This window comes from Acromyrmex echinatior, chromosome 6 (genome assembly GCF_024713525.1).
Source record: "Acromyrmex echinatior isolate Ae372 chromosome 6, ASM2471352v2, whole genome shotgun sequence".
NCBI classification, from domain to species: Eukaryota; Metazoa; Arthropoda; class Insecta; order Hymenoptera; family Formicidae; genus Acromyrmex; species Acromyrmex echinatior.
In genome coordinates this window covers 9584895-9656983 of record NC_141857.1, presented here as the reverse complement: position 1 = coordinate 9656983, position 72089 = coordinate 9584895, and the positions used below count along the sequence as shown (strand labels likewise).

At 35.6% G+C, this 72089-nt stretch overlaps 2 protein-coding genes across 4 annotated transcripts; both read right to left on the bottom strand.

Annotated features, from left to right (window-relative positions):
• Positions 1–10612: 10612 nt before the first annotated feature.
• Positions 10613–18874, bottom strand: LOC147909374 (uncharacterized). Its single transcript, XM_087406998.1, has 2 exons — positions 18212–18874; positions 10613–18143 (listed from the first exon to the last, which is right to left on the bottom strand). The coding sequence occupies exon 2, from the start codon at positions 17659–17661 to the stop codon at positions 17260–17262; it is 402 nt and encodes a 133-aa protein (XP_087263124.1). The 5' UTR covers positions 17662–18143; positions 18212–18874; the 3' UTR covers positions 10613–17259.
• Positions 18875–28525: 9651 nt separating this feature from the next.
• On the bottom strand, positions 28526–49421 carry LOC105150394 (uncharacterized). 3 transcript variants are annotated; one of them, XM_087406896.1, is made up of 10 exons: positions 48402–49421; positions 44265–48017; positions 43775–44205; positions 40741–40764; positions 39174–39314; positions 38985–39106; positions 37896–38020; positions 37502–37785; positions 37249–37431; positions 28526–37106 (listed from the first exon to the last, which is right to left on the bottom strand). In XM_087406896.1, exons 2-10 carry the CDS (start codon positions 47785–47787, stop codon positions 36837–36839), a joined length of 5103 nt encoding a protein of 1700 aa, XP_087263022.1. In that variant the 5' UTR covers positions 47788–48017; positions 48402–49421; the 3' UTR covers positions 28526–36836. The 3 variants fall into 3 exon arrangements, with proteins under 3 accessions (XP_087263022.1, XP_087263023.1, XP_087263025.1); XM_087406897.1 differs by having other exon boundaries at positions 43775–44187; positions 48402–49420; XM_087406899.1 differs by lacking the exon at positions 40741–40764.
• Between the last annotated feature and the right edge of the window lie 22668 nt (positions 49422–72089).

Below are 72089 nucleotides of genomic sequence, written 5' to 3'. Positions count from 1 at the left end.
ATATATTTTATGATTTTCCACGTGAACAACTTTCATCCCATCTCCCCCCTGCTTCAAGAGCGCGAAAACTCGTATGCCTCTATAGTGTAGAAAAGGGACACTATTTTTTAAACTCTTTTTGTTAATAATTTTTTAACGGACAGCGACCGCCGCATAAAATCGAGGTCATTCAAAGTTATGACTTTGACAACATATGTCAAGATCAAGGTCATCGGCGTGCTGTCTTTTAATGTAATTAATTATTACACAAATTAGACCTTTAAGTCTAAATATTTCAAAAACTATAAGAGACCGCGCCACCTAGTTATTAAGGCAAAGTAACTCAGAATCGTGACCTTGACAACATATGTCAAGGTTAAAGTCATCGGCGCAGTGCCTTAAGGGGATGCTAGAGTGTCCTGTTTTACCATTAATTATTAAAGACTCTTTTCTCTTAATTGTGTTTATGAATTGAAAACTCCTTCTCCACAATTAAAGTATCAACAACAACGCAATTCGCCAGCTACATTGAATACGAAAAACGAAAAAAAATTGAAGACTTACAGTTTTGTTATCGATTTCTGTAGTCAACAATATGTGCTGCATATAAGAGTTTCAGATCTTGCACATTTATAAAAAGTAGCTGGCAAATGGCAGAAAACCTGCGAATTGCAGAAAAAAACAATCCTGCTTTCAGAAAGGTAGTTTTAATATAAAAGAAAAGAGTCTCCGAAAATTTTGTTTGTATATTACGAATGAAATTTTACGTAAAGCCACGAAACCAAACAGTATTTAAGTTCCGCAATATTCCGACAACGGCGCTGTCATGAAAAGTGCGTCGCTGAATCATAGAAATGATCTGAATTATCGACCTACTCAGGCCCATATTATCATAATAAACGTTCTTACATACCTTGGTCAAAGTTTTTTTTTTAGAGGAAAAATAATAATAAAATAAATACGATATTAATTATTTCAATTTTGTTGAAATAATTTCTTCATAAACAAGAAATATACCATATTATTTACATATGAATACAAATAAAGATAATTATTTTAAATGCACTGTTCTGTCTTTTACATACATTTTATTTAGTAAATTATTGATGCATATATATATACAGGGTGCGGCAGTTAAATCTGGACAAATTTCAATTTGAATTTCCCACCATATCGTAGTACCATCAGAGGTCGCGATTGAGGTTGTTGAACGCCATGGGCGTCTAGTAAACAGTCATAATCTTAAAATAGCCGAGATGATACGTACAAGTGCGGAGTACAATCGAAGAGCCGCGATTATTGAAAGCCTTCGCGCTGGGCGTTCGGCGACCGAGATCATTCGATTCTTCGGGTACTCGAGATCGACTGTTTATGATGTTGTGGCGAAATACAATGCTTCGGAGAAGTCCGAGGAAGGTTCCGCTAACCCATTCCAAAACTGGCTATCAGACAATGCGGACATGTTGTGGTCCAAAGAGTTTTGGCCCGCGAATAGCCCGGATTTGAACCCCCTCGACTACTATGTTTGGAGCGTTGTTGAACGAGTTACCAACAAGTCGCGGCATCCTAATGTCGCGTCTCTACGCGCCGCTATCGAAGCAGCATTCGCCAATATGGACAGCGCTGCGTTACAGAGAGCGTGCGGGCGCTTCAGGATGGAGGCGATAATTGAGGCCAACGGCGGTTATATTGAGTAATTGTACTCCTGACAGGTCACACGAATATTGACTAAAAACATTTTCTTTTACATTTGTACTTTGTGTCAATAAATTATATTTTAAAACAAAGTTTAATTTGTCCGGATTTAACTGCCCTGTATATATATATATATATATATATATATATATATATATATATATATATTAGGTGTTGGAATTAATTCGTAGCGTTTTTTAATGAAAGAATGTTATTTATTTCACATGAGCATTAAAAAATACATTAATGAAAGTACTTCCCATCACTTGTAAAACGCTACGAATTAATTCCAACACCTAATATATATATATAATAACATATGTATATGTATATACAAGGTGTCTCTTAAGATGGGTCGGGGCCACATTGGAGGCGGAGAATGGATCAAAGGGAATAAAAAAATTCTTATACTATTTAGAGATACTGGCTGTAGTTTTCGAATTAGAAAAGGAAACAGCCAATATGCAATCAAGCCGCGATGCGCGAATTCATAGGACGGCCCACACTCGAGCGACGGCGACGGCGGCGCATAGGGAGGGGGAAGTAGCGCTTCGTCTTGACACAGTCTGGCATGGCAGTCCTATGTGTTTCGCTGCATCGCTTCTACACTATCTAAAATGTTATTTTAGCTGAAGTTTTCCTTACACATTTCTTATCATTATAAATCACGTTATTTAGCACGATTAAATACGTTTTAACACAATTATAGATATGTTAAGCTAATTAATATAATTATTAGAGCACTACGCAAAACATATGCTGATCGTCGCGATATCTTTCCGCTTGCTTTATTATACGATGTTTAATTACGCTTCGAGACATATTTTGTCGGAATTATCGCGTCGTTTTATGCTATATTTAGTCGGAATTTTATTTTTTGATATGTTAATGCGTGTACACTTGAAATTATTAGTACAAGCTCAAGTACATAGCCGCTACATTGTAAAGCCAGATGTATTATTTTTCCATGTATAATGACGCATTTGACTGAGGTTCTTTTTCACATGTTTCTTGCCATTTAACAAGTTTCATTGTACATCGTTAGAAATGTTCTTAAATTTTATTAATCTTTTATATTCACTGATGAATAAAATTTAAATTTTCTGTCACTGAAAAAATTATTTATGTATACGTTAATGAGATGTTTAAATTTGTAGTAACTGAAACCTTAAATATATTGAAAAACACTAATTGAAAATTGAATATTTTAATTTATTTCGATTAAACTATCCATCAAATTTAATGCCCATGTTCATTACATTAAAAAAATCTGTAACTTACAAGGAAAGGGATCCAACTGTCCCTCTCCGATTTTAATGAGCATTTACTATATTATTCTCCAGACAAAAATAAGCGACATGTATTTTTTTATACGTACCCATACGCACTTTTAGGGGGGTAGAACATCCTTTAGAAAAAAAGTGTTTCGGTGTTCCTCTTTCGAAGCGAATGTCGCTGGAATTGTAAGAGATAGAAAAAAATTTCAGAATGAAAACAGAATGGCTTTAAAAGTACTTTAGAACTGTAGTAAAAAAATGTTTTTCTTTAGAAAAAAATAATTTTTATTATAAAAGATTATTAAAAAAGTTTTTTTTAAATAATTTTTTATAATAAAAGTTATTTTTAACGTTCATTACATTTGAGACTAGTGTAATCTAATTTTCAGTTATATTATTCAATTCTTTTCAATTATTGCATGACCATAAGCTTCCGTTATAAGTTACACGTTACTTAAAATTCATTAAAACATTTCTAACAATGATACAAAATAACGTAATTAATATATTCAATTGCATTTAATGATTTAAAAAACAAAAAAGGTAAGAGTTTCAGTTGAAAGAATATTGGATTTGCACAGACTTATGATTGGATTGTACAGACTTACGATTAATTATTAATTACGAGATCATTTTGTAAGATAAGAAAAATTAAGTGTAATTAAAACTATTAAATATTTATGTTATACACTCAGAGAAAGGCTTCTTCGATTCAAAGAAATGTTCCTTTGCTACACGGTTAAAGAAAAAATTTCTTTAATTTGAAAAAATTATATTTAAATAAAAAAAATGTTTTCTTTAATCGTATAGCAAAGAAACATTTCTTTGAAGAAATTTTTCTCTGGATGTAATAAAAAAATTAAACTACAGAATGCGATGAGACGCTACTCATGTGCAATGCAGACGCTACTCATATTCTTTTGAAAATATAAACGTTTTAATCACCAAGGAAACGCTATCGTTTCTACACCACCTAGATAGCTTGGCGCGTTTTTTTTAAGTGGTTTCCCCAGTAGGTCTAATCCACTCTCATTTTTTAATGCAACAATTGTTCGAAATGCCTTCCTCGTGCTTGTGAACAGAGTTCGGCTCTTCGAACTATTTACCGCGTTGCATGGTGCATCATGTCCGGCGTAATGGTATTAAAGGCCGCTATGATCTCATCGCGTACCTTATGTTCAAGGCCATCACGCCTGTGCTCGATTAAATCTTTTATATGGTCCCAAACGAACTAATCAAGCACATTTAAATCTGGCGACCTTGTCGGTCAAGTAATCGGATCACCACGACTCATCCACCTCTCCGGAGAACGCGCGTCTAACATTTCTCTTGTTTGGCGGGAGAAATGTGCGGGAGCTCCATCATACTGATAAATCAGCGTTTGGCGAATATTGAGAGGAACGTCCTCGAGAAGCACCGGTAAATTCTAAAAATTCTGTGTAGGCCCGTGCACTGAGACGTGGCGGCAAAAAATGAGGACCGATCTAAAAATTGTCAATTGTAACACAAACATTGGACAGTCTATGTTTCCGATTGTTAAATGTTTTTTTCTCGTTCGTCACCAATTGTACACGTGTGTTGGTCTGTGTTCGGTGACAACGTGCGCTTATGAAAATGTCATATGATACGGAAGAGTATACAAATATGATTATCTGTTACGGGATGGCTGATGAAAATGCTGAACTCGCGGCGTGTATTTACGCGGAACGATTTGCTAATCGCAAGCGGCATCCTTCGTCAAAGGCCATTAGGAAATGTATCCTACGGGAAGGAAACAGGAAATCTCTTGCGGGATACGCGAAACTATGGTCCACCGATACGTCGCAACATTGGTCTCGTCGAAGAAGGAGTCCTTCGGATGTTCGAGGAAAATTCTGGAACTAGTGTGCGTCGTGCAGCTCGCGCGATGTATGGTGCATCGCATTTTAAATAATTTACGGCCGTTTCATTACCAACGCGTGCAGCAATTGCTGGAGTGAGATGAAGCACCGCGCGTTCATTTTTGTGAAGGTATTTACTTATTCTTTTTACTCGACAATCATAACGCTTTTTTGCAGAGATTAAACATCAATAAAATATGCGCATAGCTTCTTGCACAATGTCGACGAAATGCCTCATTTCCCGATTATATTTTATGGACGGATGAGGCCTTTACGCCAAATGGTGTGTTATGTCCAAACCCTTGAAAATTTAGTCAAAGAGACAATGAAGGAGAATGGAGAGGATGTGGAAGGACGGTTAGACTCAATCTCACAGGTATACACGCGGAGGCGAACACCTGTGAATCGAACGCACCTTTTCAGTCCCGGAATATGGGTCAACGTCCGAAGGGATGTTATGACACCTATTCCGCTGGACAGTGCGAACGTCGGTCCTACTTTTTCAGTCAAGGAACTTAATCCTTTTGACCCGGGACTGGACCTCGTGCGATCTCAGATATTCGAGGGAAGTGATGCGAGGGGTGATGTCAATAAAAGATAGAGAAATATCTTAAATTACATTTATTAATAAAATGAAATATAATGAAATAAAGGAATTTTATACATTATAAGACTTCTCTTTACAAAAAAATATACATACCAGGTATAGAAGTATGAAACCGGAATTTCCCTATATATGGCACTAGCTATCAGTTTAAGGATCACAAGACCGCATCTGCAGCGCCATCATCTCTCTCTAACAGCTGACGAAAATTTCCAACATACAACAACCCAAGTTCCATACACCGGTATATTTTTTTCTAACCTTAAACATGTCGAGTTTTGTGCCTACGAACTACGATTTGCGGACAGCATTGGTTTTCTGTTATCATTTGAAGAAAACTGCTGCAGAATCGCATCGAATGCTTGTCGGAGCTTACGGTGAACATGCTCTTGATAAAACACAGTGTTTCGAGTGGTTCAAAAAATTCAAAAGTGGTGATTTTGACGTGAGAAGCGAAGAGCGTGGGAAACCACCGAAAAAGTTCACAGACAACGAATTGCAAGCCTTATTGGATGAAGATGATACTCAAACTCAACAAGAACTCGCGGATCAATTGAATATAACGCAGAAAGCCATCTCCATTCGTTTGAAAGCTATGGGCAAGATTCAGAAAGTGGGAAAATGGGTTCCGCATGAACTGAATAAAAGACAGCAAGAAAATCGAAAAACCACTTGTGAAATGCTGCTCGACAGATACAAAAGAAAGTCACTTCTCCATCGAATCGTCACAGGTGATGAAAAATGGATATATTTTGAGAATCCTAAGCGTCGTAAATCATGGGTGAATCCAGGCGAACCATCGACATCCACTGCAAGACCAAATCGCTTTGGAAAGAAGACAATGCTCTGTGTTTGGTGGGATCAGAAGGGTGTAATCTATTATGAGCTGCTAAAACCTGGTGAAACCGTTAACACTAATCGCTACCGACAGCAAATGATCGATTTAAATAGAGCATTACGTGAAAAACGACCGGAATATGAAAAAAGGCAACGCAAAGTCATTTTGCTTCATGATAATGCTCCATCACACACAGCAAAACGGGTCAGGGAAACGATCGAGGCGTTCAGTTGGGAGATATTAGCGCATGCGGCTTATTCTCTAGACTTGGCTCCGTCCGATTATCATCTATTCGCATCACTGGGACATGCTCTCGCTGAACAACACTTCAATTCGTATGAAAATGTACGAAAATGGCTCGATAACTGGTTCGCTTCAAAAGAAGAACTGTTTTTTTGGTATGGCATTCATACATTGCCGGAGAGGTGAGAAAAATGTATAAATAGCAATGGAGATTATTTTGAATAAAAAATTTTTTATCATTTTCAAACAATAGACGTGTAATTTTTACAAAAAAATTCCGGTTTCATACTTCTACACCTGGTATATATATATATATATATATATATATATATATATATATATATATATATATTAGGTGTTGGAATTAATTCGTAGCGTTTTACAAGTGATGGGAAGTACTTTCATTAATGTATTTTTTAATGCTCATGTGAAATAAATAACATTCTTTCATTAAAAACGCTACGAATTAATTCCAACACCTAATATATAATATATTGGGAGTACAAATTAGTTCGGTTAATTTTCTAAAAGTTGGCTCCGGCTGTTCAAGTGAGAATGGTTCATAGTGACAACTAATTTTGGCGTTTTCAGAAAGATTAGACATCTACTAATAATATTCAGTTTATATCGCTTTGAGTTTCATATAAAAACCTTGATTTTTACTGTGTTTGAAATGTCAAATTTTGTGTTAACCAAGCAGCATTTGCGAGAGGTTCTAATTTTTTGTTTTAATTGGAAGAAAAGTGTAGCTGAAGCCCATCGAATGCTTGTCGAAGTTTATGGTGATACTGCTCCAACTGATAAATCATGTAGGGAATGGTTTCGACGTTTCAAGGATGGAGATTTCAGCGTTGAAGACAAGCCTCGCTCTGGACAGCCAAAAAAATTCGAAGACAAAGAATTAGACAAAGAAATAGAGGCATTACTCGAAGAAGATCAGAGTCAAACACAAGTGGAGCTTGCAGAATCATTGGGAGTAACTCAACAAGCCGTTTCTGCACGATTGAGAGCCATGGGAATAATTGAAAAACAAGGAAATTGGTTGCCTTATGAAACCGAGAGACGTTGAAAGGCGATTTTTCACTTGCGAACAGCTGATTCAAAGACAACAAAGAAAAGGTTTTTTGCATCGGATTGTGACTGGAGATGAGAAGTGGATATTCTACGACAACCCCAAGAAGAAAAAATACTATGCTAAGCCCGGTCAATCGTTGCCATTGACCTCAACATCAATACCAAAGCCGAACATTCATGTTCGAAGATCATGCTCTGTATCTGCTGGGACCAAAAGGGTGTTGTTTACTATGAGCTGCTGAAACCTGGCGATTCCATTACGGGCGATCGGTATCGGCTACAATTGATTCGTTTGAGCCGTGCATTGCGAGAAAAACGGCCGGAATACGAGCAAAGACATGATAAAGTTATTTTTCTTCATGACAACGCTCGGCCTCATGTCGCTAAAGTCGTAAAAAAATATTTGGAAACGCTCAAATGGGATGTTTTACCGCACCCGCCATATTCTCCGGACATTGCTCCTTCTGATTACTGGTTGTTCCGAAGGATGCAGCACGATTTGACAAGTCATCGGTTCACTTCTTTTCTAGAAATCGAAAATTGACTCCAAAATTGAATCGCCTCCAAAGACGAGTCATTTTTCGAGATAGAATTCGAAAATTGCCTGAGAGATGGGGAAAAGTAATAGCCAGCGATGGACAATACTTTAATTAATCTGTTCATTCATTTTGTTTTGGAATAAATACATTTTTGAACACAAAAAAATGAACCGAACTAATTTGTACTCCTAATATATATATTTATATATATATATATATATGTGTATATATAATAGACATAAATACACACGCGCGTGCGTGCGTGCGTGCGTGCGTGCGTGTGTGTGTGTGTGTGTGTGTGTGTGTGTGTGTGTGTGTGTGTGTGTGTGTGTGTGTGTGTGTAGATCACTACTATATAGTGTTTTGTTCACAAAATAAAAAAAATATAGTAGCAGAAAATTGTCTGTCTTTGATAAAAGAAGATTATAAGTGCTTTCTAACAAGCGACTCACTCAGTACAACACAGTGATTATCTCATTCTTGTATTGGTGGACAAGATTATAATGATGCACCGTGTCATATTGTGTCACACTGTCTCTTGTTGGAAGACATTCTATAAAGCCAAAATTTATTAAAAAGGTTATTGTAATGTGTGTTTCTTATTAAAAGGTACCAAAATGGGAAAGGTTAATATCTTTATGTCATTCGTGAAAATATCACTTTTATTTATCATACAAATGATATGGTTAAATGTTATAACAATAAATTGTGCAATAATTATGATGCAATGTCTAATTATGATGTTTGCCTAATTATGATCCAATGTCAAAGGCGTTCATCGTGAGCTGACTATTTTTAATTTACTGCCAGAGACGTTAATTGTGAGCTGGCTAGCTATAATAAAATGCCACAACCGTAAATCGTGCTTTGGCTAGTTATAGACAAATGTCAGAGGCGTTCATGGGTGGCTATTTTTAATTTACTGCCAGAGGCATTTCGATTATCAAATTTTAAGTACAATTACGGAATCAATTTGTAGAATTTTGCGTCTGCAATTAAAGAAATATGAATAGATTGTCATAATGGAATTAAAAGCTGATTGCTTGACATGATCGAAACAAAAAAACTAATGAAGAAAAAATAACTGAATATCAGTAAATAGCTTCTTTAAAATCTTACAACTTGTCTGAAGCGTTTTTTCCAAAAACGTAAGGCCCTCATAGCACAAGAATAACCCTAAAAGTCATAGGTCAACGCATTATATTTTGGCGTACTATGTATGCCGATACAAGTACAATTCATGTTCCTTCAGTTATTAATTATAGTCACCTTTATGTTCAGCTCATAAATCCGGGGTCTTTTTGGACACCCTATATAATGTAATAATATGTATTTATATTATACATACATATGTGCTATACATATATATAACATACATTACACAGTCAATAGCCATATGCATAATTTTCATACGATGCTGTACGTTTATGAAAAGTATATCATATTCAAAATTGAATCATTTGCGAGTGCGTCTAGCAATAAGGACGCGTTCTCAACGAAATGTAGTAAGGGCCAGATCCACGTGGTGGGAAAAATAACGCCAGTTTTAATTTTCTGCACAATATATATTTAAATAGCAGTATTATTTGAATTACACTTAGTGAAAGATTGCTGGGCTTCGCGGCGATTGTAACAAGTCTTTTGAATTAGTGCTTGCGTTTCGACAATGTGATTCCGCGCGAAAGTGCTTTGGGTCGGCTCTCAGGGCGAACTGAACTGCTGAGAGTTATCAGCGCGACTAGAAGCCAGAATAACGCTTCGGCGGGCCATAACAATTCGCACGGTATTGACGAATGTATTTCGCGTGAGCGAACGAGTGAACCTTGACCGTCGATCCAGTCCTAAGCATGATCCTTTGAGAAAGAGTAAACAAAATTCCAATCGTCGGCAACAACAGTCACACGCTACCGATACATGTACTTCACGTGAGCGAACAAAAGTGCTTTAGTAAATGTATACACTTATAGATCAATGTATACGACTAACAGCAAGTTACAATAAATACAATAGAATAAATTTTTACATCAAACCACAGACTGTAAATAATAGCTTTATAATTAATTTCATGCATTTCATTCATATTTTCATATTTATGCATTTATTTCAGTCTTATAATTTGAAATATCATGTCTTAGCACGCACATTTTAATTATTATTTTATGGAATAACACTGATATATTTTATATAAAAAATAATAACGTATTTAACATAAAAATTCTATCATACATATATTACTCCCTTATACTTATAAAGAAAAAATAGCGTATAAAACATAACAAAACGTAAATATTACATAGGAAGCTAAACTAATTTTCAAAGTATAAGTAAACTCTTCAATATGGGAAGAATTTCTTTTCATGTCCAAGGTCTTGAAATCCTATACTCACATCTCAATAATATTATAATAAAGATTTGCTTTTAATGACATTTCATCAGTACAAATTACATATAATCTGTCCAGTAATGTAAAATTGTAATAAAAATTCTTTGCTTTATCATATCAAAAATGATATCATTAAGTACGGGTGATATTTGTAATGTTTCAATTGATCGCTGAAGAGTTTTTGGATTTGGTAATATTAGTTCATTACGCAATACTTTGTAACGCTTAGGACTAATAAAATATATATTGAGACAAAATTGTTCGAATTGCATAGAATATTTCTTGCTTTTTGTTAATTGTTGGCTTAGTTTCGCTTGTTCCTTCACAAAAGTTGCTGCAGAAGGAGAGAAAAATTTATCTGTTAGCTGACAGTAATATTTTAAATCTTCTGTTTGATTTTGTAAGAACATTTTTCAATTGTTGTTTCAGTTTTCTATTTTCCCGTTGCAATGAAATAATTCTTGATTTTAATCGTTGCAATGAGATGGAATGCACATAGGAAATTGTAAAATATTTTTCTTTAATTTGTAAATTATGTGTAGTATTTTTATTCAATATATGAAATTTTAATCTTTTTTCTATTGTAGAAAAAATAGAAGAAAGAGGATGACCATTTTCAAGAAAAATATGAATTTCATCGATCAAATTTTTTGATTGAAAAGGTGTGGCAGATAAAATATTTTGTTTAAAAAACTAATAATTATGCCTCTTTATGACAAAGAGAATGATTTATTTCGTTCTGAGTGATATATTTCGTTCTAGACACCAACATATAATATAATTCATACATCGACATTTTTTTTCTGTACAATTTTACTAATAAGACGAAGATTCTTTAATTATTGATACTGTTACGTCCTGCAGACGCCACGATTTTTTTCCTTCGCCGCGACTATGATTGGCGTCTGTGAGACCCGAGCGGCGCCTTCTGATAACGAACTGACAGAATTAAAAAAGGGACCGGACAGGCGCCGCGAAAATTCATAAATGTCAATCAACCTGGAAAGAATAGTAACCTTAATGTAGGTCCGAAAAGAGACAAGATTGCAAAGACATTATAAATGTACCGAAGTCACGCAATAGTAAAAATCTAGGTTTTATCATCCTGACTAACAATTTTATCTTAGAAACCAGGCGCCGTGTCGCACTTAAAAAAACGTAAACGCATAGAATAATTTCCAGCAGGAGCGTTATCTGAAACCAGACTCGCAACTGACAATGGTAGCATGATAACCATCTGCTTATCTAGCCATATTTTCCGCGAGAATAACAAAATTCGTCATCCGTCTCGGAGCAATCTTGGCTCTTTAAGGAAAACCATAAATCACTTTCTCTTCTTCTCGAAACTACTCTATGTACTTTAGATCAACAACGATAGAACGTTATAAAAATCGTAAATCCCGAGTGACATTGCAACTTAGCATCCTAGACAAAGGGCTCAACACTCTTTTTTCGGGGTATAAATAGAGGTCTCGGAAGCGCAGAGCGTCAGTACAGAATTTTAAACCATTCGGTCCACGTCAATGGAATTCGCGCTCAGTTACTCATTGTCTCGGGCAGTCCGAAAATTATTATAACCCGCACTAATCACGCCAGTTCACGATCCCGTCCGAGTGCGAACTTGTAACCAAATCGCAATTGAAATTACCAGCCTTACGCCACGGCGACTCCTCTTCGGACGCTCTTCGCTGACGACGGATCTTCTTGGCCACCCGTCTAGAATATACCCGATATCTTGGGCAGCTAATAGTAAGTCGCAACCATTTTCAGTCCATCCCCCGCGTTTCCCCGCATGGAAAAACACATTCATTGTGCATAAATATATTTACACGCGTTTCCCACACAGGCACGCACGCACGCACGCACGCACGCACGCATTCATCCACAAGATGGTATATATTTTTTCTATAGATAGTATATATTTTTTATGTAAAGAGAAGTAATGTACAAAACCCTTTGTTTATTATTTTATTATTAGGTGTACAAATAAGTTTCCGCCGTTTTTTATCAAAAATTAAGCATTTATTGTGAAAGAACGATACATAATGTTTTATTGATGTAAGTCAAAGTGTAAGTGCAAGTTCTTTTTGCGTTTGGCACGAATCTTCATTCAATAATGCTTCCAATTCTGCGTCTTCGTACACTTTCGGCCTTCCTCTACGTTCTTTGTCTTCGACGTCAAATTCACCGTTCTTAAATTTTTGAAACCATTCACGACAACTTCTCTCACTTAAGGCAGCCTCACCATATGCTTCTACAAGCAATCGATGAGCCTCAGCTGCAGATTTCTTCAAATTAAAGAAGTAATCAAAAGTTCCCGCAAATGACGCTTATTCGGCTGAAAACTCGGCATTTTCGCACAAAAAAAAATATATGATGCTGATACAAAATCGCTAATATTTCAAGGTTATGTTGTTAACAGATTTCCAACCTTACGATATAATGTTTTACATCAGACAATTTTAACCATAGCTTGCTAGTGGCGCCGTCTTTTGTCAAAGGACGGAAACTTATTTGTACACCTAATAATAAATGTAACTTAAGGTATTTCCCTGTCTTTTATTGATATCACCCCTCGCATTCACTTCCCTCGAATATCTGAGATCGCACGAGGTCCAGTCCCGGGTCAAAAGGATTAAGTTCCTTGACTGAAAAAGTAGGACCGACGTTCGCACTGTTCCAGCGGAACAGGTGTCAGCGTCCCTTCGGACGTTGACCCACATTCCGGGACTTAAAAGGTGCGTACGACTCACAGATGTTCGCCTCCGCGCGTATACCTGTGAGATTGAGTCTGATCGTTTCTTCCATACCCTCTCCATTCTCCCTCATTGTCTCCTTGACCAAATTTTCAAGGGTTTGGACGTAACAATACCAACAAGTAGATATCTTGACATTGCGAAATATTTCATATATTTTCATTTGCCATTGACCGTCCAGTATAAGTTTTTACTTTTCTGATAAATTCTAATGCATATATTTTATGTATGTTACTGTTCAGTTTAACTTACAAAACGAAGATCCTCCTTAATTTATTGATACCAACAATATATAGTTATTGTATAGTTATTCAATACAAAATATATTTTCAATTTTCGATCGACTTTATGTTATGTTTTTTTATCGTTTAGATATATTTTATAAACATTGATAATGATCCGATCGTTATTGAAACGTTTGTTGTTATTAACCTTGGTGAAAATTTTTCTCTAATTTTTATTCGAATTGGAACATTTTTCAGAAATACTCAAAAATATTCGAAAAATTTATATATTCTCTCGAAATTTTTCGTATAAGTGAATTATGAAATATTCTGAAATTTCTCATCCTTTAATTTTTTAAAAATATTTTTAAATTTTTTAGATTTATAACATTTCATCAGAAATTACACTTACAAAAAATCTTAGAAATCCTATATTTCATAATTAACATATATAAAAAATTGTGAGAAAAGATGTAGATTTTCTGAGAAATGTTTCAATTCGTATAAAAAATGTGAGAAAGTTATTAAATTATATAGAAATTCTAAAAAATTATATGAAAAATTCTGAGAAAAATTTTCCAGGGAGCCGGCATGTAAAAATACATTAAATACATAAATTTCATATTGGGTCATCTAAAAAGTATCCGCGATACTTTGTCACTAGATATATGACCATCAACACACATCTAGTGACAAAAAACCGCGGATACTTTTTAGATGACCCAATAATTAATTTAGTAAGACATTTTTTTACTTATCTACCAATTTTATAGGTAAAATTTCTGGCTCATAGCCCTTTTTTTTTTTAACTTTTTATAATGCAAGCTATTGAAGACCGACCAATTTCCTCCGCCTCTACCCCCCGTCCCCACCATTCTCTTCTCCTCCATCACTCCAACAAGCAACGTAATATAAAGGAAACAGCTCAATATCAGGTTGCTCCTTGCCCTGATAAAATGGATTGCAAGGTTCATGAAACGTTGGCATTCCAAGAATGGATCTAGACACGGAGAAAACCCGCGAAACGCATAATCCTTACATATAATACAGGGATTTTAATGCGTTACATGTGGACAAATAGAACATTATATAAAAACGAGAATAAATGAGAATAAATCATTAATTGAAACACAAGCTAAGATTAGTAATTACAAAGCATACGTAGATGGAAATTTTCTCATGAATTTGATTAATTTGAGATAATATAAAAAATTCAGATGAAAAAAAAATTTGAATAAACGACTAATATCGAAAATGATTTTTATACACAAACAAAAAAAAAGTTTAAATTTACAAAATGACACTGAATTCTTAAATCCAACTTATTTTAACTTATTTATTAATACGTAATGTTTCCTTCATCTTTTCAATATTTCCTAGCTATACCGGGTGTCTCAGAGCACCCGTACCACCCTTTTAAAAGGTAGAGATGTGTTTGTACAAAAAAATGGTTCAGACAAAATTTGCAGGATTTCGGGAGATCTATCTGATGGTGACCTTGAATTTGACCTTGAGGTCGACCTTGGGCATAATTCAAGGTCAAAGTACCGTTTAACAAATGTAAACTCTTATTCATGACATCACAAATGAAAATAGCGGAAAATTTTACGTCTGAATACGTTATCAAACCTAGGTCAAAATTACCCTTAGAGGTCATGTGGAGGTCAAGTTATTTTTAGAGCATCCGTATCAACCTTCTAAAAGATATGGATGTGTTGTACAAAAAATAGTTCAAACAATACTAGGTATTTACATAGCTATGATGCATCCATCTGCTGGTGAATTTGAATTCTACCTTTAGATTCATTTGTAGTCATGTACATCGATTTTTAAAGATTCCTAATTATCAAGATCTTGAACAGTCGATGCCGCCTGTGTCAGCGTTACCCAAGATGTACCACGTGGAGGTCACAAGGTCGGACTTACACCTCGTCGGGGTGCTTTTTTAAGGTGGTTCCCCTTGCCGTCACCTTTGTTCGTACGCATGTGTTCAGTCTAGATTTTCGAAGTGTCCTCCACGTGCATGTATGCAGGCTGTTATTCTTCGTTGAAAATCATCCGTCACCCGACGAATTTCGACAGGATCTAGAGACTGGCTTCTCGAATTCTGTTCTTCATGTCTTCTGAAGTCGTAGGTCGTTCGCGGTATACGAGGTCTTTTATTCTTCCCCACAAATAAAAATCCAAAATTGTAAGATCCGGTGATCGTGGTGGCCAGTTATGTGGACCATATTTACCTATCCATTGGCCGCGAAATATGCGGTTCAGTTGTTGACGAGCAATGACAGACGTGTGGGCTGGACATCCATCCTGTTGAAACCATATATTTAGACGTAGTTGAAGTGGAATATCTTCAAGTAAACGTGGGAGTTCGTTTTCGAGTAAATCGACATACAGAAAACGGTTTAGATTTTCTTCAAAGAAAAATGGTCCGACGATATGCGTATCAACAATTCCGCACCAAACATTGATTTTCCAGATACGTTGATGATCGATTTCTCGATATCAATGTGGATTCTCTTACGCCCAATAACGGAAATTATGTGTGTTCACTTCGCCGTCACTTTTGAAGGTGCACTCATCAGAAAACAAGATACTTCTATGGAAAGTAGGTAATTGTTGAATAATCCAATTACAGAATATCAGTCTTTGTCTATGATCGTCCAATGTCATGGCCTGGTGAAGTGACATTCGATATGGATGAAATGAATTTTCTCGCAAAATTCTACTGATAGTGCTTCTACTTATTCCACTATCTCTTTCTCGTCTTCTTAAAGAATCGGTAGGATTTACAAGAGCAGAAGCAATTATATCAGGTGCCCGTACCTGGCTTCTAAGTCGGACGGTTTAGACTCTGACGACGATACGGTGGCACACTGCGCAGAATCACCCACGGTTTCAACTATTTTATCCGCCATTTTGGCTAATTTATCCAGATCCGTACTTTCGGTAGTCGCAAGAATGCTTCTAATGTGAGGTGATAAATGTTCAAAGAACACAGTTTTTATTACGGCGTCGTCACATCGTTTGTCAGAGTTTAAGTTACGAAGTCGACTGAGAATCTGCGACGGTTTCCCTGATGTAAGCACTTGGCCTTTTATTAATTGTCGCAGTTGACTTTCTGCTGACGCTGAAAAATTTTCAATGATACGCTGTTTTAATTTGGTATATGGTTCATTAATATCGGGTTCCGCGATGAGATCTCTGCAGCACGCGATAGCTTCTGCGTCCAGAGATATAATCACGTGATGCGCCTTAGTCTTTTGCTCTGATTCGAGCGGCCTCGAAAGTGGCCTCGACTTGAATGAACCATATCACCGGATCTTTAATTAAGAACGGCGGAATTTTCGGAACTCTATATGAATCCACGCGCGCGACATTGCCTGCCACCTTGCCCTGCATCTGCTGAAGCATCGCTTGCAGTTGCATCACTTGCTCCTGCAATTCCTCGTTGGTGGGAGGAGCCATGACTATACGTGACGAAGTTCGCGAACAATCAGTACTTCCTAACGACCTTAAATATTAATCGCTTACGCGCGCGCTATAAAAATTTCGATCGCTCAAAGTTAATTTGTCAATAATGGAGAAATTGTTAATTGACGTTCGTATAATTGACCTCGTGAAGAAAAGCGCGGAAGATCTACTTTCCTGTTTACCGGATTACGCACGCTTAAAAACTAACGCGTTGCATACACAACTTGCCCGACTGCTATGCGGCGAAGTCGTCCTTCACAGATCACAATGGCGGCGAGGTCGTCCTTGACAGATCACAATGGCGGCGACGGCGATGACGTCCTGAACGCCGGCTCCTGGGCTGATTCGTGCAGTTCCCACGTCGGCGGAACGCTGAGCGCCTGTCGTTGGATATGTCTCTGCGGTGTTTCCAACGGCGAGAATTTTCCACTGGCCCCGGCCTTAACGATGGGGCCTTGCGACAGGTCACAATATCGACGATGAGCTTGCTGCTGCTTACTACGTCGGCGACGAGCTTCCTTGTCGGCTACGACGTCGGCAATGTGCACTTCTGCTCGGTTCGAAACCAAGTTCGTCTCGATGTTGCTCGAACGACAGTTACCAGTTAATCGCTTCTTCCTCTCGATCACATCGGCCTTTAGATCTTGTCGGCCTTTTGTATCACGATGGCCTTTCGTATCACAACGGCCTTTCATATCACATCACGTCGGGGTCACCAATGTGGGAAATCTGACTCAATGGATAAGTCAGAGTTCTTTTGACAAGCCCACGCTTGTCGTGTGATGTGATAAAGAAATTTACAATCGAGACTTAATTTGTAACTGTAAATATAATATTTATTTCACGAATACAATTTTATACGAACGTACAGGACGAACACCTCTATTGATCTCTTAATATAATATTTCTTTTTTTATTATTTTTTTTTACGCTGCTAAGCAACTCGTTACCAACACAATCCTTAAGCTTACTACGCTCGCTGCGCTAGTGAGGCATTAAGAATTCCCCACAGATGTCTTCTTCCTCCTCATCCTTCTCCTTAAAAGGAAAGAGGGGAGGATGTCTCCTTCTGCCTCTTCCTCTCTTGGTGTTGTGGCGGGAGCCACCGGGACGACGTCAACAGCTACGAGCCGTAAGCCGGGACTTCGCTACTACCGCCATCTCACATGGACCTGACCTTAATGTAAAAAATGACCTATATATTCTTAACCTTTTACTTATTTCCAGTCGCATTTAGCGCCTTACCTACGCGCGCAATTCTTCTCACACGTTATTGGTTCTTGCTATTAGCTCCGAAAAGCGAGCTCCTGATTGGAGCGTACTTGCGAAGAGGACGCCACGAAGACATCGCTAAGCGGACGCCGCGCCATTGTTGAAGAATCTTTTCCGAGATTCCTGTTCCGGTGACGATGCGATCTCTGATGGACGTATTTTTTTGTGGCCTGGGCGTTTCGATTGCATCGCGTGCTGTTTTTGGTGTTTTATTTCTGTGATTTCGTGCGCGGATCACCTTGTTTTTTTATTATCTATCCATTTTTATAGCATAGACCGCGCTTCCTGGTCTACGTTAAGATAAACGAAGTTTTGGCCTCGAGCTTGGGATCGGTGATGGAGGTCGAGCCCGGTTAACCTCCCCTTCCTCCTCCCTTTTTCACTCTTTCCCCCTGCTTCTTCCCTTTCTTCTACGGGCAAAAGTAAATTTTGTTCCAATCCTAAATTTGGCAGGAAAAGCTCTCTTTATGATCTAATGGGGAAAAAAATTCATCAGCTTAAAAAATTGGAAACTTCTTTACAAGGTGAGCGCCTACCAGGCACCCACGCTGTACTACAGACTATTACCAAGGAGTCACCTAATGAGGTCCACAACAATGCTATAGATCTCTCTTTCTTAGAAGAGGACTCTGTATCATCTGCTGATATACTTCTTCCTAACTCCTGTGAGACTAACAACAACAATCCATCTCTTCGCAAAAGACTATGCTCTGAGACCTTAGAAAAAGAGTCTGTCGTCAGTAAGCAGGGCAAAAGTGACAACAAACAAATGGCCTCTCAACTTGACGCGACCAACCATGTAAACAAAGAACAGGATAAGGCAGGTAAGAATAAAAATGTGTCTTTCGAGAATTTCTATACCTCCTCTGACTTATCACTCTGACTTGCCGTTCACGTACACTCGGCTACAACGGATACGCATTATCTCTCAGATTGCATACAATGACATTATTGAAATTCATAAGATTGGCAGGAGTAAGATTCTTGTAGAACTCAAAACGGCTTCAGCTGCTAATAATCTCGTCAAATGCTCTACATTACAAAGCCATAACCTCAAAGCTTACATACCAACTTACTGCATTCTACACACAAGCGTTATCCGTAATATTTTTGTTGACATCGAGGAAGATTTTGTCAAAAGACACTTGATCTCTCAATGCAAGGTTATCGAGGTTAGCAATCTCATGCACAGATCCAATAAGGACGGAAAATTTGCCGGAGAGTCGCGCCAAAGCCGACAAGTTGGCGGAGAAACTGTCGGCCGTCTTTGCGGACAGGGACGACGTAAAGGTGTCCCGTCCGTCGAAGGCGGCCGAGGTGCGGGTCTCCGGGTTGGACGACTCGCCAACCCCCACTGAGGTTGCCGAGGAGTTGGCCCGGGCCTGTGGGCGACTCCCGCCGGAGTTCAAGGTGGGAGTCGTCAATAGGGCCCCTAATGGGCACGTGTTGGGTGAGATGCCCCGTAGAGGCGGCCAAGAAGCTCGTGGCCGCCTCTAGGGTAGTCGTGGGGTGGTCGAGCTGCAGAGTGGCACTTCTGCCGGCCCGGGGCCTCCAGTGCTATAGATGCCTGGAGGCCGGTCATGTACAACAGCGATGCACCAGCACAGTTGATCGATCCGGGTCGTGCTACAGGTGCGGGGGCATCGGCCCAACTGGGCGGGGGACTCTCTGGAACGGGTGGCGGTGGTCAGCCGACACGTGCGCGACACCCCGCGCTTCCACACCCCGATGATTCCAATATCTGCGGGGGAGGGGTTCGCTCTGGTAGAGTGGGGACCCATCGATGTAGCGGGGTGCTACTTCCCTCCTCGACTAACGAGGAGGGAATACGAGGACGCCCTGGATTCTCTGGGGGAGCACATCACGACGCTCCCCCAGGCCAGTACTGGTGGGTGGGGACTTCAACGCCCACGCGTTGGAGTGGAGTTCCCCATCCACCGACTCCCGGGGTGACAGCGCCCTACTGTGGGCGCGGCACGACCTAGTCTTATTGAATAGGGACCGTGCCAGTACCTTCGTGGGGGCCCGGGGGGAGTCCATCGTCGATCTAACGTGGGCGATCCCCGCTGCGGCCATTAAGATACAAGGATGGCACGTGGACGCCAGCTCCCTGGGAGAACTTACGGACCATCGCCTGATCCGTATGGAGCTGGTGTCCACCCCCGCGGAGGTGTCACGAAGACGCCGCCGACACGAGTTGGAATGTCGATGGGTCCTGCGCAAGAGAGTCCCTCCGCTTATAGGCCGTTATGCCTGCTAGACGATGCGGGGAAATTGCTGGAGCGAGTCCCTCCCGCAATTGTCCGGCACGTGTCCCGGAATGGTCCCAATCTATCCCGCGGTCAGTATGGCTTCCGAGAGGGCCTATCGACTATCGACGCCGTCAGGCAAGTCAGAGCCCTCTCGGAACAGATGACCGCGGGAGGGGAGGTGGCGCTGGCGGTGTCCCTGGACATCGCCAACGCCTTTAATAGCATCCCATGGGGCCGGGTAGTGGGGGCGATGAGAGGACATCACCTCTTGCCCCCCTACCTGGTCGCTATTATAGAGGACTATTTCCGAGACAGGCAGCTGGAGTTCCATAACAAAACGGGACTCCAGCAGCGGAGGGACGTGTCGTGCGGCGTCCCACAGGGGTCCGTATTGGGACCCCTACTCTGGAACGTCGCATACGACTACGTTCTCCGCGCGGCCCTACCCCCCGGCTGCCACGTCGTTTGCTACGCGGACGACACGTTGGTGGTGGTCGGGGGCACGACCTGGGAGAGAGCCGTCGGTACGGCAAATGTCGCAATGGCGTGTGTGGTCGGCTCCATTAAGGAGTTGGGCCTGAGGGTGGCCCCCGCTAAATCGGAAGCTTTATTCTTCCACGATGGAAAGAGCGGGGTGCCCCCTCAGGCACATATAGTGGTTGACGATGTCCGCGTCCCGGTGAGGCCAACGATCAAATATCTGGGCCTCACCGTGGATGGTCGCTGGGGCTTCGTCGAACACTTCGACGAGCTAGCCCCGCGGTTGGGCCGCCGAGCAGACGCTCTGCTCGGCCTCATGCCCAACCTCCACGGTCCGAACGGGTCGGTCAGGCGGGCGTATATGCACGCCGTCCTGTCCGGGACCCTTTACGGGGCCCCGGTTTGGAGTGAGAAGGCTCTGGCCAGCCGCCGAATAAAGCAGAAGTTGCACAGCGTGCAACGGCGGCTGGCCTTGCGTATCTGTAGGGCCTACAGGACGGTGTCGTACGCGGCCGCCATGGTCCTCGCGGGGATCCCCCCTGCCGAGTACGTGGCCGACGCCCTGGCGGAAACCTTCGCCGGGATGAAGGCCATTCGGCTTCGGGGGGGGATCGTAACCCAGAGGACCGCTGACCCAGAGGAACGCCCGTCGGCGGGTCTTCGAAGAGTGGCGCGCCACTCTCGAAAACAACCCGCCGACAACGGGCGCTCGGACCATGGAGGCTATCCTCCCCTGCCTCGAGGAATGGGTAGGCAGAGGATGGGGCGGACTATCGTTCCATGCGACGCAAGTGCTCACCGGACACGGATGTTTCGGGGAGTACCTGTGTCGCATAGGTAAGGAGCTGACCACTTGTTGTCACCACTGCGACGGGGACCGGGACACCGCGTAGCATACGCTGGAGACCTGCCCGGCTTGGGCGGACGAGCGCGGTGTCCTGGTCCGGGAGATAGGGGAGGATCTCTCACTGCCGGCTGTCGTGAAGGAGATAGTCGGCAGGGAGAGTGCTTGGAGGGCCTTCTCCTCCTTCTGCGATCGGGTGATGTCGCAGAAGGAGGAGGCTGAAAGGCAGAGGGAGAGGGCACCGGGAGATCGAGGCCCTCTCCCGCCCCCGCCGCCTCCGGGTGGCGGGACTGACGGGAGGGTAGGAGATGCGAGGGGTGAGGGCATTGGGGGTCAACGCGGGCGCCGGCTCCAGCCGGATCGTTCGCGCCCCGGGTCACCTCTCGCGCGTACCCGCCGCCGGGACCGCCCCACGGGGCGAGAACGGCGGCGACCTCCTTCCCCTATTGCGGAGAGGACGGAAGAAGAGGAGAACGGTGGGGTGGTGCGCGAGAGTGCCGGGGTCAGTGAACCCTCCACCTCCGCCGCCACCACCATCAGCGACGGCCCCGCGTCTCGAACGCGGGGCGCTGTGAGCCGGCGGCGGATTGCAGACCCTAGGGTCGCACCGCCACCGGACAAAAGATGACCCTCCGCGCGCGCTGAGTGCAGTGGCTCATCATCCTCCGGCCGCGTCGAATGCGCGACCGGGCCGAGAGCCCTGCGCCCCGCGCGCGGGAGGTGCGCCGCGAGACTTCCTCTCGCGGCGCCGAAGTATGAGAGGCGCCAAACTTCTGATTGGCGCTCCTTGGGGGGCTGGGGATCGCGGCGGTGGCCGTGATCCCCAACTCCCGCCCCCCAACACCAACGGGGCGGCGGGCGCAGGGGGTGGTGTCCCCCCAGCACCCGAACATAGTAGTCGGTGCCCAGCACCACCCAGGGCCACGTCGTCTTATAAGACGACGTCATAAAAATCTCCGGGCGGGAATCGAAGTCGGCAATAAGCCAACTGGCCTGAGGGGCTCCCAGAAGTATGCTGCACGCGTTCCTGGGAATCCCTCATGCAAGGCCAGGTAAGGACACCTGGAGGGGTTTTAGTGGGTACAAGCCCCACATAACCCCGGGCTCTCCCCCGAGGCCCGGGATATGCGTTAGGCATTTCCCCTCCGTTATCAAAAAAAAAAAAAAAAGAACGGAAAATTTGAAATTATACATCCAAGTCAAATGCGTCAAATTTGCTGGCCAATCATTCCCCAAATATGTCCCCTTTTTTCACATCAAACATGCTGTTTCTGTTTTCATCCCTAAGCGCATTTGTTACAACTGCTACAAAGCAGGGCATATTAATAAAACTTACAGAAGAAGTGCCAGATGCGTTGTGGCGAGGCTCCTCATACTCAAGATTGCAATCTCAAGGACGTGCCTCCCAGGTGTATCAATTGTAACGGCGATCATCTCCCTAGTTCCAATGAATGCACATTAGTTATCAAGCAAAAGAAAATTGTGGCCTTAGCGACCCAAGAAAATATTCCCTTGCTCGAAGCCAGAAAGAGAATTTCATCTGAACTCCCAACATCTGAACGAGATATCAGATTTTGACAGCTTTCCTTCTCTAACCAAGAGAACTAATTCGGTTTCGCAGAGCGACAACATGGACAGGCGTCCCCTTGAATTCTGAACTTGCAAATAGACTTATTAATGAAGACCACTCTTATGTTGCCGCATCGAGTCTGAGAAGATCCTCCGTATCTTCTGGGAAAAACTTAATTGGATCTACACGGACCAAGCCTTCTCCGTATATTCTTATTCAAGCTCGGACTGAGCTTAATGATTCTCCACGTGACCCCAGAGAAGACATTCTCCGTAATAGGCGCACCCCCTCACTCTCGATTAGCAATGGCGTTGCGTACGCTCTAACTCTTTCTGACCAGTCTAATCAAAACAGACGAATGTCAACGTGGATCCCAACCTCCCATCTTCTTCTCCCCCATCTTCCTTTTACAATCCTTATTTTTCAATTCCTGCTCATAACCAATTCGACTTTGCTTGCCTTTTGCAACTCATCTTTTCTATCTTCGCACAACTTAATAATATGCCTATCGCTGCTGATTTATTAAACAATGCTACTCTTAACTCTTTAATTAGCAAAATTCACTTGTAAAGGAGCTACTCCGACTAATAGTTTCACTTGCAGTGGAACTGTAGAGGAGTGAGAGGTATTCATCATTTGACAAACTTTATCTCTGAATTTGACCTTGTTTGCTCCTTACAGGAGACGCTGCTTGACTGCAATATCTTATTTTCGATGCCTGGCTTTTCATGTGTTAGAAAAGATATATCTTCTCAAGGTCAAAGGGGCCTATGTATTCTGATTAGAAGTCACATCGACTTTTAGATATTAGATCTCATATATCACATCATTCAGTCGAGATTCAGGGTATTAGAATTTTTATGGACAATGAACTTCTGTACATCGTCAACGTATATCGTCATCCAGGAAAGGACACTCCCAGGGACTTACTGCAAGACATGTTAAATTCTTTCGGCCAAAAGATCAGATTCATTTTTATGGGAGATTTAAACGCACACCACACGGCATGGGACTGCGAATATGTCAACTGAGAGGGCCGTTCTCTACTGGAAATCTTGGACGACCTTGGCGCTGTTATCTTAAATGACAGTACACCATCCTCATTCAACTCCCTAATCACAGGCGTTCTATCATCGACTTGTGACTCGCTCTTATCTGCTCCTCTATTACTCTAGATTCTGACTATAGCGACCACCTTCCTGTAAAGGTGCAACTAGGTCGCTCTCCTCAGTCAAGGTTTAGATTTTGTTATAAAATCAACCTGAACAAACAAGAGTCTGAGCATCATTTTATGCAACACTGCTCTCCCTCACAATGCTCTCACTCCTCCTCCTTCTATTCACTTGGTCCCAACCAGAGAAGACTTATGAGGATTTAGTACAGGAGATCAAACATGGCATAGAGCTTGCTGCTTCCAACAAAGCTAAGCAATTGCGATAACGCTCCTTAGATGATCGGCGTAAACAGCCCCCTTGGTGGAATGATACTTGTCGCGATGCTGTTGCAGCGAGAAAACTTGCCACTGCGGAATATAAGCGCAATCTATCCTGGAAAAGTTATCTAGCTTACAAAAAACAATGCGCCCTTACCACCAAAATTCTACGCAAGGAAAAAAGGCTTGGCTGGAAAAAATTCTGTAGTAGCTTTAATCATCGTACTCTTTCGGCTAAACTATGGTCCCTCATCAAATCTTTTAAAAACAAAAATCTAAACAACAATGTATCACAGACCAATTCTTTGGACTTTGAGACTTTGAAACTACTTGCGAAGACGCGATCAACAAGTTATGTCCTCCTTGTTGCCTACAATACAATTACCGTTCTCTTCCGGATATGCTGACTAAAGACCGTAATAATCCTTCTAATCTCATCGCGGAAATAGATACTCCGATTTCAAGGACCGAGCTGGATATCGCTATCAAGCAGTCAAAAATCGCTTCTGATCTTGACCAGATCAGCAATCGTATCATTTCTATTCTTTCTGATCACTTCAAGGACGCCCTGGTGGAAATTTACAACGGCTTTCTAAACATGAGTGTTATTCCATCTGACTGAAAGAAATCCTTGGTTGTCCTTATCCCTAAACCTTTCGGCAAGGGCGTCAGACCGATCTCATTGCTATCTTGTCTTCTCAAGATTATGGAGGATCATATACAATAGATTAAGATGGTATGTCGAGTCGTATCTCATTCTTCCTGAATTTCGGCTTTCGTCCAATTCGTTCGTGCGCAGATAATCTCATCACATTTTCTAATCGCATTCATGCTGCTAACATCACTGGCCTTTTTACTATATGTATCTTTATCGACATAGCTGGCGCGTTTGACAATGTCCTTCAATCCTTATAGTAACGCTAAGAGATTTTGGTGTCCCTGCCAAGATATGCAAATTCATCCAAAACATGGTTATGGAAAGAGAATTCTATTTCGTTAGGAATAGTAAGCTCAATAATCCTCTTACGGCTCACAAAGGCACGCCTGTTATGGCTCACAAAAAGTTCATCCCTCAGTCCAATTCTATTTAATCTTTATCTACACGATATTGGAAACTGCTTAGGAAGTAGGGTTATCATCTTGATGTACGCTGATGATCTTGTGATATTTTTTTCCTCAAATGCCAATTTAAATGTGGCTGTTGCTTCCATTCAAGAATCTCTCATCTCTCTTTCTACTTATTTGCACAATAAAGGTCTGAACATTTCGCCGTCTAAATCGCAGTGCATGATGTTTTCGAGGGGTAGATCTTCCGGCGTTCCAACATCTCAGAGTTGATAATCGAGACATTCCTGTTGTTGAGACCTGCAGATTTTTAGGTATTTTATTTGACAGGAGATTGACAGGTAAGAATCACCTCAAATATTTAATCGGCAAAGGTAGAAAAAATCGTCAATATTATGTCTGCTTTAGCTGACACATCGTGGGGTGTTCCCCAGTCTCTTCTAGTTATCTATCGTGCTGTTTAGGGGATCTATTGATTATGGCAGTCATGTCTTCCAATTCAAAGGAAATAAATCCGTTTTTAGTTGCCTAGAATGTCTGCAATGGAAAGCAATTCGCATAGTCCTTGGCTATAGATTCTATTAACGTTATGTTGGCTGAGACATGTAAGCCTCCTCTACGCATTAGATTCAACTACCTTGCGTCTACTTGTTTAAAAATTTTTCGAAGCGTGGTAATCTGCCTATAGATAGTTTGAAACAGTTGGAAACTGTTTCTATTACCTCTCGCTCCAAAATCACTGCATGTCAAAGCGTTCCTATTTGTAAGAAATACATTTTGCTAAAGCACTTGAAAAACGATATTAAACGCTCAATGTTCCTGTTCTCCTTTTCTATATCCATATTCTGTTTCTATAACTACTATAGATTTCTCAAGCGTAGTTGGGATCGACGATGGAGTTTATTATTAGCCGCTTTCAGGAATTTATACATCCTCTCATACAGGAAGACTACTTTTGTTTTTATACAGATGGATCCAAGTTTGAGCAGGATAATTGCACGGGTGCTGCACATACTCACCTTCACTACAATTGGAGCTTATACATTGTCTTCCAGCCAATACCTCAATCTTCACGGCTAAAACCTGAGCCTTGTTCGTTCCATTCACGCTGAAAATTATATGTGACAGAAACATTCCCAAAACGGATTATCTTTACGGACTCGAAGAGTGTCTTAGAATTCCTCTCATCATCTTGCCTGGATATTGGCTGCTACTTGATGTACGCCATCAAAAATCAATTCTGTTTAACATCACATGGATCAGAATTGCTTGGATCCCCTCTTACAGGGGCATAGAAGGTAATGAAAGGGCAGATGAACTCGCCAATCTAGGTGCTAAGCAGGGTGCTAAGCAAAATTGATTTGAAGATCCCTTACTCTGATTTATTTTCAAAAGCTAAAAATCTTGCTGCGAAACAATACAAAGTCTATCTCGATAAGGAATTTAGATGGAAAGGCTTACATTATTTTTTCGCTCTCAAGCCGACAAACCATGATTCAATAAACACTTCTTTAAAAGAGAGGAGATTGTCTTAATCAATCGTCTACGTGCAAACCATTACAACCTCAACTACAGTCTTCACAGAAAAAATATTATTGCATCTAAGGCCTGTCTCTGCGGCCTTTAAATCCTACTCTGGATATAAATCACATTATTTTCTCATGTCCGCTCACTTCTCCGAAGGCTGACAAACTCATTACATACATTAACAGTTTTTATTCACGCGCATCCGTAACTCCTAACGATATCTTCCCCCTCCTCAAAAACCCTTCCCCTAAGCTATGTCGTTTGCTTTTATCATTTCTCAAATCAAACAATCTCAACATTTAAAACTCCCCAGCCGAGCTCACTTTCACGATTCCTCTAGGAACTTTTGTTCCGTATATGGAGCTTGTGCTCTCAAACCTTAACTCAATCGACTACTCTATGCTACTTTCGAGTCTCGCCGCCTCCAGCGGCCATTTTCGATTCTGGGCGTATCGACTTAGCTTGTAGTCGGGACCACTCTACTAAGAAAGAAAGAATTTTCCGAGATTCCATCCACGAAGAACAAATATAACCCCCCCCCCCCCCCGTGATTAATATATAAAAATAAAGTGTGTTCAAATCATACGTTTAGCTTTTTTTATCCTAGTGGTTACCTATCCCTCAGATAACTTAGTCTGAGTTTCTCTTTCGACATCCCGACATTAACTGAGATTCCCGATACCCAGCCATCTTTTCCCCATCCCTCGACGGTTCCTTTACCGGCAGCTTCAAGACAGTTATCTTCTTTTACCCTTTTTGTCTTACATTAAGGACTTCTTATCAGGATAAACCAAGGTCACTATCTTTTTTTCCCCCCTTAAAATCATACAATTTTTGTCTAGAACATTTTTTGAAAAAATTTCTCCTTTTCGAGATATTCGCGTGTATCGATTAAAATAGTACCCTAATATATATAAATATAATATATAATAAATATAAGAAATGAATGAAAGATGTCACTATTATCGAATTTAAAAATGTCTGTACTATCGATCTCGAGTTCGGCCGCGTCGCTTCAGCATATAATAACAGATAACACTGGAGCATCAATTCATGGTTAATAATCATTTGTAGTTAATCATTTGAGTTGCGTAAATAAAAGAAAACATTAAACAACTTACAATCGAATAAAATTATACCCTTATAATATTTTCTATAGGAAAAATGATACGATGTAACAATAATATTAATTGTCTCGCTTTATATAACTTTGATAATAATCATACGTTTTAAATGAGTACACACTATATGCAATAACGCAATCTTATAAAAAAGAAATCGATCTATTAGCAATCGATTTACATTATGGATTTACGTAATGCGAATTATCGCACGCAATATGAGTTACACTTGATATGCATGGCACATTCGCTAAAAAAAAAAAGCTTCCGTAGCTATATATGTTCCTTTATTTATTAATTATTCTGTCAATATTTAAATGCCCGCATTTTAGCTTTTACGCCAATATAAACCATATCCGATAATTTATTATACAATCGATCATCACCGGAATAATCATTCACATATGAACTTCAATTCGTCGAAATATATGAAAAATGCCTACAATTCTGTAATTGTTGATACGCATCAAGCAATCGTCTTCATTCACTTAATCTTTCACTTAATCATCTACAATTTACAAATATAATTTGATATATCTTCGAAAAAATACATTCATACTCCATACATGCAAATCATTTCGTTCGTTGAAGAATATTTTTTTTTAATAAATCTGAAAACAAATAAAAACTTAAACAGTTACACACTTAAACAATGATATTAATAATAGCGACATAATAACGATTAATAATTGAATTTAAACACAATGTCACTTAAAATATATAATAGTACTTAATATACAACAATATTCTTATCGCGCTATTTTAAGTTATTTATGAATAGTATGAATTAATGAAAAGTATTTGAAGAATCAATCTTAATTTGTACATTTCAGATATATTTTTCTTTTGCTTTAATTCAAATATAACTCAAATATAATATAATAAATTTCGATTTTTAAAAATATATTTTATGAATATAAATTGTGTTTCAGAAGAATGATTTTCTAAAACAAAGATATTTTGTTCTTGGTTGTAAATTATTTCAATATATATTTCTCATATAAAGAAATCATTGATGTAATATTTTATTTTTCGATAAATTACAAAGGTCAACATGGAAAAAAATGTTTTAATCATTTTAGCTGTTTCTAATGTATTCTTGCTTGCTGAATACAAATACGCTATCTAAATTTGACTATCATGTCACAATTTTGAAAAAAATGACATTAAAGAGGCAAAAAACAGGAAGATATTTTTAAGGCTATAGTCTTTTTATTATATTTCACTTTGTCAATTTTATATTACGTTTTGATTTAACATGTCCTGATTATATTTTTCATGCATTTTTAAGTGTTAAATTCGAAAAACAAAAATATTGTATCACATAGTTATTTAGTTTTACACGTTTAATTTTCTTATGTTTTATAAAATATGAATGTGGATTTAACACTGTATACTGAAAAAATTTATATATTTGCCCATGTGAATAACATTATTACTGGATGTACAGTGAAAATCGAAAAGCAAGACACAAAAGGAAAAGCTGCAACTTTTCTGGTAAAAGAAGAAAGAACTAAACCTTTTACATAAGATTTAAATGTAATTAATCGAATTGTATAATTTTTATATTATAAATTTTTTATAATCTATTTTAAATATATTTAAAATATACTTTAAAAGTTAAGTTTTCGTTATAAAAAAATTGTGAGTGGTGGAGATTATTTTTGGATTTGAATCATCAAATTCCTACAAAATCAATATATATTTTTAAAACAACTTTTAAAATTTTTCATTCTATATTATTATTCTCGTTATGTACTGAAATTTGTTTTTCAAGTTTCGCATATTTTAAATAATTCCGATATTAGAAACAGAATAAAGTATTTGTGTGTGTGTGTGTGTGTGTGTGTGTGTGTGTGTGTGTCAATATACACACACATATACATACACACACATACACACACACACACACCCACACACCCACACACACTACTCAACAGAAAATAGGGAACACTTTAGAATACACTCAAAATTGCGTAATACTCAGAACACCGTAACTCGGTGAAAAATTATCGCAGACACAAAAAAATCAAAAAAGCATTTGAAAGCTTGAAATCTCTATTTTCGAAATCGGTATTGTGATATTTCAATCTGACTAATTCTTTATGGAGATGTACGGATACAAATGAATACTCGTCAAATCTGAAAATTTTTTACGAACTTTACGATCTATAGTGTAAAATAAAATTCACACAAAAATGCGGTTCACAGCAATCGAAAGAGTGAATCTTTTTCACCGAGTTACGGTGTTCTGAATATTGCGCAATTTTGAACGTGTTCTAAAGTGTTCCCTATTTTTTGTTGAGTAGTATATATATATTACATACATATATATATATATATATATATATATATATAATACATACATACATACATGTATCGCGTGTATTATTTCAATTTTTTGATAGATAATACATTGGAAAAATAGATTCCTGACAATGATTGAAAAATATAGAATGATAACATGGAAATAATCTTTCTTTTTCAAAATACATTTTATGATATAAAATATTTAAATTTATGGTAAATATATAGAAAAGGGGCGCCATCTCTAGTAATCTTGACCTTGACATATGTTGTCAAAGTCATGACCTCAAGTAACAGGTTTTAGACGTCGATTGCTGTTCATTAAAAAATTAACAAAAAAATTTTTTAAATGACGTTTCTTTTCTACTATACTGAAACAGAAATTCTCTGCTTTAAAATATATTTTATGACTTTTCACGCGAAGCGAGATCAATCTCCCCTCCTCCCCAAGGGGCGATTTTCCACGCGAAGCGATTTTCACCTCATCTCTCCCCGTCATCTCTTCAAGGGCGTGCCACTTTCCTCGCAAAGCAACTTTCACCTCCCCTCTGCTTCTAGGGTGCACTACTTCCACACGCAGCGATTTTCAACTTATCTCTCTGCTTCAGAGGCGCGCGATTTTTCACGTGAAGCAACTTTCATCCCACATCCCTCCTGTTTTAGGGCACGATCACATATATATATATAAAGCAAGTTCCACCCCACCTCCCCACCAAGGGGCATACGACTTTCCACGCAAAGTGAGTTCCATTCCATCTCGTCAAGTTGTTTCGCATGGAAAGAAAGAAGCCCCTTAACAGGAGGAAAGGTGGGTTGAAAGTCGCTTCGCGTGGAAGTCGTGTGCCTCTGAAACAGAAGGGAAAGTGGAATAGAATTCCCTTCGCATAGAAAACAATTACGTAAGCAAAGGGGATATAGAATAGTTTTTAATATTATATATAGCAGAAATAAAACATTTTTTCAATAACTTTCAACTTTTTTGTTAATAACATTTTAACGAACAGCGACCGACGCTTAAAATTTGTTGGAAGTGACTCAGAGTCACGACCTTGACAACATGTCAAGGTCATTGGAGGTGACGCCCCTTTTCTATATATTTATCGAATTTATATATATATATATATACATATATATATATATATACATATATATATATATGTATATAATTATTCTAATATGGAAGAATTTACATGCGTATATTGTTATGTTGCACTGGAAGAAAGATCTACTGAGGCTGCGAGAAAGATCTACTGAAGTCGATTTAGACTGCCTTTCACTGCCTTTTAGTACTTCTATTCTTATTTTAGGTCTAATAAACGATAAAGACAGAATGATGAATACAAATGCTTAAAGCGCATAAGCGTCCAAATCGACCGCAGCCTGAATATATCATTGTATAAAATATGACACTTTAAAAACAAACTACCCAAACAGCCAAGCATGATATAGCATATTGTGTAAATTAATGCATTGCATTTGTTGATAACTATTTGCTGTACATTTATTAACATCAAAATAGGATATTATGAATACAATATGATTGCTTATATATTGTCGAATTTCTAGAGCAAACTGTAAGCAATGATGGTATTTATTATGTTATTGGTAATGATGATATTTATTACGTATTCACATTATGTTGTCGGCAACATGGCAGCAACATGTTAGCAACGAATAATTAATCGTTTCATCTTGAGCATCATGATAAAGACATACAACAGAATATATATAATGATTTCCATCCGTTGTTGCAAATATGTCTTGAAGCTATGAAGTTTTTTAATTGCAGCTCGTTGCTAACAAAATGCTGACAATATGACAACACGAGTTGTTGTCAAGAATATTTGTGCTGACATGTTGCCATCAATTTGCTATTTCGAATTCCATTGAGTTCAACGCGACAGACATAATGCTCTCACCTTGTCGTGAGTTTATCAAAATTGGTTGCTGGAACATTTTCGGAACATGTCAGCAAATACACTGCATTTGGCTATCTGGGTAAATAATTTAAAATGTAGATTTTATAGGTAAATATAATTAATTTTGTAAAATCCATAAAAAAATTTCAAAATTATTGCATTTGTTGCAAATCGTTATTTTGAAACAATAGAAGTGTGGATTTAGAACTATGACCTATGGTACATTACCGACTCAATCACGCCACCAAGTGATGAGAAAAAAAATTGTTGATATAAGATCTGTTTTTTATTCCTGCATTTTCTGAACTGTATGGTACACACTCAACTAAAAAGTCAAATCGTACAACACTTTTTTTTTAATGGGTTTTGAAATTCAGTCTGCTCACTGAGCGATTGATTTTTACTTATGGATACGTAAATAAAAAGCAATCACTTAATGAGAAGACTGCATTTCGAAAACCATAAAAAAAATCTGTTACCTTAAGGGTCTCTTTCACACCTCGGTGAAGCAAATATACATTTCAACTTACTTCACTGTGTACACTGCCATCGGATGGTGTATATACACGATGAAATAAGTTGAAGTGAAACAAATATACATTTGTTTCATTTCAACTTATTTCATCGTGTATATACACCAGCTCAAAAAGTGCAGGAATAAAAAACAGACCTCTTCATGATTCAGCTCTACTAAATAGCGCAATTGCGAACTTGAGCAAATTTACAATTTTATAATGCTGTAAATTTATTTACAATATGGATTTCAACGAAAAAACGCTTTCATTAGCGTTGCTTTCAGCAGAATTGCTGAATCGTGCACGTCAGTGAGTTCGTTCCATCACTTACAAAGGAACACAAATATCCTGATTTTAATAAACTTCGGATATGTTAAAATATGGACAAAAACGAAGGATACGTATTTTTTTATAAACTACATATAAAAAATTTTTTATAAAGTACTTAAAAAAAATTTTATAAAGCAGTTATAAAAAAAAGATGTATCTCTTACTTTCGTCTATATTTTAACATATCCAAAGTTTATTAAAATTGAAGGATACTTTCATGTTCTGATATACACTGAAAACCAATAATGTGTAACGTAAATATATTTATAGATTTTGAGTACTGACAGTGTATTCTCCTCCGATTTTAATATAATCTTGGTTATATTCTCATATTAGCAGCGCAATTTAAGTTAGTGGCACATCGAATAACATAAATATAAACAGTAAGTGAATCACAGAACATAAGGCAATAACATAAGCAGTAGCAAATAAAAAATGTTAATTTGTTTATTGCTTACAAAATTTACAAATTGCTTATGTTGTTCTGTGCTATTGATCTTAATCGCCCACGTATAGCTCTTAGTTCTACTATAGCACCCAAGTACATGTTCTTTCTTTTCCTGTAATTATGTACACTATGCAAAAAAATTCAAATAATTACAAATTCTGTATAAAGTTATTATAAATATTAATATAATATGAGATATAATATTGTAATTATTCTGTAAAAAGAATATATCTATGATTATGTAAATGTTAAATATTTAAAAAAATATCTATAACATAATGCTACAGATAAATTAAAATTTTGATTTAATAAATGAAATGCAAATATGATATAAAAAGTTGTGACGTTTAATTCATATATCATCGAAATATTTGAACATATTTCAAATCTCATTATGAGTGCTTCCCAACAAGAAACACAGATGACAATGTAACACAGTGAATCATTACATCCTTATTGTTTGTCATCCTAATGTTAAAGATGACACGATCACTGTGTCACACTGTGTCGTTTAGCTGGAAAGCGCCACATATATATATACAGAGTGAATCAATTACTTTTTTATCCTATGAGAAAATTACACAACCTTACACCTAATTATCGACTTAATGATATAAATCAGATGTGTGATTGTGCGAATTGTTGGTCTGGGTGAACTGAGAAAAAGGCACACATATTTTTAATATCTTCGTATAATAAAAATAAAATCTTGTAACAATTTTCACAACTTAACATCAAACATGCCTGTTTTCGCGCTCAGACCAGCAGTTCGCACGACATGCATCCGATCTATGTCGTTAAGTCGATAATAAGGTATGTAATCGATAATTTTCTCATTGGGTAAGAAACTATTCTGATTCACACTTATATATATAAGATGTCCCAGAAAGGTCAGGACACCTGAATATCTCGGAAAATATAAGTTTTACAGGAAAGTATTTCAAACAAAAATTATAGGATTCAAAAAGATCTATTTACTGCTCTTATCAGATCTTATTTGACTTTGGGTGGCGTCATCCAGGTCACATCGATTTTTTTAAATAGAACACCCTATTTTTGATTCGAGAATCTAATAGCTGATGTCGAGAGTTTTTCAAAGAAATATAATAAAATTATTTTTCATTAAGTACTTTTCGAATTATAAGGTTTGAAAATTACCATATCGCCGGTATTAGCTATTAACATTACGCAAGGTGCCCGACCGACAGTTAAAATCTCTTGAATGTTGTTCAGGATCATGTCCTAGATAATAGTTGTTAAAATCAAGGCCACAGGAGATTATTCCTCTTATTTCCAATTTTGTACTCAAAATTTATTTTTACATAAATAAAATATACCTTGCGTAATGCTAATGCCAGCGGTACTGTAACTTTCAAGCCTTATAACTCAAAAAGTATTAGGTGTTGGAATTAATTCGTAGCGTTTTACAAGTGATGGGAAGTACTTTCATTAATGTATTTTTTAATGCTCATGTGAAATAAATAACATTCTTTCATTAAAAAACGCTACGAATTAATTCCAACACCTAATACTTAATAAAAAATAACTTTGTCATAGTGTTTTGAAAAGCTCTCGATACCAAATATTAGATTCTGAAATCAAAAGTAGTTTCTCGTTTATAAAAATCGATGTGATCGTGATCTGAGTTTGGCGACGCCACCCAAAGTCAAACTGAGATAAGATCAAATAGATCTTTTTGAACCCTATAACTTTTGTCGGAAACACTTTTCTGTAAAACTTACATTTTCCGAGATATTTAGATGTTCCGACCTTTTTGGAACACCCTGTGTGTGTGTTTACACACACACACACACACACATTAAAGCTTAATATAAGATGACCGTAATACAAAGATTAAACTATTGTGTGGTCTATATTCACATAAATATAATTTTATTATTATTATTATTATTATTATTATTATTATTATTATTATTATTATGCTATCATTATTATTATGCTATAATGGCAAAATCTTGGATAGAGCTAAACATCTGTACCAAATATGAATATGTTACATATATGCTTGGTATATTTACATATGTGCCATGTGGATTCTCTCATATTTTACTAATTATACGCGCGCGCGCACGCACGCACGCACGCACGCACGCGCGCACACACACACACACACACAATTTTTTTTCATTGTTACCATTATGAGTCCATTTGATTGGTATAGAATTAGCGCAACAAATGTCACACAAATTGTTATTAAATATATCACCAAATTGTTAATTAATTAATGTGTTTTTAGATATAAAGTTATTATAATACTATTAACAGGGTTGCCACAGAAAATGAATTTTAAAATTCCCTGATTTTTCTAGGTTTTTCAGATAAAAATGGGAAAATTTTTCATGATCAGTGTAAAATATGTAAATTTTAACATTTAGAATCGAGGATTGTAAAAAAACTAGCTTATTTTATATTTATTATTAAAAACAACAAAAGAAGCTTAGTAACATAATAAAATTTCGAGTGTTATTTCAAGCCAACAAAAAATTAATTAGTACTGGAAATAAGAGTGCAATTGTGATGAAAAAGGGCGATCAAATAAAAATACTAAATAAAATATAAATTTTAATTATTTTATTAAAATTGTTTAAAGTGCGCGAGTTTTGAACGTATTTGACTATAAACGTCAGATATAATATTTAAAAAAATATAATATAATAATTATTTGGAATAGAAGCAATTAAAGAGAATTGTGTACAAATTTCAAAATTCCAGACTTTTTTATATTTTCTCCTGACTTCCCGGTTTTTTCGGTCTGTGGCAACCCTGATTAAGATGGTTCACTGCTCATCTGCATGTTACTAGATACTGATTGAGAATTATTTTCGATATTCTGTATAGGCACCTGTGAATCAGAAATATTATCAGCAGTCTTTTTAGATATAAGTACGATAGGAGCACTTGCTATTGTTGTCTCTGCTCTATGATGCTGTTTTACTGATGACGACAGTGCTGCTTTTGATTTCACTTTTGCTTTAGCTTTTGCTTGCTGCTCCATGCTATCAATTTCAGCCCAAATATTCCTTACTTCCTTGAAAAGCTAAAAAAAAAATTTGTTCTTATTTAAAAATATATTATTTTTTATTTTTAAAACAATAACATTGCATTACATATTATTATAATTTGATAAGACAATAATGAAGTTTTTAAGCCTTAATTGAATAAAATAAAAATAAACTTACTTGATTCAACCATGCTTCATCTGCTAATAATTCATTCAATATTATTGTAGTATCCTTATGCGGATCGGTTACCTTTTTATCTGCTACTCTTCTTGCACATTCCAAAAACATTAAATATTTTTGATGAGCGACTTTATTATACAAGGCCACCTTCTTTTGGCAAATGCGGCATAATAAAAAGTCCTAAGAAAAGAAAAATAAATAAATCAATAGAGTTTATCACATCTTATCATCTTCCATTTGCATATCATACTTTTTCATGAGGTATTCTTGGATCAGGTGGCGAGCCTTCTAATGTAGTACCATTATATGGTTGTCCATAAAGCAAAACTCTTGTATAGATTTTTGCCTGCTGACAACCAGCACAGAATTTCCCTTTACATTCTGATGGTGGCAAATCTTTTAGCACATTAATACATGGCCATGTTGATATTGCTGTTACGAAATTTGCTTTCCATTTAGTTGTGAACAAAAGGCGACGTTTTCTTTCTTCTGTTATTTCATCGACAGTCTTAACATTTGATAGAAAATAATCATCTAAGTAATAATAAAAAACATAATTAATATTTCATCATAATGTACAATATAAAAAAAATGATGTATAATCTATAAAGACAATAATAAAAATCAATCTAATTTCATTTTACCTTGTTCTTGAAATATTTCAGTAAGAAAATTAGAATCCAAAGCTTGTGAGATTAATGTCTGTATGTATACTTCAAAATTATCTTGATATCTTTCGGTATCTTTCATAAATTTATCAATGTTCTCACTATAAGCAAATAAAAATGAGTGTTATAAGAATTTATAAAATTTGTCGAAATTATTAAAATATGATTTCAACGAATTTGTTTGATTCGTTAACATATAACTATAGTTACAAATCAGTGGCCAGCACAAGTCTAGTTGTACTCGATTGTGTACATACGACTAATCAAAAAATTTAAAATGTATAGAATTATATATCATTTTATATACATTTTTAAGTATAAAGAATTATATATTTACATTTATATTATATCTAAAAGAGACAATATAAGCATGTAATTATTTATGCTCTAAAAAATATATAAAAATGGTATAATTCTATGTACTTTAAACTTTTTGATCGTGTGTATACAATGGAACACAGTCATATTTGTAATGATCTATAGTTATATATTCAATCAAAAAAAAGGACCACTATCAATAATCACTAAATAAAGATAATTTAAGACAAATTATATATTATTTTATGTACATTTTATTGTTATAATTACGCGGACGAAACAATGTGTTCTGTGTATTACACCTTCGTTTTATAATTTCCCTGATTTTTTTATTTCAAAAATTTATGAGAATGACTCGATAGAGGTTGAAACGTTTTGTTTTCATATGTATAATATAAAACATTTAAAACATCTGTTTTTATATATATAAGATTTAATATATAGCATTAATCATCTAGCTCGTAGCCTTTTCTTATTTATTAATTTGTTCAAATTGAGAACTCTTATTATTATATATTATTTGAAGTATTGTTAAAAATAACAAATCCAATGTGTTCAGCCTGATAAAGTCACAACTGAAGAGTATCTCAATAGAGATCAAACCGATTTTGGAATTCATAACCAATTGTATAATAAAATATATTTACTTAAAAATTTAATTAGTCGCATACATAATCGTACACCAGGCTCATATACCGATTAATTATCGTGATTTGTTAAAATATATTTTTTAATATAAATATTTACCTGTCATCAATGATCATTTCATCCCTCAGAAATTCTACAATTGTTTCAGTCTTGCCCTGCTGCCAGAATTTCACTGGTACTTGTCGATATATATGACGATTTTGTGAAACCCATGCAGAATACTGTCAAAAAAATTACACACGAAATAGTGATATTCAAAATATTATGAAAAACTCAATTAAATTTTACCGTAGGTATGTTTCTGTATAAAGTTTTTCCATTGGACTTGAACGGCTGGTATTTTTGAAGCAACGTTTTGCCATCTATTCTCCACAAAGGAGGATCTTCTTCTTCATTCAAATCTGTTTTGATCACGACAAATTCACCAGACTAAAAAATAAAGAAAAATGTTACTACTTTCTGTCAATATTATAACGTTTTTATAATTGCACAAATGCATTATTATAAATCTCTTATATAATAAAGTTCATGCATTTTAGGCGATTTGATAAACACATAGGAACCGTTGAGTTCATCTTTTTCCTTATTCAATTTTATCCGCTGAATTCAAAAATTGTAGTTAAAATTGTCCTAGTATCCGACAAATTTTTTTTACATTTTGAATAAAAAAAAGCAAAGATTAATTTTCACTTTGTTGAATCATGCTGCAAATTTCTCTTTGTTTATATATAAAAATCATTTTTCTTCATTCAAAAAAATTATTATTAAAGTCATGACTTTTACTTGCACCATACAAAATAGTCCATTTTAATCAATACAGTCAATTTTTTTCCGAAATTAATAATAATGACGAAAAAATGTTTTAGATAAAAGAGGAATGTATATCAGAAATTTCGAAAGGGACGTATATCAGATCAAGTTGTTTTTGTTCAAGGTGGAGATGTCAAAAAGATATGAAGGTCACCTTTATTTTTTTAAGTGAAGTCATATGATTTTTCTATGTACGATTCTTCTAATTATTCTGCATATAAAGTATTAAAGTAGAAATATAAAAAACCTAATAGTTTACAAGATTTTATATTTTATTATGGTACATGTTGATATAAAGTGTTAAATATCTCGTAAACTATTAATTTCTTTTATAATCGCATCTTAACTTGTATGAACTGAATAATAAAATGAATCAATTGATATAAAGAAAATACATAGTTGTTTCAAAAACATGTAGAAAACATAGACAAAATACTTTTTTAAACAAGCAACTATGTGTTTCCATTGTATCAATTGATTCATCTGTTTATCGTACAAGTATAAAGGTACGATTAAAATAATTACGAGATATTTTATGTCAATATGTATCAGAATAAAATATAAAATATTTCGTAAACTATTAATTTTTTTATCTACCTTAATACTTTTTCACGCAAAATAATTAAAGGAATTTCACATTACATACAGAAATCATATAATTCCACTTAAAAAAGCAGAGATGACTATCATATCTTTTCGGCATCTCCAACTAGAAGAAAAACAACATGATCAGAATACGTCCTCCTTGAAGGCATTCCACTTTCATCTAAAACATTGTTTCGTATCATTATTAATCAATGATATAATAAATGATAAAATCAATGATAAAACCAATCGTTGCTTTCTTCTGTTCAAGTTGTGAAAAAAATATTTTCCGGATACTAAAACAATTTTAACTATAATTTTCGGATTCAGCAAGTAAAACTGAGTAAGAAAAAAGATGAATCCGACAATCCCAGCGTGCTTCCCAAATCGCTTAAAATGCATAAACTTTTATGAACAAGTATTTTTTACTTATAAAATTTAAAATAATATCAAAGATTACCGCATCTTCTAAACCTATCGAATGCTGCATGCAAAATATATAATAAAACTGTTAATTTATTCATATTTTCATTGTTATTCATATTTTATATGCATGTACACATAAAAACACATATGGACATATACATATACATACATACATACATACATAATTTATACAGGGTCCGGCAAAATGATCTCCCACATTTTAATCTTTAATAAAAACGCCATTGTAAATGCTATTTAGATTTTATTTTTATTAACTGAAAATTTATGCTATGCCATTTGTTTTTATTGAGTTTTGAAAATTACAGAGTGGCGACCATTTTTTTCGATACACGGCTAGGAGATCGTTCAACTGCTTCTCTTACAGCTGCAACATTTTCAGGTGTCCGAACACTTCTGGGTCTACCAGTTGATTTTCTTTTTAAAGCTGAACCTGTAGCTCTAAAATTTGAAACCCACAACAGTATTGTTTTGCGATCTGGAACTGGAGCATGTCTACCAAGCGTGAAGTGAGTACGAAAAGTTCTTTGCGTCGTAATCACAGATTCGTTACTTTTCATAAATGTTTCGATAACGAAGGCACGATGCTCGCCCGTCCAATTCATGACGACAACTGAAATGGCAAGGCGCGAGCTACCAACCGACTACGCTAAGCTCCCCCTCTCTTCAGTGGTTCGGGGACAGTGGCGGTGCAAAATGTGGGAGATCATTTTGCCGGACCCTATATATACAGAGTGATCCACTTAAATCGACCATCTGAAATATATTGCTTATTTTTGATGATATAAAAAAACGTTGCAAATGGAAGTGGAAGGGTTTCGAGGAGAACGCATTTTGGTCAGGTTGGTTTTTTTTTTAGATTTCTCTAATTATTCTGCATATAAAAGTATTAAGATAATAATATCAAAAAATCAATTTGACAAGAAAAAAAAGTTGACGAGATACTTTACATTTTATTCTGGTACATATTAACATAAAATGTTAAATATCTTGTCAACTATTGATTTTTTGATATTATTACCTTAATACTTTTTATATGCAGAATAATTAGAGGAATCATATTATGTAAAAAAATCATACAATTTCATTAAAAAAAGTGGAGGTAACCTTCATATCTTTTCGACGCTTCCATCTAAAAAAAAAAAACTAACATGACCAAAATGCGTTCCCCTCGAAACCCCCCCCATTTTCATGTGAAACGTTTTTTTATATCAAAAATAAGCGAGATATTTCGATTTAAGTAGACTACCCTGTGTACACGCACACACGTACACACACACACACACACACACACACGCGCGCGCGCGAGAAGCCGTTTTCAAAATGCGTTTTATTCAAAATTCATTTTTTTAATTAGGTGGCACAGTGTTCAGTGTTAGATTCATTATAAGCTACTCTGAGTTCAGAAAGCACTTTTTTATCGTTAATTTATATGCTAAAAAAATTAACATTTCGAAATGCATTATTTTTTTAACTAGAAATAAACAAAATGTATTTGTTTAACATTTTTAGCAATTTTATTTAATATTTTACATCCTACTGATTGGCATATTGTTATTTTCTGTAAAGTGCGTAATTTTCTTGTGTGCATAGTATCTTTTTTCTCGTTTTTTAAAAATTATAAATTTTAGACAAAACGCATTTTGAAAGTCTGCTCATATTATACGAGGATCTTTTGAAAAGTTTGAACCTCGACATGAAGATGGCATTACTCATCAAAATTATTCTGGTGTTACAATCGTACATGTTTTGCAAGATATCTGTGAAAATTGTAGCCATTTTAGACGCTAAGTTGTTGTTTGAGAGTTATTTGTGCCAATCAATGTCAGTGTTTCGTTTGATGAAAACCTGTGTCCTCCGAGCCTAATTTTGAGCCTAGGAAATAACACGAAAAATTTTCCTTCGTTGAGGATCAAATCTAGTGAATATAGTGGGTAGTTAATTAATTTGAACCGCAATTCGTAAATTTTTGTAATGGCGATCGTTGATATTCGATTTTTTCTATTTTTACAAAAACATCGACTGGCACAAATGACTGTTGTTTTCAAACAACCCTCGTATATTAATATGTGTATGTGTGTGTATATATATATATATATATATATATATATATAAGCGCGCATGCGCACATACACACATACTATGACGATTTAAAAAACCAAAATCTTTTTTTTCAGCCGCTTTACAGAAATTACTTATTCCTTAGGGTTAAAAACAGTCACTCTTATTTTTTCAAATTTTTTAAAATATATGCAGAGATTCACGCAAGTTGCATTTGTGATAAAAATTAATGTTTATCGGTTTTTTTTTCTAAAAAAAATTTTTAAAAACTTTTTTATCAAATGAAAATAAAATCTTTACTTCAATTTATTAAAACAGTTCTTGTAAAATATTATTAGCCTGTACAGTATAAATATAAAAATGCTTTGAAGAGATCTTGAGTGTATTTAATTACCTTCTTAATTCAAACAATATCAAATTTTTCGATTTTTTATTTTTTAATAATTTATGTACACAGTAAATAAGTTTTCTCCGAATATGCAATCAAACACATACTTGCTGGGTATCAGAGAAATATGTTCGAAAAATTACGCATTAACAAAATTTGTAATCTTATCTCTCAACTCATTGAATCTAAGAATACAATAAATACAATAAATTACACTCTCAACCGTGCATACTGACATACAACAGCTTTATTTTGAAAAAATTTTACTTTGAAAAAATTTAAAAGCAATAATAAGTTCCTGAGACATTCGCTGAGACATAATTTTACCTTCTTATTTGAATTTGCAAAAAATGTATAATACATTTCTTTAAAAAAAAAAAATAATAAGAAAAACATTAATTTCCATCAATGCAACTTGCGCGAAATCTGCATATTTGAAAAAATAAGAGTAACTGTTTTTAACCACAAGCAATAAATGGTTTCAATAAGGCGGTTGAAAAAAATATTTTGGTTTTTTAAACCGCCTTATATGTAATACATACGTTCCAACATACAAACCAATAGAATATTCTAAATGGCTTCTGCAAAACATAATAGATACCTTAAATGGCGAAATATCAATATCTTCATCGCTTGCCGCCGCTACTAATTTTTCATCAATTCTACAAGAAAGTTTGCCGGAATTATTAGAATTTTTTGAGAACATCTCATGCTTCTTTCTCGTCAATTTTTTTGAGATAATAGCTTCCCCGGACGAATAACCGTCCTCTTCTAACATTTTCCTAATCTTTTTTGTAATAACGGGCCTTACACGTTTCTTTCTTTTCTCTTCTTCATCGCCAACCAATTTTACAGCAGGTGTCCATGCTGGATCAGAATCGGAATCTACCTGTTCCTCATCATTATCAAAATAATCTATACCCTGTTGACGATCTAAAAATTGTTTCACTGATGTTTTCTCTTTTGCCTTTCTTCTTGATGTTTCACGTCTTGGAGGAAGAAGTAAAGGATCCACTGTGCGAAATAATATGTCTTCAAAGAATTATTAATTTAAAATAAATTTATATACTATATATGTATGTTTATATTACCTTCTTCAATTTTCTTCAAAGACTTTTTCTCTGCTTCCGTTGCTGCAGCAGCAGCAGCTGCCGCTGCTGCCGCAGCAGCTCTTCTCTTTCTATCTGTAGGTCCACCAGGCTTAATAGGCCGACCTTTTCTACCTTTTCCTTCTGATTTTACAGTAACAACTTCAATATTGTTTGTATTATTTACATTCTGTACTTTCTTTTCCACTTTCTTAGGAGGAAATGGAAAATCATCGTCACTAGTAAAACCATCGTCGCTCGAATCGAAATTTAATTTCTTTCTTTCTTTCGGTAGTGGGAAATACCTAGGATCATTAGCGTAATCTATTACTGGTGTTTCTTTAACCGGTGCCTCCTTTATTAACGTTGGCTTTTCTTGAGATTTAATACTTTCACCGTTAATCGAAACTTCCACAGATTTACTCGGCTTAACAGATATATACGGTTTTGACCTATTCCATGTTGCTTTCCTACCACCACGTATGGCAGGTGGTGGAGAAGGATCTTTTTCACCTTGCAGAAATTTTAAATAACTCGTCATAAATCCCGTATTAGGATCTCTGTTGGGCCGTTTAAAATCTTTATTTATTTGTATCAGTTGTTGATCTTGCTGAAGAAAACCTAATTCTTCTTCAATATTAGGAACAATCACTTTAGGCTGATCATCTCTGACCTCTTGATTATAATTAGTGTTTTGATTTGTAGTGTTATCACCAAATCCTATTGGCGTTATCTCGACCGAGGATTGAAATTCATGCGAGTGATGCGGATGATGACCTGCGGGAATATGAAAAGCCGGAAAATATGGAATGGGTGGTGGTGCATGATGGTGTGACACCATTAATGATTGATGTTGATGAGCTGGAGTGCCCACGAAATTACTCGAATGGTGCAATGACGGCTGAGAACTGAAGGCACTGGACGCAGTGGGAAACATTTTGGCGGTCGGTGGCGGTAAATTCCATCGTTCGAATTCGAAGTAACCATTTTGCTGTTGTTGATTCGCCGCATTATGATGTGCAGGCGGAGGTATCCTACTGAGATATTCTGTCATCGTCGTGCTGCCTGTAAGTTCATTAGGTAACGATATACTATGTCCATTCTTTTCCAAATTTTTCCTCTTTTTATTGACGCTATCGACTTTTCGCCGTTCTTCGATCTGCTTTTGTTGTTCTATCATACCAACCGAGGTAGCAACAGTCGTATGCTGTTGCAAGCAGGGACCTTGTTGCAATGTTTGCAAATTCTTTACGATGCTCATTGGATCTCCCCTACAACTGCTTAAATCTTGCAACGCCACTTGATTAGCCTCAAAATATGATTGTTGCCTATCTGTTGATACATTCATAAGCCTTTGTACTTGTTGTTGGACCGGCAAACTCTGTGCATTTATACCGTTACTGGTTACCGTATTTGCACCAGTGTAGACGGAAAACTTTCTGTTGCCATTCGCTGTTTGTCGATTACCATTTTCCCAACAAACCTGTTGCTTTTGCGTTTGTGAGAAGTCTTGTTGTTGCTGTCTATCATATGTTTTACTTTCTGTATTGTAAGCTGTCTTATTTTCTGTGGTGCCTAATGCTCGTGTGATCACCGACGAGTAAGCTACTTGTCCCTGTGATGCCGGTCTGGGAACAGTGACATCCAAAGGTGACGGTGGAGCGACATGTTGAGTGACTCCACTTTTATATGATGCACCATTAGTACACTGACTACCGTTAGTCTCATGTTGTTGCAACGGTGATGGTGACGACATAGTCGCCATCGGACTATTGTACATCGGATATGCTGGACTTGGTACATGACCCAAGGGACTAGCCTGCGAATGAGTCTGCAGAGGACTTGGTCGTCGTGGAACAACGACATTGCAGTCGGGTCCATTTTGCGTCGAAGTATTGGACGAGTAAGCAGAATCCGTCGATGTTGCAGACTTGGATCTGCCTGGATGGTGATACTCCGTATCGCTTGTTGATCCTGTCAAATAATGTCTATAAGTCGGAGTTTGCGGCTGTTGTTGCTGCTGTTGTTGTTGTTGTTGTTGTTGTTGTTGTTGTTGTTGCTGCTGCTGCTGCTGCTGCTGCTGCTGTTGCTGCTGTTGTTGTTGCTGCTGCTGCTGCTGTTGCTGCTGCTGTTGCTGATTCAAAACATGAAACGTTTGTTGCTGCTGTTGTTGAGAATGGGACTGTAAATTGCTATTAGATGATGTTCTCTGACTGTTCGTAAGCTTGCTGTTGGTATTATTGCAAGTGTTATTTGCAGTGTAATTTAAATTTCGACTTTCCATGATGGAGAAACTAATTGGAGATGATTGATTACTATCATGTCCCTGTTGCTCATTTCGTCTGTGCTCAATTCCATGACTCCCTAGGTCAGGATAAATCTTGGTCTGCGCTTTGGTCTGAATATTCTGTTGAGTCGCGGTAGTAGTCGCCGTTTTATTTGATGGTGATGCAAAATTGCCATTGCGTGTTGCCTGTTTATCCTGAATTACTTGCGCGGAACCTGGACTTGACCGAACTGGACCACTTAAAAAAATCGTCGTAGTCGATCTCGAGGACGGTTGCGATATTCTATATTCTTTACCAGAAGAATTGCTCTGTGTTGATACGATACACGATTGTTGATGTAGTGATGGTTGGACTTTTCCATTTTCAGTGACGGACTGACCTCCAGCATTACCAGCGCCTGAGTAACTGTCAGTCAAGGTGTCAGAACTAAAGGTTGGAACTTGATGAAAGAATGTTTGACTATTGCTGACTTGCAACGTGGATTTTATGCTAACGGTAGGTGATTGAGATCTCACACTGATCGACTTTTTTGTGTCAGTTGAACAGTTGGATGCTTTAAAATCTGTGTTGCACGCAGACGGAGTGGTTATTTGAGACGCACTAATATTGTTTAAGGTCTGTGTTGTACTAAAATGAGTATTAAATGTGTTTTCATAGCCAGTACTACTGGATTTTGTAGAAGGTGGACCTGGAGACGATGGAACAACGCTTTCGTGTGGTAAAATGCCAAATGGGCTAGGAAGTTGCGTATTGTTCTGAGACGTCCAGGCTAACGTTGATGTCGTAGGCGACGTCGACGTTCCGTGCTGCTCGAAAAATGTAGCTTGATGAGTCGAGCTATAATTCTCTCTCAATGTAGAGATATCGGATTCAGTTGTGGTGTTCTGTTTTGTCACTGCTTGTGCCTGAGCAAGTACTTGTCTGTGTTGAGTAACATAGTGTGCCTGCTTAGTATTAGGATGAAACAAAGGTGAAAAGACTTCATAACTCACAGGAGGTGGAGATAGAAATCCCCCTGGATTAAAGGGAGACGGTTGACCTGCCAGAGTTGCTGTCGTATGAGCTGCTTGTAAAAGTAATTGTGACGTCGTTGTTGATGGTACTGCCTGTGCGGCAGCTGTTGTTAAATGATGAGGTACAAAATCACTAGCTGTAGTTGATGTTGTTTGAAACGTTCCAGTGGAGCTACTCACAGTTAGACGATTATACGACGTATACCATGGACCAACGGGATCCATTACCCAAGCTTGGCACTATGGTGCCTCACTTGGTATATGTTTAGTAGATTCTTCTGTTTGTCAATGTCCAAGATATACTCTCTCATAGCATAATATTTATCGTCATTTTTTAGAATTATTTCCACTTTTTTATAACTTATATACTGAAAAACACATTTTAGTTAACATATGCACATAAAAAGTTCATCCAAGTATCAGGATTAACAGCATAACAAGAGCTCGTATTTTATCTGAAAAAAAAAAAAAGAAAAATAAATTGTATATTTAACTATTTCATAATAGATAGTTAATAGTGCTTATTAAAAACAAAAATTATAATACATTCAAATCACCTTGCATTCTTCAAATCTCTTTACATTCTAATAAATTTTATTTATGCAATATGTTGCTATTCCAACGAGATATTTAGTATAGTATACAAACAATAAAATTATCAAAATGAAGCAATGCACGTAGAAGAAACATAATATAAATAACATCATGACCGATATGACAGCCCTTTCCAATCTTAATTTTATCAATTAACATAAAGCGATCATATGACATTTCCATAATACTGTTAAAAAACCAATCACGCGAACGATAAAGAAAAAAAAACTCATGGACTGACTTACGTTTTACACAAGTTTCAGGACGAGGCACAATGAAAAAAGTATGCTGCAGTCGGTTGAATATAAGTCTCTGGGATATCGTAGGATCGAATAAGTAGATTCAAACAGACGACGATAGGTTGCAAATGTTCACAGAATCCGAGTTTATTTTGTCGACAACGGTGCACTGTGACATGTGTGACAATCAGCTATAGTCGGCGGCGATGACAATCGACGCGAACACTGTTCGTCCGACGACGACGGCGACGACGACGACGACGACGACGGCGAAACGGCGGGAAACAGCCGTTGCATACTCGATAATACTGCAACAACGACGATGTCGCTATCCTCTTGGAGCACGCGTGACCATACGGCAGGCCGTATGCCGCGAGACGATGCGACGCTCGCCAGACCACCGGACACGACGACGTCTTGGCGAGCAACACTGGGATAAATATGGCTACACGAACAAGAGTCTTGGTACGAAGAACGCGCAACACGCGATACACGGGCGGCACCAACGGCGACGGCGACGGCGATGGCGACGACGGCGACGGCGACGACGGCGGCGGCGGCGGCGGCGGCGGCGACGGCAGCAGCACCACCGGACAGCGAGTCGCGCTCACATGATCCAAGCGTATGTAACAACCGCAACGGAAAGCGCGCATTACGAGCACCACTTCGCATACGTCGCAACCACGGCGGTAGTTGGACGTTGATACTCGTGCGAGATCATGTATTGTCTAGCAACAAGAACCGATAATACATCAATATCCGTGCTCACCACGCACAATCACGCATAATGTCTGACAATGTCATCTCACACCATTCACCGCTACAGCTGCCCAATGCTCATTACTGCCATTACTGAATTTAGTCACTCTTGTGATGCCGATTCTTAAATCGATGCATCGAGAATCGATTCTTTTTTATTCTTGAAAAATCGATTTTCTTATTTCTCGACTCTTCCGGATCAATCCAATTTTTAAAAGATATATTGTATAATGCGTGATCTATGTATGTATGTACAATGGGTGCTCTCCATTTAGGTCCGTTTCCATCAACGCAGATTAACTTTAATCTCGGTTCAACTTATTCTTCGTCTTTTTCTAGTTCTAAAGATTAGAAAAAAACGAAGAATAAGTTGAACCGAGATTAAAGTTAATTTACATTGATGGAAATGGGCATTAGTGATATAAGAGTCGACACAAGCATCATTCCATCTTTTTCTTTACATTTATTTTTAGTAAATAATAAAGATAGAACAATGCTTGTGTCGACCTTTGACTATAAACATCATGGGTACATTCGTTTACGCAATGGCTAGCGCATCCACTGCTTTCTCATCTGCTAGTCACTTAAATTTATCGAACGGACTTCTGCATGAATAGCTGCTTGGTATCGTATTGAATCGTATCTTCCAATAGAAAACTGGACGAAGCTGAAAATTGTTTACAAATATTACATTTTAATTATTTGTAAAGCCTCGATGGATTTCCGACTCATTCTCTTTACGTACACTGGCTTAGTTTCCATCGAGAGTTTAATCCGGATCAGAATGTAAGAACCAACCAACTACAGTCGAGCATTCCCCTGTCGTTCGACTGTAACTCGGCTGTAATTGGTCGGTTCTTACATTCTGATCCGGATTAAACACTCGGTGGAAACTAGGCCAGTGTAAGTAAAGAGAATGAGTCGGAAATCCATCGAGGCTTTACAAATAATTAAAATGTAATATTTGTAGACTATTTAAAAGATTATACTTTTATTAAGGTATTAAATTTTATCGATATAAAAACAATGAAAATATTTTTCAAATATTTGATTTATTAATTTTATTATTGTAAATTAAATAAATTTATATAATATTTATATACATATATATTTATTTATATATTGGGTCTAAAAAGTATCCGCGGTTTTTTGTCACTAGATGTGTGTTGATGGTCATATATCTAGTGATAAAGTACCGCGGATACTTTTTAGATGACCTAATATATTATTTATATATATTATATATATATTTATATTTTATATATATATGAGTGTGTGTATACATATTTATATTATATAAATTTATTACCCTTAATATGAATTTACAACTTTTCTACTATATATTGGGTCATCTAAAAAGTATCCGCGGTTTTTTGTCACTAGATGTATTGACCATCAACACTATCTAATGACAAAAAACCGCGGATACTTTTTAGATGACCCAATATCTCACCTTTATTGTTCCGTTTCATCATGAATATTTAATGTATGATCTCACTTATACATTTAATAAAAAACGATAAAAAATAGATGTTAGATTATTATTTGTAATGTAGTAAGATGAAAAAAGATGAGCAAAAACTTGCACCTTATCTTCATACACGCATCTTGTACTACAAAAACAATTAAAACATTTTGATGCGGTTAAAAAATTATTAGGTGTTGGAATTAATTCGTAGCGTTTTTAATGAAAGAATGTTATTTATTTCACATGAGCATTAAAAAATACATTAATGAAAGTACTTCCCATCACTTGTAAAACGCTACGAATTAATTCCAACACCTAATACTATTGCATCACGAAAACCATGATTGATGCTTTTCGATACAATAGAACTTAATCATTATCTAAATAAAAAGTATGGGTTACGAACAATCATATTGTACCCGCAATATTAAATTAAATATTCTAGATTTTGTTAAACAATTAATCAATGACTAACGATTAATTGTTAACATTCTCTTTAACGTACGTAACATCGCCTTTATATAATTGTTTAAAAAAAAATGTTAAACAATTATATAAAGACGGTGTTACATATGTTAAAGAGAATATTAACAATTAATCGTTATTCAAGAATTTTAAATGATAAAATTCGCTTATAGAAGAAAATAGTTGCGCTATAGAATCTTTGTTATTTCAGACTTATAAGACTTTGTATGGAAAACACAAAATTTCCAGATTTACGTATTTCCTGATTTCAATCTTCGTAAGTTTATTATAGAAACTTCTCGATGTAAATTTTTAACAAATATTGAATAGTTTCTGGTAGACAAGAATTATTATGACAAAATGTGTTATTCTAAAATGTAGTTATTCTAAAAATCTTCTCGATGTAAATTTATAATAATTATTGAATGGTTTTTGATAGACAAGTGTTCGAGAGCGAATCAGAACGAGAGCGCTGACGTGAAATTTTTAAAGTGATGCGGCGTTTGTCTAACAATATTTCTTGCGAATCACATTCGGCGATTTTCTAGCGGCGGAGTGTCTCCTTGGCGATGCACTAATAGCGATGCGTTAACTTAGAACGGCGGAAAACTGAGAGCGGCGGAAAACTAAGAGTTGCGGAGAACTAAGAGTCGCGGAGAACTAGGAGTTGCGGAGAACTAAGAGTTGCGGAGAACTTTAAGAGTTGCGGAGAACTAAGAGTTTCTTTGTTTTAACAAAAGAATTTTCTTTAATATGCACAGTTACAAATTCAGAAAATATAATTAATTAAATATTAGATTAACAGAATATTAAATGCGGTCACCTTTTCCAAATTGTATTTGGAATCGCGGTGATGGAAAATCTCGGCGATTTTCTCGGCACTTCTCGAAAAGATCTGTCTTATAGGTTTTCACTAAGCGGTTAGCATGGCGGTTTTACGAAACGATATAGTAGCGAGACTATGACTCTAAGAAGGAGGAACGGCGAGATCGAAGCATTTATTGCTTTCGGCCTGGGCTTTCTTCTTGGGAAAAATCCAATAAAATTTTGCCACAATCGTAATTATTACGTGGCATTAGTTGTACAAAATTGATTGGCGCTTTGGATTCTTTTCTAACGACGTTCAACGTAACAGTCATGCGCGACAGAAAATCCGTACGTGGGATTGGTGACAGCGCGTGACGTATTCGTCGGAGCGCGGCGCTCGCGTGCGCGAATTGAATTGTTCTAGAACTTTCGATTGTCCGTTGCCGGTGCCTGTTTGCGTGTACCGAATTGTTTTAAAAAGACCAAAGAACGACGAATCCCTGACTTTGACGAGGATTAAGGTCAGGCTCGAGATGAAATCACGAGCTCACCTTATGCGTGCGTTCAATAACAATTACTGTCGGTCGATCGAAAGAGTTCTTACTTTTTTTTCGAATTACCGATCTCAAACAACAAGAATTATGACAAAATATTTTAGAAAATTTAATATTTGATATTTTTAAGAAAATAAATTATTTTGCAAGAAAAATATTCTTTAATAATGTAACGATCTCTGTACGTATAAGCTACAGAGATGCTCCTGAGCCAAAGTGTCACGCGCCCAGTGACTCGGCCGTCGAATCTCGAGCGGTAGTGGGAATTCGCTCGCCGGAATAAGCCCGAAATGTACAAATCTTTGCAAACACTGGTAATCTTTGCAAGCACAGGATCCTCCTCCTCGGTCTTTTGCCCTCGTAAAAAACTGTCTACATAAGTCGTAAACACAGAACGCAGTTCGCAGACGCATTTGCAATAGCTAATCAAAAGCTTATTAGTATCAATATTTTACCTAATAGTGCAACAAAATATTGGGTCATCTAAAAAGTATCCGCGGTACTTTGTCACTAGATATATGACCATCAACACACATCTAGTGACAAAAAACCGCGGATACTTTTTAGATGACCCAATATATTGACCCAATATATTGACCCAATATATTTCACGATTTAATCGATTTTCATATTTATTTATATAAACATATATTTACATTATTTTGTGTATGTACGGCGATTTTAATGTGTATCAGTGCGCACTGAGTGCGTCCAATTGAATTCGCTATTAGTTTTATTATTGTTGCAAAATGCTTAATCACGATTTTATTTAATTAACAATACCTTTATAATCTTTATTATTCGTAATTAACGATATTAGGTTTGCATGTATTATAAATATATTGGATCATCTAAAAAGTATCCGCGGTACTTTGTCACTAGATGTATGACCATCAACACACATCTAGTGACAAAAAACCGCGGATACTTTTTAGATGACCTAATATTATGACATGCTGCCTTCAGTAGATTACTAAAATCCCTAAAATATTCCTTTCTTCGGGAAAGCAGACTTGAGATCAGAGGGTTGATTGTGTATCTCGAAATGAAGTGAAAATTACAAAAGTGAGCAAAGATTATTAGATATTGACCAATTAAATTATAAAAATTCTGAAGTGTATTTGTTCATTTTTGTAATTTTCACCTCATTTCAAAATATACAATCGACCCCCAGTTTATGAAACAAGGAGACTTTGAAGAATCAAGGAATCCTTCATGGAGACTTCTTCTTAAAATAAAGAAAAACTATGAATATGGGTATCTTCTTGATGCTTCCATGGGTGCTTTCTATATAACTAATCTGTGCTTCGCGGGTTTTCTCCATGTCTTGGTCCATTCTTGATGTGCCAACGTTTCATGGGCCTTACAGTCCACTTCATCAGGGCGAGGAGCAGCCTGATACTGAGCTGTTCCTCCAGGTCCTTCCTTTTTATGTTACGCTACTTGTTGAGGTGGGAGTTTTTTGGTGGTGGAGGGGGGGGGGTTAGAGTCTCTGAACAGGGATAATGGCTATAACATAAGTAAGATATGGAAGACTATCCTCCCGACTAGCAAAGACCGACCAAGATTCCACTATCTGTCTCCCCCATCACTCTAACCCCCCCCCCTCCTCCACCACTAAAAAACTCCCACCTCAACAAGTAGCGTAACATAAAAAGGAAGGACCTGGAGGAATAGCTCAGTATCAGGCTGCTCCTCGCCCTGATGAAGTGGACTGCAAGGCCCACGAAACGTTGGCACATCAAGAATGGACCAAGACATGGAGAAAACCCGCGAAGCACAGATTAGTTATATGAATATGGGTGTTAGAGACGCGCGAACTCCAAGCATTTGTAGGAACATGGCGATTTTCAAGATTTATAATATTTATATGTTTATAAGTAAAAATTATTAAATTTAAATAATAATTCAATGTCGTTATAAAATATTATTCTGCCACATAAGTTGTGAAATTGATGTAATTATTGAAAATATACAAATATTACAAATGATCGCCATGTTCTTGCAAATGTGTTGCTTGAAATTTGCGTATCTCTTACTTCAGAGAGAAAGAAAATAAAAAAACTCCCTACGCAGAAATCGCTGTGACTGGCAGTGGGCAATTACTACAGTATGCAAGTGAACCACTCCCAAAAGTCTTTAGTCCTATTCAGTGAGAGAGGCGATGTCCCTTTATCTTCCCTTCACTAATGCCCATATTCATAGTCAGACCTTATATTTAAGGCTTTCTTAAATTTATCTTTGAATACTCTAAAATTATTTCATTGGTTGCTATGAATACGAGTTTAATTTCTTCATAGCGTCGGTTTTTCTTGTTATATTGGATCATCTAAAAAGTATTCGCGGTTTTTTGTCACTAGATGGTATTGACCATCAACACCAACTAGTAACAAAAAACCGCGGATACTTTTTAGATGACCCAATATATCCAAAAAATGCTAGCACTCTTTAAGTATAAACATATATTTATTTAAATAAATATAAACATATATTTATTTGAATAAATAGTCGAGAAACATTTTTTAAATTATAAAATATCTAGAATTTATGAAAAATATAAATTTATAAATTAATGAATAGAAAGTACATTTGTACACAATAATAAAAATATTTTTGTATTAAAAAAAAACAAGTTATTTTAAAAGGTAGAGTAGATACACCATACTAAGTAAAAAAATCTTAGTGAACATAGATTGAAAGCTCAATCATTTGTGAGATAACATTTTTGTGTGTTAGCATCATAAATGACTTTCTTATTATATTTATAGAAGGTGTTCCACATGTCTTCCTTCCATTTCTATATATGCTTAGCATATGAAATATGTATGGAAATTGAATGAAGACATACAGAATGCAGTTTATAAACATTGACGTAAATCGCATGCGACATGTAGTAGAAGCCATGGTGGAAAGAACATAAGGTGAAGTATCCAGCAAACGAGAATGAATTAAAATGGATTGAAATTTTTTTTTCTATCCGAATATTTTAAATAGCATTATATATATATATATATAAATAGCATTATATATATATATATATATATATATATACACATGTATATAAATAGCGAATATTTTTTTTGGATTTAATTGGATTCAATTAAATTCAATTGGATTGAAAAACATTTCCTATTCAAATTTTGAATTGAACAGTATTCACAATGTGCGTGCGTGCGTGCGTGCGTGCGTGTGTGAGTGTGTGTGCACAGAAAAAGCTATTATTTATAGATTGAAAAGCATAAAAATATGCTTCATGCAATTCCTATAAATAAATAAAAATGCATTCAGGATTAAAAAGCATTCATTTTAACATTCGTGAATCAATATTTTTGAAAATCTGAATTCATTTCAATTCTTTTCAATGCATTCTCGTTTGCTAGGTACTGCCGTGGATATGCAGTAGGAGAGTGAATTTGAGTAACATTTGATTAGTTATTTCAGTATAACGCTATTATACACAGAAAAGTACATATTGGGGAACATTTGATTGGTTATTTCCAGTATTGCTAATGCAGTATTATTAGGCGCAATGTTTCACCGTATATTATTTCTACCATGGTAGAAGCTAGTAATATGTAATAGACCGCTTTTCATTCATTTCTTGATATAGAACTTTCTGTTTTTCTCGATATAGCATCTTCTCAGGCGTCGATATACTGAATGGTTTTTTTTAACATCCTGTATAAACTTCTTTCACTGTGATAACTAATATCACTTTGCCACTATTCATTGAAAACTGAACATCGCTTTTTCGTTTTTTAAAGATATTGTAAAAAATTTACTAGATTTAGACACAACAGAGATCCCAACAGCGTCAGAGCTGTGTGGCTCAGTGGCAGAGTGAAAGTTACCAACTCGGAGGAGAGAACAGGCCTGGGATCGAGACGAGGAGCGCCCTGATATTTTTTTCTGTTGCCGTCAATTGTTTACAGTATGTGTTCATGGTGTTGCTCATCGCTCATATTCAGTAGAGACCCTTTACTAGAGACTGGCCATCTGTCCAACAAATGGCGGCGATAAATCGATTCTACCGATAATTGTCGATTTCATTTGTAGTCGTTATACCTGTCATGTAAAGCAATACGTGCACCACACGTAGACAGGAAATAGCTTGTAAGTAAATACTGAATTTAAGTATTAAAATAGAACGGATTGTTATTTAGATATTGTTGTATATAGATATATTTTCTAACTTTGCTTTTCAAAAGCTTTTCAAAGTAATCAAAATAATAATGAACAATATACATAAATATATGCATATGTATAGAGGAAAAGCCCCTATTATAAGATACCGAATTCATTTTAAGTAAATGCTAGAAGTCTATAGGCAGAATTTTAAAAAATAATAGATCATTTTGAAGGGAATTTAATAAGCTTTAAAATAACGTTACCTAAAATTTAATTCAAATTCCATTTTCTTTTGAAAATTAAAGAAATGTAAAAAGTGAGCAAAACGCAAAGTCAAAAAATTGTGCTCCTAATAGGATGAGATGCGAGAAATCGATAGTAAAACGGAAAGTATGTCAATATTGCAATTAAAAAACTTTATTTAATGTTTCTAAAATACAAACAAAAACAGTCAGAGTGCACGAAAAATGAGCATGCGATACATTATACCCAGAACTTGTTTTCAGATAGTTGGAATCAAGCATCGCAGATAAGTGCATTCCAGTTGTTTTTTTTATTATTGTACAATAACATTTATACTTTAACAACGATTTTTATGATAACATAGGAGTATTATTTATTTCATATTCGGAATATCCTGGGTATCTCATATTACGATTTCCACACCTTATGGTTTTACGATCATCAAATCTAACTTCTGTAATTAAACAATTCATATCCCATATTTTTCTATTAGTTTTACGACCTTACTCTATCACTACATGAAGAATTTATTGCCAAATATTTATTTATTAAATAATAAATAAAGTTTAAGTACTCATCTCAATGAAACTTAAAGACATTCAAATTCTAAAATCTTGTTTTACAATGACAGGCATGATCTAATAATGAATTTTCTACTAAATAGTTTTCAATCCAAGAGCAATAAATTCATGGTGGAACTAATAAATAGCATTTATTAGTTTAGCAAAAATGCCGCTGTCTCATATTAGGCACCTATCTCATATTATGGGGCTTTCTTTTACTTATATGTACTTATTAATGACAAAAAGTACATATATATGTATAATAAAAAATAACATTAAATAATTATTTTTGTAAGTATAAATATATTGTAAGTATAAATATATTGTAAGTATAAATATATTGCCAAGTTGCTCTAATCGCACCAGCAAGACAATAAAAATGCATATGGCTTCTTTTCCAAAAAATCCGGAAAGAAAAGAATTATGGATTTCTAGCATAAATAAAATGATTGGAAACCTACAAAACAAAAATAATTGGAAACCAACCAAATATTCATATATATGTGAAATAAGTAATCAAAATCGTCTCTTCTGTTATAAAAATAAAAATCCTATATAAACAATTTGTATAGATACATTTCGCAAATGAAATGTGGGAGAAGGAACGAGTGGATAAAACTAAGAGACTAAAAGGCAACGCTGTGCCCACAATTTTCTCGACTCAGTTAATACAAAATAGCACATGTATTACTACAAACGTGAGTTCTCTTTCTTTGCAAACTTTTAAAAACAGTGAACAATGCACTAATTTTAAGAACTACAATCTGTATAATTTTCAATTTCCAATTTCATACATGCTTAATAACGAAAACATTGACTATGTTTACACGACTTAATTTACGCTGAAGTTATAACATCGATATTATGAAACTGATCAATCACAGTCATTCCATTCTTCAGAAGAATAGCTATGATTGGCCAATTTCATAACATCGATGTTATAACTTCGACAAAAATCGAACCGTGTAAACGTAATAATTGTGAAAACTTTTGACTTACACACACATTGCTGGAAATGTTTCTAAATTTCATTAACTTTTAAACTAACAAGTTGAATATAATGACATTATATAAAAGGGGGAGGATTGATAAGGCCTGATATTGGCCCATCTCAAAAATCAATATTTATTCTTGAAATGTAAAAAAACAAACTTATTTTAAAAATGACTTATTTTAAAAATGACTTATTTTAAAAATTTATTTAAGGATAAAATTACTGAATTTTCGGGAAGACAGCTTGATGCAACATTTCAAACATTGGATAAAACATTGGATGAAGCATCAGTTTATGGCACGATAGCGAGAAACAAAATGACTATTCTATACCAGATGTTTCGGATGTTACTCCATTAATGTCGAGTAATCTTATTATTTTTAATTACTTTTAATTATTCTGCGAACTATTGAATTCAAGTTATTGTAATATATCATTATGTTATTTTTAGATTTTTCTACTTATAGTCATTCAAAAGAAATATGCAACAAAGAAATTTCTGAGGTTAAATTGCTGAGGAAGCAATTGGAAGAAGTCAACAAAAAACTTGATTTGGCCAACAAAATTATTTTGAAAAGTAATCGATGTAACGCTCAATTAAAGCGTATTAAGAGATTGACTCCAATCCAAAATAATTTGAAAGCCCGAAATTTGAATTTCGGAATCATCAATAAAGCGATTATTAAATGATGATCAAATTCAAGTTCTCATAGGGAAATTCTTATGCGGCTATTCATGGTCTAACGATACAATAAAAAAATCATTTAAACTTAAGTTTTCCTGTGGTAGCAATGACTATCAAGAATTGCGGAAGCAAAACATGCCTTTACCGAACGAACGTATACTCCGGAGAAAAGTGAAAAATATTCAATTCGAGGAAGGAATATGTGACTCTATTTTTCAATTGTTGAAAGAAAAAATATCTGCGTTTAAGGACGTTAGAAAAACAGATTGCATTAGATTGCTTGTATTAGATGAAATAGCAATTGCACCAGATGGACAGTTTGACCCATCAACACAGTCGAAATGTGGAATTGCATCGTTTTGTACACGTGATGGTATGTCTTTGTAAGAATTGCATATATAATTGGATATATGAATTTTTTTCTCTTGCATAATTACGGTCTTGCATAATTTTTTCCTTTTTTCCATTTGCATTACAATTAACATTACAAGCAAAAATATAACGAATTTTTATTTTATAAGCAGGATTGGATAGTGCTAAATTAAAAAGATAAAAGTGAAGTTAAAAAGTTAAAAAGTTAATTAATTTTAACTTAACTTAGTTACATTTCAGACTCTTAACTTTTTAACCTAATTTAGTTACATTTATTCGGTAATTATTAACTTTTAATTTGATTTTGGTAATTATGCTGATGAGGGGAGCCAGCCCCGATAATCTTGATCTTGATGTATGTCAAGACTGCTGTGTGTGTGCAGGAAGAAGGGAAGAAGTCATATTCCCTTAATCAGTTCACCCAATACTGAAATAATTGCTAATTTTAATTGTTAATAACTTTTTAACGAATGACGAGCGACGGCTAAAACTTGTGGAGGTCACTGAAGATCATGACCTTGACAACATATGTCAAGGTCATCGGAGCTAGCTCTCCTCATCAGCATAATTACCAAAAAAAAAGTTAACTTATAACTCTGTTTATAAGTAACGGTAACGGTAACGCATTATTTTTATGAAGTAGTGTTCCGAACTCTGCTTTTTCTATTTTTCTGTTTCTGTTTTTATTTTTCTCTTCTTTCTTGTTCTGCATTGCATATACAAGTAGATAAAAGTGATTTCTCTACGCATGCTTTGGTTTTTGTACTTGCTAATATTTTTTCTCGTTAGAAGCAAATTGTTGCGTTCTATCTAATACCTGCCAATTATAACGGAGCATTGTTATACCCTGTCGTACTGGAAATAATCAAAAAAGCTGAATCTATCGGATTGTTCCTGCATGGTGTTACAATCGATATGGGTCCGAATAATTTAGCGATGTGGCGTACATTTCTTGTTGGTTTTGCTGGATGCTATTCAATAATAAGGAACTCAATTACCCATTCTGTTGATAACAATCACAAGCTTTGATTTATTGGTCTTGGCTGATCCTGGTCATCTTTTAAAGAATCTAAAATTTTGTTTGATTAATAACAAAACTATTAACTTATCTCTCAATTTCGCGAGTACACATAATGTTTCTTTTTTGGTTGATTGCTTGCATGTAAAAGAACTTGCTGAGTTTCAACAAAATTTACAGCTACAACTAGCAACGAAAATTAAAGTAGACGATTTTTCAAGTGGCATTTTTAACAAAATGAAAGTTAACAAAGCCAAAAATTTTTTGTCCCGCGATTTTAGTGCTAGTCTAAACTTTATGGCAATGCAAAATCCACATAAAAAATATGAGACAACAGCCTTATTCATTGAATTAGTTTCAAAATGGTTTACGTTAGTGACTTCACGTACTCCAAATCTCGCATTAAGGAAAATTCGAAATGATGAAGTATCTGAAAATAAATTTCAAACATCAATTGCATTTTTAGAATCTATTATAGAACTTTTTCAAGAAGTGAAAGTTGGAAATGGTCAGCAATTTAAACCTGTACAAAGTGGAGTCATTATTACTACCAAGTCCATCATCGAACAGTCGACGTATTTAATCAATGAAAAAAACTATGAATATGTTCTCAAACCGATTAACATCAGACTGTGTAAAAAATATATTTTTTTCTGTTAGAGCTAAACAACCCCGAATGTTATATAATTTAAACAGAATTTAAAGATTGCGATATTAAAATATTTAAAGCCAGTAGATAATTCTAATTATGAAGACGATGACAGAGTTATTATTGGTGATTTTTTACGTAATTGTAAAGCACAAAAAATTAAAAAAAAACGTTCCACTAATCCCTAATTTCTCTACAAAACATATACAGTTAGGAGACATTGAAATGAATATTTTATAATACATCGCCGGATATATTCTCTCCCGTATTTCAAAATATAATATTACATGTGAAATGTGTTTAAATTCTGCCGGATCTCTTACATACGACCTCAAATTATGCAAAATTCGCAAAATTAAAATGTTTTAGACATAATACACTTTTTTTGTTAACAACGAAGTATTTGAATATTATAAGATGGAAATTGTTATCAGGCAATGTTTTTCATATCTGAAAACAAATTTTCAGAGAGAGAAAAATATGATTTAATCAATTGATTAAAAGAAAAAGTGCATTAAATGCGATTGAAAAATTGCCACAACATCAAATGTAAAATAATGATGCGTTTCATTAGATTTCGAGTTCGAATTAATAATTCCAAAGTCAAATTGCCGAAAAAAGTTTATAATAATAAAACTGTGGCGATGCACAGTACTGTACATAGTAATAGTTATGTATGTACATTTACACAATACAAATTTCTAATTTCTTATCAATTTGTTTCCTTTCCTTATATGTATTATTCGTAATTATATTATATTATATTATATTACACACACACACACACACACACACACACATCACACACACACCACACACACACACACCACACACACACCACACACACACACACCACACACACACACACCACACACACACACACCACACACACACCACACACACCACACACACACACACACACAGAGAGAGAGAGAGAGAGAGAGAGAGAGAGAGAGAGAGAGAGAGAGGGAGAGGGAGAGAGAGAGGGGGAGAGAGAGAGAGAGAGAGAGAGAGAGAGAGAGAGAGAGAGAGAGAGAGAGAGAGAGAGAGAGAGAGAGTTATTTGTACATCATTAATTCAACAATAACTATAAATTCAGAGTGCGAGCGTATTTCAATCCAAAGGAGTTTATTAAAAAAGGGGATTTCTGTTAAAAAAGTGTAAGTAAAAGGAATAATGTTTTTTTGTATATTATGATCTCTTGGATACGATAAAGATATTAAAAAATTCGTAGCAATTCGCAATATTTTGAAAATTAAGCAAGAATATTGAAATTTATGTAAATACACTACGTTCGTGCTTAATTTTCAAGGTTTTCTCTATCCGCCTCGAATTTTTTGATAATATTATTATATTCAAGAAGTCAAAATCTACAAAAAAACATTATTTCTTTTGCTTATATCTTTGCAGAAATCAGCTCCTTTCGCGATCGGCTGAACAGCGTTCCTTATTAAAGCCGCCATTGTGCAGAAGTCACGTACATCAATCAGCAGAAGTCCTAAATGACCAGTCTCTAGTAAAAGGTCTCTAATATTCAACAAATGAGTCACATGATTTCATACACTAACCTCGAATGTCGCTCATATATTGGGTCATCTAAAAAGTCCGCGGTTTTTTGTCACTAGATGTGTGTTGATGGTCATATATCTAGTGACAAAGTACCGCGGATACTTTTTAGATGACTCAATATATGGGCCAGCAGTGATACATTTTTGACGGTAATTATATTAATTGTGTTATGCAAAGTGCTGTAAAGTTCAAAATCTCATATTAAAAACAGTATTACGATTGGACCTGTCAAGTTGATGTGATTGTGCATAACAAAAATTGTACATAACGTAGCGAAACTACAACAAAATAGACTAACAGCATCTGTATGTTTTAATGAATATATTAGGTTGGTGCATATGAAATGTCGGATTTTTAAGTGAATATATAAAACTATCTTTTTTCAAAAGCTGCTTATTTAATCAAAATATGCTCCATTTGTTTCAATGCACTTTTCCCAACGAGATTTTAATGTATAGATGCCTGTCTTAAAGAAATTCTGATCTTTAGAATCAATAACTCTGATATGGAATTTTTCAGTCTTCATTTTCTGTCTTCATTTTCATACTGTTTATAGCCCGTAAAAACTGTTCTAAATGTTTAAAAAAATGAAAGTCGGTTGGCGAAAAATCCGATGAATAAGCTGGGTGCTGCAAAATTTCATATTTTAATTCATTTAATTTTGCAATTGTTTTGTACGACGTATGCGGCCGAGCGTTGTCGTGGAGAAGTATTGGGCCATGCCGATTAACAAGTGATGGGCGTATAATTTTCAATTTTTCATGCATTTCATCAATGTACTGGCAGTACTTTTCGGTTGTAATTGTCTCCCCAGTTCGAAGGAATGAGTTACTCTAGTCACATTCCATCAAACTGTTATTAAAATTTTCCGTGGATGAAGTGATGGCCTTGGAGTATGAGCACAAGCCTCATTCCTATCAAGACACCGAGCATACCTTTTCCTATTGTCGTAAAGAATCCATTTTTCATCATAAGTAATCCGATCGAAAAATGGCTCTCGATGAAATCGGATTAGTAATGATGAGCATACGTTCAATCGATCCAGCTTATTTCGCTCGGTTAGTTCGTGCGGTACCCATTTATCCATTTTTTCACCTTGTCAATTTCAGAAAGGTGTCGCAATATCGTTGTATGGTCAACTTTCATTCTGATAGCAAGTTCTCTTGTAGATACAGTTGGATTCGTTTCCACTAATGCTTTCAGAGCATCATTTTTCACAGACGTTTTGGGTCTTCCACGCGGTTCATTTTGTAGGGAAAAATCACTAGACCGAAATTTTTCAAATCAACGTTGCACTTTTCGATTGTTAACAGTATTCTCCCCAAATGCCTGGTTTATATTGCGTGCAGCTTTTGCAGCATTATTACCAAGTTTATACTCATATAAAAAAATTACATGAATATCAGTTGAATTCATATCCTTACGAAATTCAAAACAAATAACAAAATGGAACACTTCTGAGAAAATCTTCTTTGTTGAAATGTGACTCTGGCAATGGATAGTACGACTATAAACGAGTTATGCCAAAAACAAAAGCATAACGAAAATGGAGACAAACGTTCATATGTAAAGAAAATCCGGCATTTCATATGCACCAACCTAATATAAATTTAAAAAGAAAATATAAAAAAAGAGATTTTGAGTTGATCCTTTATTTGAAAAATGACGTGAACATCGATAAAAAAATTATTATTAAAAAATTATTATAATTATTATCAATTATAACCGGTTATATACTTCCATACATGAATCAAAATACTCTTTTTATCTATGATCATTTTATATAAACATTGCCACAAGTATATACAAGCCATTTGAAAATTTCATGAAATTATCGCAAATAATAACAAATAATGCAATAATTAAATAATAATAATAAATAATAATAAATTGGATAAAGTGGACATATTAGATATAGAGCCTTCATATAATAAAAGGTTGATATCTGAAATGGTATGGAATATTAAAAAACAGAAACATGGAATAAACAGACAAAATGACACAGAGTCTTTGACTAAATTGTATTCTGACATTATATTGTACATTCTCTTTCTCCTTCCTAATATCTTCTCTTTTTTCCCTCCTATTTTGCCGTTTTCTGTTCTCGATAATATTTTTCTTCTTGACATTTCGTTATTTGACATCGTGTATGTTAGATGTTTGTTATCTTTACAAATTTGCTTAAAATAATTTATTGAATAAAAATGCTATTATATTGTATTATGAAATGGACTATAAGCTACTTGCGTTTTTTTCTCTTTGTTTACCAATGGACTCTTAACATATTTACTAGGTACATTATCATATTACTAATTTTTATGTAATTAATATTAATTCTTTTTTAATATTAATTCTTCACGGTTACTTTTCCAGAATTTTCTTATGACTATGTTAATTCTTGATAAAAATGATTCGCAACGTACTACACAAAATGAAAAATTTGATATTAAAGAATTATAATAATATTGTAAGATCATGTGCATACTTTTAATTTAAAACGATGTTTATATTTTAAGATTACATTGAAAATGATTCGATTGGAGTTAAAACATTTGTTAATTGTAATTGTTTGCTTATTTAAATTAAAATTCTTTTATATTATACATTATTGACTCTTTGCCCTTCTCGTATACTTTGTTTTATATGTAGAGCCTTATTAATATTTTTTAATTTAAATAATAATAATTTAATTTAAATAATTTAATAATACAATAATTAAATTGGTATAATGTATTGAGCGATCATAAAGAAAAGTCGGTATAAATAAAATTGGAAATAAAAATAAAAATAATCAGAGTTAAATAAGGTAAAATCGCACGCAATAAATTTTTTATTGATATGAAATTTGTATTTATTTATTTATTGTGACAATTATTTAGAATACAGGCATCACTATGAAACTTGATAAAAATACATTTATTTGACATGTTTTCAAAATGAAAGAATCTGGCAGAAAAATATGATGATATGTTTCACAAAGTGAATTATTAAAGAGAGTTGGGCTACGTTTTCGAAAATATTACCCGCTCTCACGTATCATTTTATCTTTATGTTAGATAATAAGATAATATACGAGGACACTTGGGTGACGTTTACATTACGCAGTTCTAATAACTATTCCGATAAAGAAAACTCGTTTTTGTCTGAATAATCGCTTCGCTCGCTAAAGCAGACTGTCACATTTTTCTACTTAATTCTACTATTAGGTGTTGGAATTAATTCGTAGCGTTAGCTACGAATATATATAGCGTTTTTTAATGAAAGAATGTTATTTATTTCACATGAGCATTAAAAAATACATTAATGAAAGTACTTCCCATCACTTGTAAAACGCTACGAATTAATTCCAACACCTAATACATTCTCTCATTTCAAATGGAAACATATCGAATGAGTATATTTTTATCAAGTTTTGCGATGACATCTACATTCTAAAGCTACATTCCAAAACGTTCTCTTCGAGGAAAATTTTAGTTGAAATATTATAGTATATGTTACATGTATAGTATACGTTATATATATTTTGAATAAAATTTTCGAAGAAAAAAATGTTTTGAAATATAATTTAAGTAAATACTCTTATTATACTTACATCCTGCTGTTTCACATTTAAATCTTTGCATAAGAGCGATGTTGCTAAAAGTTGGATTAATCTAATTTTACAACAGTGTCATTGGCGACAAAAAAGTGGGCAAATTGAGGAAGAATTCAGTCACGTGATCATTTATCGCTGCGACAAGCGACACCATGAAATTGTACCTTAATACGTTTTTTCCATTTTAAGCCTGGTTGTTTTACCTTTTGATAAATTTGACCTGTTAGATAAATCTGGCAATCCACGCATGTGATTGGATAATCTTGCTATTTACTCAACAGATAAAATTTATCAAAAGGAGGAACAATCGGCCCTTAGGGTGCCTTTTTATGCAGCGAATTTTTCGCTGCAAATGATTTTTAGCGAATAGCGAATAATTTGCTGCGCGCGCGCGCGAATAGTTTGGCTATTCCAAATTTACTATCAGCACTAAGGGACTTGGTTAGAGGGCGTGCGAGTGAGTGCATGTATGCGAGTGCGTCTTTTATAAGTGAATTTGACGAAATAGAGTCAGCGAGGGGATCAATTGTGAGCTAATTAGCTTGTCAGAAGCGGGAAGTAAGCGAGCAATTGGAGGAGAGGCATTTGGTGCGTGTGTTAGAAAGTATCGAGCGCGATACATTGAGGTGAGACAAAACAGGTCAGGGCGCGGAATAATGGCGCGTAAAAACGGCGAGAAGGAGAGATGGCAGGCGTGAGTAAGGTAGGAAAGGGCAAAGTAGACAACAAACAGCATTTATTGATAAAGGATAAATCAAAGATAGGTGACATTTGACATGAAGAGAAAAGTAGAAAGAGGAGAAAAGTATAATGGAAAGAATAAAGGTAAAAGTAAATGAAGAGATTAGGAAAAATTGTACAGAAGTGAGGAAGACTTAGTGGAAAGAGAGGTAGCTAGAATAAGAAAGGACATACAAGAAGATGTAGAGAAATTAGAAAATTTGAGGAGAAATTAGAGGAGGTTATGAAGGAATTGAAAACAGTAAAGAAAGATTTGTCAGAAAATAATAAAATGGTAGAGAGTTTGGAGGACATAAGAAGCTTAGGCAAGGCAAATAGCGAGGGGAATGATTATGATAGCGAGGGAAGGAGTGTAAGTAGTTTTGGAAGGAAAGAAGACAGCTCAAGGGTAGGATCTATGGTAAGCGAGAGGGGTTTAAGCTGCAGAGAAGTAAATGTTTTTAGATAATGAAAAAGAAGAAAGAAAAAAAATAATTATAAAAGGAACAGATATACGAGGGCGATAGAAATAGAAGGAAAAGAAAGGGGAAAATGGATCAAAAGTTTATAAAAGAAAGATTGGGGGTAGAATGTAATATAGCCTTCTCAAGGATAAATGGAACAATGATAATGGTTAGAGTAGGAAGTGAAAAGGAAAGTAAAATAAGGAAATGAGGAATAAGTTAAAAGAAGGTCGGATTTTTATCGAAAATGATTTAAGCTGAGAGGAAAGGAAAATTCAGGAGAGGATTAACAAATGAGTTAAGGAGCAGAAAGGGCAAAGAAAAGATATAAAGGTTGGATAAAGATTAGGTAAAGTAAAAATAGATGGAATATGGAAGGCATGGAATGTAATTGAGAGGGAGAAAAGAAAAGAAAGAATAAGGTAGGTAAAGAAGGCGAAGAAACAGAGGTAAAGGTGAGAGGGGAGAAGCAAGGGAGATAAGGACAGGGAATCAAAATCAAAAGCAAAATTTTGCATTACTCAAGAAGGAATAAATATAATAGTAATTTAAGAAGAGGTAAGGTAGTTAAAAAAGGAAAGAGACAGAAGTTAGGAACAGAAGGAAAAACAAGACAGTGGGATTAAACAAACGAGTAAAAGAAAATAAACAGGAAAAACAAAGAAAAAATATTATTTTGGAATATAGCAGGTGTAGAAGGAAATGATTTGGATTTTTGGAATTAGTCAAAGGGCATGATTTCGTGAGTTTATGCGAGACATGGTTAAACGAAAAAGGTTGGGATGCAGTGAAGGATAGGTTACCTAAGATATATGTATGGAATTGCAGTTATGCTTGGAAAAAAAGAAAGAGAGATATAATTTTATAATTGGAAAGAGAAAAGAATTTTTATAATTGGAAAAAGAAAAGAATGAAAGAATAAGGAGGAATGTACGGAAGGAAAGAATATAATTATAGGAGATGATTTTAATATTAGAATTGGGGAATTAGGAGAAGAAGATGATGGAAAGGATAGATGTAGCAAGAATAAGGTGATAAGAAATGGAGGTAGAGATTTTGTAAAACGGATAACGAAGTATGGCTGGCACATTCTGAACGGAAGATCAAGAGACAATTGGGAGGAGAAATATACGTATGTAGAAATAAGAGATAGCTCGGTAATAGATTATGCGCTAGTTAACGATAATATTTGCGATAGAATTGTAGAATTTAGGATCGACGCAAGAGTGAACTCGAACCACATGCCACTGAGCCTGACATTAGAGGAAGGAACTGATATGGGATTGGAAGAAAATAACGCGGAAGAGGACCGGGACGAAGAAGACAGTGTCATCAAGGAAGAAGAAATTATCGTATGGAATAAAGAGACCATAGAAAATTATAATAAAAACACGAAGGTGATAAATGAGGAAGATATGGATAAAGGCAAGAGAAATAATAAGGAAGAGGTAAAAGCTATGTGGGAGAAATTAAAACAGATTGTGTTCAACAATGTCGTGAAGAAGAAAGTCAAAAAGAAGAAAAGGTACATAGGACTGGATATTAATTACTCCAGAAAGAAGAGAGAGGCGAAGAGAATATGTAGGAAATGGGAAAATGGAAAAGAGACGGGAAATATTTGAAGAAGAGAAAAGAGTTCAGAGAATTATTGGAGAAGAAACAAGAAGAAAAAGGGAAAAAGAGGAGGAGAAATTGAAAAAGTTGAAGAGGAAAGCAGATGTATGGAAGTATATTAATAGGAAGAGAGATAAGAAGATATGGAAAGAGAATAATATAAAGGACGAGGAATGGAGGAAATATTTTAAGGAGCTATTAAACGGCACTGAAGTGGATGAAAATAAAGCACAGCAGAACACCGGTCAGCTCTCTAAGCTAGAGAAAGAAAAAGAAAAAGATATAAATAAAGAAGAAAGTGAAGAAGAAGGACTGAAAGTTAAAGAGATTGGTAGGATGTTACATAAGATGAAGGCGACAGGAATAGATGTGCCTATGGAAGCCTGGCTATATGTAGGTGAGGGTTTACGGAAGATGCTAGTGGAACTGCTACAAAAAAGTGTGGAGTACAGGCAAGATGCCGCAAGATTGAAAGGAAAGTATAATTGTTCCTCTATACAAAAGAGAAGACGAGGAGAAGGTATCAAATTACAGGGATATCTCGTTATAGTGTATGAAATATATGTAGAAGTAATAAGGTATAGACTAGAAAAGGAGGTGGAAACCAAAGATATGATTCCGAAAAATCAAGGATTTAGAAGAGGAAGGTCAACAATGGATAATATTTTCATATTGACGCATTTGATGAGAGGGAAAGAAATCAGAAAAAAGGAAAGAGAAAAATATATATGATGTTTGCGGATTTAAAAGCTGCCTTTAATAAGATGGATAGGAGCAAACTTTGATAGACAAGACTTAGAGGCAAGGGTATAAGTGAATATTTGATAAGGAAGATAGAGAAAATGTACGAGGAAATGGAGGTGAGAATAAGGAAACAAGGATACACGTAACAATTCAGAACAATGAAAGAAGTAAGACAGGGCTGTGTGATGAGTCCATTTGTTCAATTTATATTACGGACATAGATAATGAATTAGAGAAAAGAGGAATAAAAGAAATTAGACTAGGTAGAGATAGGATATGGTCGTTAGCATATGCGGATGACTTAGTTTTAGTAACTTATATTAGGTTGGGGAAAAAGTTTCTTCGTATTTTTTAATTCAAAATTGTATATACAATATCTTCATCAAAAATAAATGAAATTTCAATTTAAAAAGAGAGTTTTAAAGCTTGAAATCTCTACTTTCGAAAGATTACTATATTTTTTCAGTTTCTGTGAATTTGATAATTTTTACATCAAAAAAACTGCGAGCTGAAAAAGATGAAAATTTTTCTTTTCACTTTGAGGATCTTTCACGTGTCCAAAAAAAATTTACAAAAATTTTCGACTACCTATCGTGAAAGCTCGAAGCTTTTCCTACAAAATCATTTTTTAAAAATATTCCTATGATTTTTTGTTACTGAGTTATTCACGAATTAAGTAAAGGAGCATTCTAACTTTGATTGCTCGTAACTCCGATAAAAATCATCACACCGCAATTTAAAAAACAGTTTCTTAAAGCTAAAACTTTGCTCTAACGAATAATATAATTGTAACGAAAATTTTGCAACAAATGAAAAACTTTTGCAAAAAATTTTTTTTAAATACGAAGAAACTTTTTCCCCAACCTAATTAATAGGGAGGCGTTACAGGATATGATGAGCACGTTAATAAAATTTTTGGAGGGGAGGAAACTGGAGCTATGCATAGAAAAGACGAAAATAATGGTGTTTGGAGGAAGGGGGAGAAAAAGGAAAGAGAAATGGAAATGGGGGGATAAGAAACTAGAGGAGGTGCAGGAATTTAAATATTTGGGTTTTAATTTAGATAGGAAAGAGGATTATAAAAAGTATATTAAAGAAATAAGTAGAAAAGAAAAAATGGTAGCAAGAAAGGGGGCTTAGGGGAAAAGCTCTGCAGAAATGATTTTAATAGAAGATGGATGCTATTTAAATATCTGGTACAAAGTGTAATGGCATGGAGTGGAATTATGGGCCTGGAAAGAAAAAGGCGAACTAGAAAAGATATGTGTCCATTATTTTTCAATAGATGGCTTTAGTAATCTGTCGTCTACGCGTGATACAGATTATTAAAGCCATCTATTGGAAGCCAAAATAATGGATTTCTTTTTACTACACCTAATAATGGGAACGGATAGGGAATTGAATCTAGGGAAGTAATGGGACATGGGAATGAAAGTTTTGAAAAAGATTTAATAAATAGGGAAAGGGATTTACAGAAGTAATGGGAAAGAGAAAAAATAGATAGATCAATAATATATAATAAAAGATATAAAGAGATAAATATGGAGAATAGGATATCAAATTATTTGAGGATAGAGAATATGGAATGGAAGAGAGGAGATGAGATAAAAACGTTATTTAAATTAAGATGCGGTAATTTAGAAGAGAAGAATAAATACTGACTAGGAATAGAGAAGGGAGGATGTCTTTTCTGTGGTGAAAGTGAGGATAACCTTGAGTATTATGTTAAAGAATGCGAGGAGACAAGAAATAGTTTTGGAAGAGTTAAGGACGGAAGGATAAGAACGAGATTGTAAGGAATTTATGGGGAGAAGATTTGAGTGAACTTAAAGGAAAAACGTTAATGAAACTATGAAAGGATAGAAAAAAGGAAATAATAAAAAGAAAAGAAAATAAAGGAGAGAGGAAGGAAAAGATATAAATAGAGGTTATTGTAAAGATAAAGATGTAAAAACAAGGAATGAGTATTTTGTAAGACAACAAGGCTGTGAGTATAAGATAAGATTATAGTGTAGTATATTACAGTTAGTTTTAGTCAGTTATAGGTAATTTATTATCTATTTATAAGTTAAGGAAATGCATTGTAATGAGACCAATAGAAAATAAAAAGGATAGAATGCAGATGGAACGTACAGTTAAAGAATATAAGGGAAAATAGGGAGGGTAAAGAAATGCTATGTAGAGATAAAACAAAATAAGAAATGGGATATAGACATTAATAATAGACTGTGATAGGATTGTGATATAGAGATTATGTATAAGTAAAAGAGAATGTATAGTAAT

Coding starts and splice junctions, on each gene's coding strand:
- LOC147909374 (XM_087406998.1), bottom strand. CDS start 17,661: ATGAAAGGCCGTTGTGATACGAAAGGCCATCGTGATACAAAAGGCCGA.
- LOC105150394 (XM_087406896.1), bottom strand. CDS start 47,787: ATGGATCCCGTTGGTCCATGGTATACGTCGTATAATCGTCTAACTGTG. Junction 38,021..38,984: donor GAAATGATCATTGATGACAG/GTAAATATTTAT, acceptor ATTTGCTTATAG/TGAGAACATTGATAAATTTA. Junction 37,786..37,895: donor TGAAATATTTCAAGAACAAG/GTAAAATGAAAT, acceptor ATTATTACTTAG/ATGATTATTTTCTATCAAAT.